This window comes from Adiantum capillus-veneris, chromosome 7 (assembly GCF_014529385.1).
Source record: "Adiantum capillus-veneris isolate H3 chromosome 7, ASM1452938v2, whole genome shotgun sequence".
Lineage (NCBI taxonomy): Eukaryota > Viridiplantae > Streptophyta > Polypodiopsida > Polypodiales > Pteridaceae > Adiantum > Adiantum capillus-veneris.
The window spans coordinates 83,456,288-83,521,180 of record NC_140937.1 but is presented as its reverse complement, the minus strand read 5'-3'; the positions used below and the strand labels follow the sequence as shown (position 1 = coordinate 83,521,180).

The window sequence follows — 64,893 nt, the reverse complement described above, 5'->3', positions numbered from 1 at the left end:
TCACAAATATTTGTTGGATTCTTGCCATATTTCATCTATTTGGCCACATGTATTCCTATTGTGTGTTTTGGCTGAGACATTGTCAAATTACTCCTAGCCTTCTCTCAATTTTTCTTTATGATTTTTCCATTGGCTTGTGGAACTGTTTACATCAGGTAGATAACTCTTTAGTACTTAAGAGTTTGCTAGCCCGCAACTTCTTAGTTTGTGAAGAGCAGATTCAAGATGTTCTTATATAGCATTTGACTAATTTTTTATAACCCAACCACTAATTTTTGATGTGCAATGTATGTTCTATCTCCTAATTAAAGGTTGATTCATCACTCTAATAAAGTGTCTTGAGCTAATTTATGCCTAATCTTATGATCTGAATGTTTGATTTTTGGCTTAAATTGGTCAATTTTGGAGAAAAATTGGAGGTGTGCAATGATTTTGCCTTGAGCTTCTTCATCTTCTCCAAGCTATGTTTGCATCCCTGCAACCCTAATTCCAACAATTGGTATCAGAGTAGGTCACATTCTCCTGGTACTATCGCCAACACCCCTTCACTCATGTTATTTCTGTGAGCTTCGACAAGCATCAACAAGTTGAGTAATACTTCGATCGAGCTCGTGGAGCTCAATGAGCTCATATTTTTCATGCGACCTTATTTTAGCCTCCGTTTTCACTACTAGTAGCTATGCATGCGATCTCATCCTTTTGAGAAAATTTTTTGCTATTTTATTTTTTTGCAGAATAAGTCCCTCACAGTCCTCTTCAGGTTGTACTATGTAGCATGTGTTAGTCCTACTTTGTTTTTTCTCTTTCAAGGCAATTTTCACATCGGGTGCAGTCACTCACCGTGGCTGACAACAGCACATATTCTTTCAAGATGTTTGTTGTTGAGGACAAATTGGATGGGGATAACTACCCAATGTGGGCTTACATGATGACGCATGTTCTTGTCTCAAAGGGCATCTAGAATTTTGTGCAAGGCATTGATGACGTTCACCTTTGTCGAGGATGTTATAGGTTCTAGCAAATCTGTTGCTACTAGAGTTCTTTTTCCAATGGCTGAGCAATCTCATTGGGATGTAAGAGATGTGCAAGCTCATGCATTGATTGCATTATGTCTGAAATGTACTATTACTCCTCATATTTGCTTAGCAAAATTAGCAAAATAGATTTGGGATACTCTTGCGGGTCTTTATGCAAGTTGCAATGAGGCTGAAATTGCATTGTTGTGTAAAGAGCTGGAATCAAAGAATATGGAAGAGGAAGATGACAGACACTTTTCTTCTTGGTATCAAGGATATTATTGCTAGACTCTTACTAGATTTTTGCTGGTACTTGGAGACTTATGACCCAAGGAAACCCCCAAGCTATCAAGTTTGATGCATTGTGCATATGTTGTTACAAGAGTCGTTTTCAAGAAAGCACATGACTAAACAACGTGTAGTTGAACACGCTTTTGTTGCTACACAAAGAGAAAGTGGTAATTTTATTGTAGCCACTTCTTGAGGTCCTTCTATGAGTAGCAAGTCACTTGTGTCTAGTGATTCTACTGGTAACAACTCATATGGGAATTCTAGTGAAAAATGCAAGAAGAAGATGCATTGCTCTTGTTGTAAGGCTAATGATCACTTGATCAAACAATGTCTTAAGTTGAAGGCCAAAGAAGCAAAGAAGACTGGACCTTCTACCACTGTAGCTATCAAAAAATCTTCTGTAAATGGATTTTGTGATGTTGAATGTAGATGCAGAATGGGCCTTTAGTGTAGAGTGTACTTATGATCCTTCTATCCATGATGCATGTATGTCAATTGCCATAGAGTCACATGTTTGGCACTTTGATAGTAGTGCTACAAAGCACATTAATTTGCATCATGACTTGTTTACCTCTCTTGAGGTTGTCCCCCATGGGAATACCGTCACTTGTGCCAACAATCCTCTTATTGGATCAAGGGAGTTGGAAAGATTGTGCTCAGTAGAAGGCATCTCGGTAACACAAATGGAATTCTCTTTCATATAAGAGATATACAAAGAGTACAATGAGCCACATTTGGCCCTTCAATATGACCAAATTTTCCCTGGAATCATCCAAGAACCATTGCCAAGAACTGTAGTATATCCCAAACAATCAAGGTGACTTGCTGACACTAAGTTCTTAGTCAAATTTGGCACATGTTTGATGCATCAAAGCATAAACACAATGCCATTATGTATAGATAACTTCACATCTCCAAGTCACCAATCTTGACCAAAGCATGCATAGGAGCGTAAGTGGAGAACCATTCCCCATGGGAAGTAACATGGAAATTGAAAATTTGTACCCGAGTCCATGATTTGGATTTGTGCATAACACTCATCAAGAGCTAATAATGCATATAGACTCAAGTCAATAGTGAATACCAAGACATTTGACAGTTGCGAAATGTCAGGAACAACCTCGACTGGTGAACACTTAGCTACATTGAACTCCTTAATCTTCACACTACTCTTAGGAGGGTTAGACTTGACAATGGTTTTACCCTTTTCAAAAATGCATCAATCTTTCCTCAACTGGCCTTTTTTGTGACAATGATAGTAATCTACATTTTGTAGGTTAGATCCATGACCCTTGCTATGAGAATCTTGTGATCCTATGACCAACCACGACTATGACTGCGACCTCTTTGCTTGTGATGACCATCACTAGTTGTATAAGCATTGCCATGCACACTAGTGTCAAGAGACTGACATCTATCTCTTCAGTGAGCAAAGCACTAGTAACATCACTGAAACAAGCTTACCCTTAGGGACGGAGTTACTAATGGGACAGTGTTAAACGTGTCCCATGATGAAGGCAAAGAACATAGTAAGAAAATATCTTTTATTTTAGCATTGAAATTGAGTCCCTTACATGTGCCTAAACAAGGTGTTGGAATTTATTTAAGTGTGAACTGACACTGTTGCCCTCTGTCGTATTCAAACACATGAGGTTTCTCATAAGAAAACTATTATTATTTAAGGAACTCTTGCCATCCCAAGCTGAGCATGATGACTCCCACAATTCCTTTACATTAGTCTTGTCCATAATTGTAAAGAAAATTGACTCACCAAGGTATGGGTGAATGGCCACCATAGCATGAGCATCAAGCTCCTTCCAATGATCATCGGTGTAAATACCATCTTTGTGCTCTTTTAATGGTACTGCAAGGACCTCATTGACCAAGACATCAAGCATATAGTGCTTCCTTAAGGTGCAGTTTGTGCCATCAAAGTTTTTGAAATAAGACTCTTCTTTCTCAGAAGGTCCGACCATAACTAACAAGAGAAAATGCAAGAGAGTGAGACTCAGAATTCAGGGATATTTTTTTGTGAAAATTTTGACCGAGTCACAAAGTCAAAATCTCAACCAAATCTCATATAGAGAAATCAATGCATAAATGATAAAAGAGTGGTAACAGGGCATCAACTCACATGTACTACTCAAAAACATTGTCAAAAGATTGCCAACTTGGCATCAAAAACACATATAGCCTTCTATACATATCCTATGGTGAGGTCACGAATAGGGATCCCTAGAAACCTAATCTCTCACTGGGTAACCTACCCCCTAGTGTTCAACTTCAAAAAAACTCACGCATAATACTCACAAAAGACTATGCAGACACAATTACTAGCCAAAATCTCAAAAGAGCTCTTTTGGACTGAGTCTTTGAATCGACTAGGACTATCAAATCGAGCCAAAATAGGCTCCTCAAAGGCATACACTGGTAGTATTTGCAACACAGAATACAAGAGTCATAACAGGCACTGCTAAGCGTAGGGCATGTGCTCAAACATGTGCCAACATGTGTGCAAGAAAAGATCACAAAACTCAACTCCCACCAGGGAGTAAACACTCTCAATAGAGCACAACCACTCTCAAAGTGCTAATCATGCATAATGCCATATGCACACAGCTCTTACTAGAACTGAAATCACTGATATAATCAATCTAAACACATGTCTCCGGCAACTGTAACGTGTCAAGACCTATGACAACCAACTAGGCTAGAGAAAAGATCAAAGCATAGATGTCATCTGAATGTAAAATTATTGCTACTGATGGCAATCTATAACTCTACCTACACTTGCATCCCATTGTAGACAATCTCTCTCTCCGTCTCTTGCTCTATTATACTAGAGAGTGTTTATATGTGTGTCAAATCAATGAAGAGAGCGTGTGTATGTCTATCTGTGGGAGAATTGATGCCAGAGTTGGGTATCACTGTGTCACAGTCGATGCCGAATAGGAGAAGCCGATGTTGAATATAAGTGCTCGCGCTAATGTAGAAGAGAAGTGTGTGTGCGTGTTTGTGTGTACGTGAGTGGGTGTGTGTGAGCACAAAAATCTATCAAGGTCGATGTCATCGAAGTCAAAGAGATGCTCAAAGTCACAGAAGCCGATGTTGAAGTTGAGAGCGATTGATGTTGATACCGAAGGGAAGTGTATGTGTGTATTCAATGCCAAGAGGGTTGCATGATGCCGAGAGAGGGACCGGGCCTAGAGTTTTCCTTGCTCTTCCTTTGTTATCTCCCTCTCTATTTGACTTGTAACATGGAAAGTAGTGGAATTTAAATAACTATAGTGATCATTATTAAGGGAATTCTTCAAGAGCATAAAGAGAAGACTTGATGATAGATAGTAACATATTCATTATACCTAATTAGCTTGGCATCCCCCCCCAAAAGGATTTTGTATTATGGATTCTCCCATAGTGAGAGACTTTGTAGAATACAAGCTTTGCGTCCCTTAAGACCTAATCAATACAATAAAGATGGAAAGCTTCATGCATCAAAATTATTCCCTTAATCAACTTAATGAAAGCATTAACTTGTCTGTGGCCTCAACCCCAAGACCTCAAACACCTTCAAAGGTGGAGAGAGTTAGCAGGGAATGAGGGTAGGGAAGAGGAAAAAGAAGTAACATACGAGAAATAAGTACCTTCCTCACCATATATTACTCTTGTAGCTTAGCTTAGCATAGTAATATAGATGGTAGAGAAGATGAGCATGCCATTGAAGCTTGGCTCTTGGTTGGATTTGCATTACATAGCCAAGAGTTGTTGGTGTAGGCTCTCAACTTCTCAAGCTTGGAGAAGGAGATGGAGTTCTTTGCTTCACACCATCAAAGTGTGTGTGTGAGAATGAGAATAAGGATGCCCAAATCAATCCCCCCTCTCATGCTTGGTTGACCTCTCTCTCTCTCTCTCTCTCTCTCTCTCTCTCTCTCTCTCTCTCTCTCTCTCGTATAATTTAGTTATATTAGTTGGACAAGTGTCCTCTTTTTCCTCTTTGAGAGAAACAGCTTAATTATTTATTTAAATGTATTTAGATTCTCATTGGATCCCTTTAAAACCTATCCAATAGGATTCAAGCACATCATGAGGGCAAAATGGGGAGGATCTTGACATGTGTCTTTTATGCTTCTTAAGAGATCATGTTTGAATTGAACACTTCAATCACCTTAGTCATTTTGGCATGACAATCTTTTATGCCTCTTGAGAGATCAAGTTTGAATTAAACACTTCAAACACCTTAGTGATTTAAGCATGACAAGCACCTCAAGCTTGGGCAAGATTCCCACAAACACCTTAAGCACCTTAGTCAGCAAGCACGACAAGCACCTCAAACTTGGGTAGGGTTCCCACCTCAAGGTCAACCCTAGCTTGCTTAAGGTCCTAGGTCTAAGGACTTTTAACACTAACCTTTGGAGGTCTTTAATGAAGCTAACCCTAAGGTCTTCTAAGCTCCATTTTATGCAGATATCTATATTCTACCTCTTGTTCCCATTCATCTCTTCCATATTAAATGATCATTTCAATATGAGAATGCCTTTTTAGAATAGGTAGATATTAGATTTTATGACATTACCTCTCTCTCGAAACCATAATCGTCCTCGACTATGAGGTAGAAGAGATAAAGTCTTAGTTATTAGTCTACGTTTCTTAGCGGGTAGAGGATCCCTTTTTACCATACGACATCATTCCAGAATGGATGTCTAGTCCATTTGGTGCTTGAGAGACTTAGCTGCCACAAGCATGTCTGCTCTTTAGTCCATATCATACTCCCAAAGTAGATTGACAAATTCTACTTGGTGTTTCAGTGACGTCGTCATCACAAACATGATTCTAAGCATGAATACTATTTAAATCTGTGCACAAAAGAGGATCAGTCTTATAAGACAAAAACATTTTTTATTTAGAAATCATTTACATTTGCTTGCTCTAGTGTAGCATTGTAAGCATTGACAAGGTTCATACTGCCCTTAAGTTACATTCCCTCCATCCTTCTAGCATCTTCAAAAGTACATCCTTAAAATCGGGGTCAGTAGCATACTCATATATCATGGAAGATAGATCATTGTGAGTTGCTATGGACACCGCATTGGCCCTTGGCCATCGTGATAGTGCATCAACTACTTGATTGTGCTTGCCAACAATGTGAGCAATATGAAAATTGAATTGCGAAAGAAAATTTGCCCACCTCATTTGTTTGTTGGACAGCTTGGTTTGCGTCATGAAGTACTTAAGACTTTGGTGATCCGTTCGTAGGATGAATGGAGTCCCCAAAAGTTAGTGTTTCCATGTATTAAGGGCATGTAGGACAACTAGTAGCTCCTTTTTGTAGATTCCCAAGACACACTCATTGGAATTAAGTTTTCGACTCTCATATGCTATGGCATGCCCTTCTTGAAGCAAGATTGCTCCAAGGCAATCTCCACAAGCATCACATTGGACCTCAAATGGTTTTAAGAGGTCCGGAAGTGTAAGCACACATTGAGAGGCAAGCTTTTATAAAAGCTTATCAAAATCATTTTGCTCCTTGGCAGACCATACGTACTTAACATTCTTCTTTGTCAAGTCATGTAATGGTATTGCTATTTGGGAGAACTTAGCTTTGAAGTGTATATAGTATGCACACATACCAATAAAGTTTTGTAGCTCATATAGATTCCTTGGGTTAGGCTATCCATTTATTACCTCTAACCTTGTTGGATCCATACATATACCATCTTGAGAGATAATGTGACCTAAGTATTGAATCTATTGAAGGAAAATTTGCCTCTTCTTTGGATTGATGAAAAGTTTATTCTCCCTCAAAGCTTGAAAAATTACCTGGAGATGTTGCTTATGCTCCTCAATGGATTTGGAGTAGATGATGATATCATCAAAGAACACTCCAGTAAACATATGGTAGGGTCAAAAGATTTTCTCCATCAGGCGTTTGAACGTGGTTGGCGCATTTGTGAAGCCAAAAGGCATGACAAGATATTCATAAAGACCAAACGTTGTGCAAAACGCGGTCTTTATGATATCTTCATTCACTATCCTTATTTGATGATAACCACTTTTAAGGTCAATCCGACTGAAGTAGGTTGAGCCTTGTAGCTTATCAAACATATCTTCTACCCGTGGTACTGGAAATTTGTTTTTGATAGTGATATGGTTTAGTGCTCGATAGTCCATACACATGCGGTATGTGCCATCTTTCTTTTGCACTAGAAGGACTGGTGAACAAAAGGGAGAGGAACTAGGGCTCACCATCCCTTTATCTACCAGTTCATGCACTTGACTCATAATCCCCTATTGTTGAGCTTGAGAAACTCTATAAGGAGGCTTATTAGGCGGTGAGCTCCCAGGTAGAAGCTCTATGTTATGGTCATTATCCCCTCGTTTTGGAGGTAGCTCTCCTAGAATGTTATCGATAAAAACATCTTGGAATCTATTTAAGAAATTAGACAACTCTAATTCCTCTTGATTCCTATCATCTTTACCTAAAACATTAGGGTCATTAGTGTATTCTTTGACAAAATCATGTATGGAGAAACCGAGCTTTCATTGACTTATCAAAAGTAATTGAATTTACACGTGGTATAGTACAACCAGACTCATTAGCATCTATATACATGATGTTTTCCCTATAGGTGAAGTAGATTCTCCTTTCGTGGAACTTTATGTTGGCAGCCATGCGGTTGAACCATGGTACCCCTAGGATAGCATCCTCATGTTGGAGAGGGGAGATGAAGAAATCTTCTTTGTTGACATAGCTTTGGACAGGAAGCCTCAACTTCCCAATTAAGGGTGTGATGGAGGTTTGTTGTCCCTTGAAAGCTCCATCAACAGTGACCATATCTCCCATCTCAAAAGCTTGTATGCCCAACTTGGTGGCCAACTCCTTTGATATAAAGTTGTGAGTAGAGCCACGGTCAAAGAGAATAAGGGCATCATGGTCCCTCACCTTTCCCCAAGCATAGGAAAGGGATGAGCCTTTGCAATTAGTATCCTCTGGTTGAAGCTCTAGAAGTGTCATTATGTACATTTCTTTTGGGGCAAGAACGATAACCATGTCCTTGCTCCCCACACTTAAAGCATTTATGGTCTTACAAAAGGCCTCTAATTCTTTGGGAGAGAGATTATTTTTACCTTTGTAAAGCTCCTTTCTCCTTGGCCTTGTTGTTGTTGGTGTTGCCTTGGGAAGAATTTTGAGCATTGCTCTTCCCTTTAGCTTCATTTCAATCCTTGTTTTCCATGGGCTTGAAATTTCTTCTTGCCCCTTGTTGGAAATTTATCCTTGAAGCAACCATAATGTGGTAGATGATTGCGGTGATAGTGCTAGGCCATTGTGAGTTGACATACTCAGCCATTTCTTCAGGTAATCTCGCACAAAATTGTTGTTTTTGTTCGGCAAAGTCTATCCTTTGAAATACTGTAGCTTTAAGATGTAAATCCCAAAACTTGTCTACATATTTGTGGATAGAATTGTTGAAGAGTAGCTTCAAACTTTTCCATCTAGTGAGCACTTTGTCCTTGGCATCGCTTGCAAGGAATTGCTTCATTATGGAAACTTGTAGAGTTTTCCATGTTCTTAGGGCTTCGCCATTCCCACGGAGACTAGCCCACCATTGGCAGATAGACTTTTGGAAGTGCATAGCTACATGGTATAGCTTGGAGGACTCTGTGAAGTCCTCATCTCCAAAGGCCGCATTGAATTGTTGGATGAAGGCAAAAACTTTGTCTGTAGCACCAAAGGTGCCATCATAGTTGAGAAAAGAGATGCCCTTTCCTCCCTCCTTGAACTTCTTTAACTTGTAAGACCTTTTCCAAGAAGCATGGGACTTGCGATGTCCTCTTCTCTTGTATTCTTTAGGAGAATCGAATAGCCACTGCTTTCATCGGGAGAGGAGGAAGATGATGAAGATGGAGAAGAGGGTCACCTCTTTCTCGCCTTTTTCTTAAATTGGTTCCTCCCTTCCTTGTCAAAATGACGAGGAGAAGGACTATGCGGCGATCGTTTCCTTTTAGGAGGAGTTGGTAATCATTGAGACCACACTCTTCATGGAGCCACATCCTCCAAATCACTTCTTTCTCTTTCAGTGATTTCCTCTTCTTCTTCCTGCACCGGAGTAAGTCTTCTTTTGAAAGTCTCATTAAGAGGCTTCCTAAGCTCTCTCTCAACTTGGGGAGTTTGAAGGAGGCCATAACTGCGAAGTTGTTGGGTAAATTCAGCTTGTAGGGTAGGGTTGCCCATTGCTTGTCGCAGCCTAGTGACAAGGTAGTTCACAAGCATGGGGGCATCTTCAGTAGCACCTTCATGTGCAAAATCAAAGTTATCAACATTCATTCTACTCTCTTTATTATTGTCATTCATGCTAATTAAAATTATGTAAGTAGTACTTTGTGCTTTGGTACCCTCAAAACCGTTGCTACCCTTCTCGACTCTTGAAAATCGGCTCTCAAGCAACCACACCCGTGGTTTAGAGATTGTTGATTGCAAAGAGTAGTGGAGAGGGTCTAGTAGTGCCCGATGGATTATGGTTCCTGTCAAGTTTGCTATTATGGTTAAGACAAAGGCAAGTCTCGAAAGACTCCATTATTAAGTCTATAGTTCTCAACGGTGTACCTTGAACTAAGTTCTTCCCACCGAGAAAATAGATCTCTGTCCCACTTACCCTCTTGCAATTAACAAGTCCAACCTTTCATGGACAACTTAAGGACCTCTCTTCTTAAGCAAGAAAAGAGAAACTAATAGCTCTAATACCAATGTAACGAAATTGGACTTGTAACATGAAAAGTAGTGGAATTAAAATAATTATAGTGACCATTTTTAAGAGAATTCTTCAAGAGCATAAAGAGAAGACTGGATGATAGATAGCAACATATTTATTATACCTAATTAGCTTGGCATGAACGATACTTTGCTGAATTAGAGAAGTTGACAACAGTTGAGGACCGGTTTTGCTTGGAGCAGGTTCATCTCCAAAAGTCTTTTGTATTATAAATTCTCCCATAATGAGAGACTTGGTACAATACAAGCTTTGTGTTCCTCAAGACCTAATCGATGCAATGAAGATGGAAAGCTTCATGCATCAAAATTATGCCCTTAATCAACTTAATGAAAGCATTAACTTGTCCCTGGCCTCTGTTCCAAGACCTCAAACACCTTCAAAGGTGGAGAGAGCTATTAGAGAACGAGGGTAGGAAAGAGGAAGAATAAGTAACATACGAGAAAGAAGTACCTTCCTTGCCATAGATTACTCTTGTAGCTTAGCTTAGCATAGTAATATAGATGGTAGAAAGGTGAGCATGCCATTGAAGCTTGGCTCTTGGTTGGATTCGCATTCCATAGCCAAGAGTTGTTAGTGTAGGCTCTCAACTTCTCAAGCTTGGAGAAGGAGATGGGGTTCTTTGCTTTACACCATCAAAGTGTGTGTGTGTGTGTGTGTGTGTGAATGAGAATAAAGGATGCCCAAATCAACCCCCCTCTCATGCTTGGTCGACCCCTCTCTCTCTCTCTCTCTCTCTCTCTTATTATTCAATTATATCATTTGGACAAATGTCCTCTTTTTCCTCTTTGAGAGAAAGAGCTTAATTATTTATTTAAATACATCTAAATTCTCATTGGATCCCTTTAAAACCTATCCAATAGGATTCAAGCACATCATGAGGGCAAAATGGGGAGGATCTTGACATGTGTCTTTTATGCTTCTTAAGAGATCATGTTTGAATTTAACACTTCAATCACCTTAGTCATTTAAGCATGACAATCTTTATGTCTCTTGAGAGATCATGTTTGAATTGAACACTTCAAGCACCTTAGTCATTTAAGCATGACAAGCACCTCAAGCTTGGGTAGGGTTCCCACCTCAAGGTCAGTCCCAACTTGCTTAAGGTCCTACGTCTAAGGACTTTTAACACTAACCTTTGGAGGTCTTTAATGAAGCTAACCCTCAGGTCTTCTAAGCTCCATTATATGCACATGTCTATATTCTACCTCTTGTTCCCATTCATCTCCTCCATATTAAATGATCATTTCAATATGAGAAAGTCTTTTTGGAATAGGTAGATATTAGATTTTATGACAATCAAAAACATCATAAGGTTTAAGGGGAGCAACTAGAAAGGAGTTTTGGGAAGCCAAAAGCCACAAGATTTATCGAAATAACGAGGCCTCCTTCCCACCATAGGCAACTTGGAAGCACACGTAGAAACCTAGAAAGATCTACAAAGAGGTGGAAAATTTGCTGGTAGTGGTGGGAGGCCAAGAAGAAGAGTAGATGTCACTTTAGCAAGAAATGCCAAACTCCACGTATTGCTTCAAACCTAAATGGAGGGAGAGGTACTCCACTTCATTGTTGGTGTGGAAATCATCTAAATCATAGGCCTTTGAAAAGATTGTCCCTTGTGGATCATGTATCACCACACCTCCTCCTGCCTTCTTCATCACCCTCCTATATGCACCATCAAACGACATGGTCAATGTTTCCTCCAACTCTAGCTCCTCTTTGGATTCATCTCGTACCACCCTTGGATAAACTAGCGAATCAACAACCTTGCTGACCAAGATATCTGCCAAGTGAAATTGATTAGTGTGATCGATCTTAAACTCAAACTCGAACTCCTGCAACTCTAACACCCACGTCATGATCCGCTTCCCTAGCTCTTAATGTAGCACCACTCCGGAAAAAAAATTGTTAGTTGTCAGCACATAGAACTTATGCACAATTAGATGCACCTTGAACTTCCTACAAGCAAAACTAATGTTATCACCTACTGATCCGCTTCGGTGTAGGTTGCCTCTCTAGGACTTATCACCCCGCTTTCAAAGTAGATAGGCTTGGACGACTTTATGATTTTTGGCCTTCCATAACTCCTACATACAATTTCTGATTTGAGCAAAGATTATAGATCTGTAATCTACACTCTGAGCTCTTTCCATAGATATGCTAGAGAATTTCATTTTGGGAGGGAAATTTGAATTCAAATAAACTAGCCGTTTTGCCCGTTTGAATTCAAAAGCCGTCCTTTGCTTGCTTTCTTAATACGAGAGGATTGACTTCCTTAAATTTCTAAATAGAGGGGCCCTCCTCGGCCCCATTCTCTTCCTAATGGCTTGGGACCAAAAAAGAAAAATTCCATGAAAGAGCAAGGGTAATTGCTAACTAGTTATCTTAGTTATAGGTACTGTTAAGTATGGAGCCTTATTTACCCCTTGTAATTTTTAGTCTTTAAAACGTACATTTGTAAGGCTCCCATTATGAGGAGAAGCCATTGCGCGTAAGAACAGTCACTCGCTGGAAAACCAAAAATTCACGCCCATCTCGAGCTTTGCTCAAGATTGGGTTCACCTGGCCAAACGGTGGCCGAAAAGTGGTCGAAAAATGATCGATCGGTTGGCCAGTGGTCAATGGCCGGTGGGCGGAAGTGAATGGCCGGTGGCCCATTTCTAGGCGGACTTGTCTTCTTAAAGGCGGCCACACATGGCCACATTGGAGAGTCCAATGGGACTTGTCTACACATGGACAGTTACATACGGTTGCCTCTCATGAGAGAGAGCAGCTCTTTTGGCCTATAAAAGGAGGCCTTTTCTACACACATTTTGCATTGTGAAGTTGATGAAAGAACGTGGATGTGAGGTGGTGAGAGTGAGCAAGGCGAGAGCTCCATTAAGGGTATAATCCCTTTGTAACCTACTTCTAGTTTGAAGTACTAAAGCCATTGAGTGGCTGCTTTCCCATGGACGTAGCCCACATTGGGTGAACCACATATATCGTGCTCTCTCTCTCTCTCTCTCTCTATAATTTAGAATCTCTTGTGTGTGAAAATTATCTCTCTCCATTAAGTAAACTACTCTAATATCTACTTAGCTACGCCCTATTTCCTAAGAGGTACATATCAAGGAAGGATAAATGTGTCCCGGTGGTTGCCTTGATCGAAGGTACAAAACAAATGAGATGATCGAGAGCAATTATATGAGTTTAAAAATACAAAGTGATTTTTTTAGGCTCGTCATTAGAATAATTCTTTACATTCTAAGTATGAAGTCTAGGAAGCCGTAGGGTGAAATTCTAACTTGCCACAAAGTGTCTAAATTTAGCAGGTTTGGGAGCAGCTTGACAACGCCTTTAAAGCACTATGCTAAGGATTTTCACAGGAGGTGAAATTTTTTAGGCCCAAAGGGTGAGTGTTATTTTTACCAAAGTTTATCTTAATTTAGTAGGTACTAAATTAGCAAGAAGGCTATAGTCCTCGGGTTAACTTCAAAAGCCTCCAAGGTTTGTGCAAAGGTCTTGCACCTGAGCTAATTAATAAAAGGGTAAGCTTATACTTTTTATTAAATGAAAGGAAAAAGCTAAATACTAACGTTAGATCAGCCCTTCCTCATTTAGTAAGTTGACTATAGTACGTCAATCATTGTACACACTCCATTTGAGGCTATTCTGATCATGCCGTTCCTAATCTTTGCAGCTTTGATGTCGACTTCAAGTATTCTCCATCTTTCCCCTTCTCCCATGTCTACATATGTTAAGGTCTACAATTATTAGATGCATGTGAGTTTCCTATGTGGTTGTGGCATATGCAAAGTAGATATTGGTTTGTGGTAAAGTGGGTGCATGCCAGCAATTTGGCAAGGGTCTATGTGATGGTCCAATATGGTATGCTTTGCAACGGGATGTATGTAGTCGAGGTCAGTCGGTTACGAGCAGAGGCAACAATTGCTAGCAGATCGGGTATCTAGGTGTGTGTTGCATAGGGGATATGGGTGCTGTGGAATCATTGAGCTATAGAGAGGCAATCGGATTATGTGATGGTTGTTTTTCCATTTCTCCCTTTCCATCTTGTGGTGCCCCACAGGGGATCCACTGATTGCTTCTTGACAAAGTGTTTGTCAATCAAGATGAAGTAGGAATTGGTTCGGTGTTCAAAGGTGATGAAGATGCAGATGATAGGATTGCAGATTTTGAGTTATTTATGTTGACAGAACTGCGAAATGCCAAGTGATGAAGCAAAGCTCCAGAATCTACCATTGGTGTTGTGAGGTAAAGAAAAAGCTTGGTTCGATGACTTAGAAGGTTCACACAAGTAGAACTGGATTGAATTTCGCGAGCAATTCCTAGAGAGATATCGAAAGGTGGTGTCGGCTACCTAAGTAGATGCAAAGATCAAAGGCTTGCAACAAGATGTAAGTACAAGTTTCAATACCTTTGTTCAAAGATTTGAAGCTTGTGGGGGGGGATCAAGCGGCTGCTACCTAAGCAACCAATGCGAAGTATTTTAAGCTCGAAAAATTTCTAGCTTGTCTGCATCCTTATGTTCGTGAGAGAGTGGGTTTAGGGTTTCAGGATGGGCATGTAGGGTGATGATGGTTGTGGGCCTTAAAGGGGTGCGCTACTCGGCATGAAGGGGATGCATGAGGACTACAAGGCTTCCAATGGGATAAAACGGAGATCGCAACAGTTGGGTGATGGTTGTGAGTTGGAGTGCGTGAGCACAAGGTGTTGAAGGGCCACCAGGGCATGCAACAGGTGTGCAGGGCCATCGGAGGGCTCATGTATTTTGCGCCAAGTGAAGAGGGAGGACTGGCAAAGTTGTAGAAGGGGAGCTTTCTCTTGGCAAGGCAAAGAGGGAATATAGAGGGAGTGAATAAGGGAATCGAAAAGAGCTTATGAAGCAAAAGGGAATTATCTATCTCCATTAACTCCATCATTGTACTGCTTGCTCTAACTAAAGCCAATCGAATTAGCTCTAGTTTTTGGATATACTTGTTGCTTCAGTGAACATATATCATTTTTTTTCCCTCATGCACATGATTATGTGGGTGTCATATATCTAGGTGGCTCTTGTGTGGGTACTCTATCTGAATGTAGTGTATGCCATATAATTGAGAAGATTGAGGTAGAGTGGATGCGTGCCAATGGTCATGAAAGTATCAGCACATGTTAGCCTATTCTCTTATGCCTATCTCTGTTTATACAATGCTTTGAGGAGTTAGTAGAGTAGCCATCAGATTGTCCTTTGTACACACTCCATTTTGAAGCTAGTCTGATCATCACGTTCCTAATCTTTGCAACTTTGATGCCAACTTAAAGTATTCTCCATCTTTCCCCTTCTCCCATGTCTATATATGCTAAGGTCTGCTGTTATTAGATGCATGTGAGTTTCATATATGGTTGTGGTATATACAAAGTAGATACTGGTTTGTGGGGTGCATGCCAGCATTTGGCAAGGGTCTATGTGATGGTCCATTATGGTATGCTTTGCAACGGGATGCATGTAGTCGGGGTCGGTCACTTACAAGCAAAGGCAACAATTGCTAGTAGATCAGGTATCTAGGTGTGTGTTAACTAGGTGATAGGTGTGTTGTGGAATCACTCGGCTATAGAGAGGCAATTAGGTATCTAGGTGTGTGTTAACTAGGTGGTGATAGGTGTCTTGTGGAATCGCTCGGCTATAGAGAGGCAATCAGATTATGTGCTGGGTGTTTTTCCATTTTCCCCTTTCCAACGTGACACAAATATAGACTTAGAAAAACATTGGTCTTCTTAGGAAGAGATTTTTTTGAGGATAAAAACTCTCCTTCAAGGGGGTGCCATGTCATGTATAGCATCGGGACCATGGAGCACGTATGGCATGCAAAATAGGTGCATAGAGCACACCGTGTATGTAGAGTTAAGTGGTGGAATCCACACGGGGTTTGTGAAGGCCTGACGACCACATGGTGTGTCACATCGTAGGCCTGGGCAGGTCTATATAGAGGGCCTCCTATGGTTGGGTGATAAATTCTTAGGCAGTCATCCAAGGTAGAAAGCTCTTAGGAAAGCTCTTTCATGAGAATTACGTTGCAGGGATGTATAAGGGCTGAGACTAGCTCAGGGTCTTTATATATAGTTTGGGCATGATGGTAATTCTAACTTCTAAAGACATGAAATCCATCAATTTGGCAATGTTTAACGGCACCTTTTGAGCTTCAGTCCCTTCACGTGGGGAAGATGGGATCTCCATTTCTTCTATAAGATCAAATAGTCCCTCTGTAAACATTATTTCCATCAAGAAGTGAGTACACCCACTTTCCCATGACTTTAAGTCACTTTCTTCTTGGATGACACTATGTATGGCTAAGGGTCTATGGACTTGGTGAGGTTGTTGTTGCGTAGGGAACACGGTGTCTGTAACCTGGATCTGCCTAGGTGCTGGTTCTAGATCCCTTTGGGTATCTTCTACCAAACTCCTTAATTGCTTCACTCCTCTGTAGGGTTTGGATAAGTTCCTATCTTCTTCTTGGATCCTGGCCATTGTGGCTCATGAAGATCTTCCTTGTTGGTTTCTATTTTAGTGGTCGTTTTGGTCTCCATGGTTTCACCTGAATCAGAATCCTCTTCAGTGTCGTTTATATATACGGGGTGTCACCAGTCCCTATGTTGGTCTTTGAACTGGGTCTGACTTCGCTGCTTGTTGCGATCTCTTCCTTCGTGTTTTCTTCTTTTTTTGAGATTGGGCAATTGATGCGGTGTTTCTTTCCTCAAGAATATAATTTTGTTTTTGGAGCATCGATAGTGTGAGTACGTTTAGTGGTACCACATGTGTACTTTGTGATGGCTCCTCGGTAACCTCAATCAAGCTTAATGGCATGATCTTCGGTGCATTTGAATTATTTGGACATTGGGCAATCAAATGATCTATGCCACATCGATTACAAATGAGTATCGGCATTGTAGACGTGCTCGCTTGATTGGTTTGCATTAGTGTGGCATTCTTTTGTAGCCTAATAGGACAGACGGTCACACGATGTGGACCTCGACACTCATAGCATTGAAGAGGTGGTCTCTTGGCAGTGTAATTGATATTTTGGCCTCTTGCCACAAGAGCAGCTACTTGATAAACAGGTTTGACCTGTCCCTAATAGTCCTCCATGTAGTATTGTGGACTTTCTTCAAGCACATCCATCCCATAGGCAATATTAGGATCTCACAGCCTTCCAAACAAGCAATAGATGACTCACAACCCACTTGATTCACTGAAGTGATTTTCGAATCTGGTGGTTGCGGTCCTAGCACTGGAGGTGGTAAGGATGTTGTTTGAACAACATTTTGGGCCCTAGGGACCATGTGTTGTGCTGTTTGTTCAAGAGGTGGGGCCGGCATCAATGCAGGCACTCGAGGTGTGTCTGTCCATGCTAAGGTTGGTCTATTGGCCATCGCGTGCTTAAATACTATGCAATCCTTAGCTTGATGACCATACCTCCCATAGGCATTGCAGTTCCCATTGAATTTTACTCTAAAAGTAGGGCATTCACTGGTACTATGCGGTCCACAGCATACCGAGCACCATTGTTGCTCCCTTCTTGGATACATATGATTGTTTTGCGGAGCACGATTGTCTCTAAGACTCTCTTGAATAGCCTTGGTGAGATTTGCTAAAGTCGTCTTAGATATCTTTGGCTCCTTAGCAATAGGCGTTAGGGTCATTGGCTAATGCCCCGATGCTTGCTAGCTAATAGATTTAAGCTCAACAGACACTCTTTCTCCTTGAATCATTTTATCCTCCAATGGATCGCATTGGTGGTAACCGCTTCCCAAGTGGTGATAACTCTAATGACTAGGCCATTGTAGATATCCTCATGTCATAATCCCCTAATGAATATATCAAGCAATTGGTTATTGTTGAAGCGTTCATTTGGATTACAACGAGAATTCAAATGCTTTAAGTGACTAATAAAGTCTCTCACCGACTCTCCTTCCTCTCGTTGGGCGTTTTGGAGCTGAGAGGCTACACCCCAAAGTACTCCCTCTCGTATGTATTCTTTCAAGAACAATATCCTAAGAGTAGGAGGGTAAATCGTTTTTTCTTCCACCCTGAAGGTTCTATACCAATCCCCTCCCTTCCCACTTAAGGTTAGGCTTAAAGCATTACTCTTATGCAGGTCATTGTGTTCTCCTAGAGAATCGCATATTTGTTCAAACACTTCGATATGCTTTCTCACATCCCCGTCTCCACTAAATTTTTGTGTGAGCTTGGCTATTTGTATTGCTTTACTTCTAGGTTCTCTATCAGGCGTGTTATGCATATTCTCATCAATAGATCGACCAATAGCTTGAGCAAATGTTGCCAAGTCACCTAAGTGAGCAGGAACAGTGGGTGGAGGTGCTCCAGAGACTACATGTGGAGTAGGTATTGGCATTGGGCTTGGCGCGTAGGAAGCCCTTGGGTTCCACGTTTGGTACGGTGTTGTGCCATGTGGCGGTCCAAAGTTCATATGTGTGGCCCTAGGCATAGCAGACATCGGATGTGACATGCTAATGCTAGCCGGTATGGTCCCATGGAAATAAGAGCTCGGGTGTTGTGGTTGTGGAGCATAGGTAGTCGAAACAATGGGAGGGGTAGGAACTACATGAGTACGAGGAACCATGAGTGTATACGATTGGTACACACTTGTAGGTACTGTTGCAGGCATTGAGCTACCATGTAGCGGTGCTTTACTAACAAATGAGGTCCATGGCGTGTTTCTTGACATGCCCATCATTGGGGTAGCACCCGTTGTGGATTGTAGGACATCTAACCAACCCACGTGATAGGTGTGACCTGTGTATAGGTCGGTTAGAGTTTCCGTTTGTAGTTCGTACTCCCATTTCTCTTTTAAGAACGTTCCATCTAGGCTTGAGGTGCTAGGGGTGTCCTTTGAGCTAGATGCAATGTTGCTCTCTATGGGTTGACCCTTAGTGGTTGCTAATTCAGAAGCACTGGATTGCTCTCCTAGCAAAGATATTGACATAGGGGCTTTCGCTTTTAACTCTCTTCGTTGCTCCACCTTGCGTAAGCTCTCAATTTCCTTTTTCCTAGCCGCGATGATATATCGCTCAATCTCTTGCACTTCGGCAAGGCTTCTACCATCAGGTAATATAACCTCAGAGGCGAATAGTTCTGAAGAGTCAGGGGTTGCAGTGAATGGAGTATTCACGTTTACATTCTCTAAGGGCATAGGGTCTACGTTGGTCATGAATGGAGAATTTACTTCCCCACCCCCCTTATTTACATTATTAGCTCCATGTTTGGAGCAAGTGGCTCTATTTTAACTCTCTTCGTTGCTCCACCTTGCGTAAGCTCTCAATTTCCTTTTTCCTAGCCGCGATGATATATCGCTCAATCTCTTGCACTTCGGCAAGGCTTCTACCATCAGGTAATATAACCTCAGAGGCGAATAGTTCTGAAGAGTCAGGGGTTGCAGTGAATGGAGTATTCACGTGCACATTCTCTAAGGGCATAGGGTCTACGTTGGTCATGAATGGAGAATTTACTTCCCCACCCCCCTTATTTACATTATTAGCTCCATGTTTGGAGCAAGTGGCTCTACTAAAGGTTTCCTTCAAGCGGCTAAGCACACTCGGCCCGGACCGTGGGCCCTTGGCATGCATGTCTTGGCTTGAGCTATAAGGATTAGGCATTGGGAAACCCTCTATGACATCGTAGTTAGAGGAAGAGTCACTAGCCGCTATGTTTGGGTCTTGGTTTGTACTACCTTGGGTCTCCGCCGAGGACCTGAAACCTAAGGTTGGTGGATATTGAGAACTCGCGTAAGTCGAAATTCTCTTTAGTTGCTCCGTCTCTAGCACACGACCAAAGCACAGATGCATGTGCCTTTGGCACCCTACAAGCGTCGGCAAATAACCTCGAAGGTTAACCGCTTAGTTTTTTAGGCGTCCGTTTTCACTCGTTTCTTGATGTTTTTTTAATGTTTTTTAATGATCGGTATTTTGATTAAAGTGTGTGATAGCTCGAAATGAGTGTCGCGGTGTGGTTTACAACACAACGTTCAGTCACCTGAAGCTCTGTTGGTCCCGGTCCTACCTTTAAAATTATTATTATTATTATTATTATTATTATTTTGGGATAAGGTCGCCGCGGCTGCGTTGTGCGCGCGAGAGCACACACACCTAACTTACCTACTTACCACTAATACAACTACTGTTACACACTAACACACTACTACAGCAACTCAGTGCGATAGACACACACATTTTTGGAATTTTTTCGGCAGCGGCGAGAGAGAGAGAGAGAGTATGCATGAGAGAGAGAGAGAGAGTGCGTGATTGAGCATTGCGACGATGCCACGGCGGCGGCGAAGCGATTTAGCGCGGTGCAGCGACGGCTCCTTCTTCTTCGCGGCGAGGAATCCTCCACGACAGCAAGCGTACAGCGGTGAGCGACACATCATCGCCATCTTTGAGCTTACTAGTTTAAGCTAGTTGCGTGCTTCGAGCCATTTGTGGCTCGCACACAGTGTATCGGCAAGTCCTTTACATTGACACGCGTGACAGAGATACACATTTTTGGCATTTTCCCGACAGCGACGCCAAAAATGTGTGCGTCTGTCGCACGGGTCAATGCAAAGGACTTGCCGATACACTGTGTGCGAGCCACAAATGGCTCCAAGCACGCAACTAGCTTAAACTAGTAATCTCAAAGATGAGGATGGTGTGTCACTCACCGCTCTACGCTTGCTGTTGTGGAGGATTCCTCACCGCGAAGAAAAAGGAGCAGCTACGCCGCACTCAACCGCTTCGCCGCCGTTGTGGCGTCGTCGCAATGCTCGATCGCACACTCTCTCACGCATACACACACACACACAAGGAGATGAAGAAGAAGAAGATGGAGGTGGAGCAAGAGCACTCTTCAATTGCACAAATGAAAGAATTTCAGGTTTAGTTGACTTTTATATGAGCCCGTCCCATTCACACTTGGGCGTCCAATGCTTAGCCAACTAATCCCTTGAATGTTTCAGTTAGAGTGCGCCTCTCATCAGCGATCACTCTTACCCTTTTCTTATTGGACCGACAAGTCCGGTACGTGACTCTACCAAATAAATAATACGACGTCCCTCTTAGGTGATAGGATTGAGTGTGAGGATTAACAAACCTCCACCCGAAAATCATCATATTATATAGCAGTAAATAATATACATGTTTATGTATATATATTTTTTGCAAAAAAAGGTGCCCTTCAAGGACAAAAATATGTTTGGTTTGCCCTTCCACAAGACCACAAGAAGAGCAAATTTCTAAAGTAGCCCTTCATAGGGAAATTTTTGTTGGGTCTTCTAAAATGAACCAGGCCGGCGCGGGGGGCTCCATTGCGATCAATTTGGGCGATGATAAATTTCGAGCGCTGCTGGCTATGTGGCAGCAGCCATTGCCATTAAAAAGCTCAACATTTTTTAAATCAACGGCGACTGCTAGTGTCACGTAGGGCACTAGCGCTAGAAATTTAACCGCAAGTAGTCAACCTCCCCGTTTACCATTGCGGGTAATCAGCAGAAGCCCTTGCCCGTGGTGTGCGCTTCTAACCTTGCAACCCTAGGTGTGCGCTTCTACTGTGAGGTCTGGAACTGCCTTCTCGCATGGGCCCACTATATTGTCTCTCTCACGCTTACACACAAACACACCCACGTGCAGCTCGCCATGAACAGTTGTCTCCAAGCTCGCACTCACATATACCTACAGACAGGGAGAAGAGCTTCTGGCCTTTGCACTCGTTGCCCTGGAAAATGTCTGCAGGCATCCCTCACCTCGGTCAAAAACAAATATTTATTTCTTGCTCGACAGCTAGGAGGAGTTGATTCCCCTGCATTCTAAAAATGGGCTGGCTTAGCTGAGCTCAGACATGGAGCCTGCAGCCTGCAGCGATCTCCTTGAACAGGAGAGGAGAGCATCTTGTTCAATACCGCCCAAAGAGGAGCCCTCATTGAATCGCAGATTGAGTGGAGGAGGGGACTCGAAGCAGGCACCTTCATGCAAACTCCAATCACAGAGCTTCGTGTTGACCTTGGTGTTCTTTCTTGATGAAATGTTATATGAAAGTACACGGATTTCGAGCTATCTTTTGGACTTTGCACTTTTGGTTACTATTAGAGCTTGTGGACGTGGAGGTCCCATAAAATTGAAGGCCACTAAGTTGGCACCTTAGTGGCCTTCAATTTTATGGGACCGCCGCATCCACAGGCTCTAATATCGGCCATGGAACAGCTCTATAATTCAGGAGCCCTGGTGAGGAAGGACTTTGAGCCAAGATGGTTGTTGAGTCACCTTTGGAACCTTTTCTATAAAGAAATGCTACCAACAGCCAATGAGATTTTAACCATCATTGTTATGTTATGTGCAAATAACATTTTTTACATGCCTCGAGAGAAACAGCCACAGGCTGACTAAGCAAAGTTTCTCTAGCCAAAGGGGGACTAGGAGGCATGGAAAGCTTGGAACCTTTGTGGAAACAACATCACTCTTTCCCTCTCTCTTGTTGTTGCTCACCACCACCATGTTGTGTGTGCGTTTTTAAGTTGCCATCATGCTAATTTCTAAGTCTATTTTAGGCTGACCATGTGTGTGGCAGAGCGAGGGGTTATCTCAAGCTGTGCCCTCGTTCTCTCGAGCTTAAGAGCTGGTAGATCTAGATAACGACTAGTTGGTCTTTGACCGATAAATCTCTGCGAATCCCCGACGAAGCCATACTTTGGCTCCATGATTGGCATTATGACAATCCTGACCATGTTTGAGACTTGGCCGAAAGATAGTCATTGTTGAGATAGTCATTGTTGAGCTTGAATATAGTCTTGTCTTTTGTTAGGCTTTTAGAGGGTCATTGTGAGATTGTTTTAAGCTTGGTTATTCTTGAGTGTTGAGATACCTTAATTCTTGGGTGATACATGTAGCAAGAGTACCTCTACTTTGTGACCTTGCAATAGGCTATGTATAGAGAGAGATAGGTGCATTTAACACCTTGTTGGCAGTCGTATGGTTAAGTTGTTGATCAATTTTATACACAGTTATTATCATTGATCTCTCTATTTGTGTCAATAAAAGCACTAAATTTTTCATGCATTTTTAGTCGATATTTTACTCCTGCTTCAGGGGAAACTTCGCCAGATTCCTTTTGTGATATTGCCATAGTTTTGGATTCTTGCCATAGACTTGACTAGTTTGTAGTTATGGCTTTCTCTAGTGACAAAGATGTCTACAACATCAAGAAAGATGATGGCACTAAATTTTCTATATGCAAAGAGCAGATACAAGACGTCTTGATTCAAAAGGGCCCATAGACGAACACTCAGAAGGCGTGAATACAAATATTGATGTGGAGAATGCTTGACGCTAAAGCAAGGTCCACGATTAGATTGCATTTGGCAGAGTCAATCTATTTCACCATTGTGCGTGAGGCTACGATTAGAGATTTATGGAAAAAGTTATGTGCTGACCATGAAAGCAAGAGTGCTAGGAACAAAGTTTACCTCATGAAGAACTTGTTCGATCTTCGCATGAAAGAAGGAAGCATCGTTTCTTGCCATCTCAATGAATTTAGCTTCATATTCAGTCAATTGACTTCACATGGATTGGATTTTGATGAGGAGTTCATGTGTATATTTGTGCTATGTAGTTTTCTCACAAACTACTGACGTGTCAAGCCACTGAAGACATGAGCCAACTTGCAGATCCCGGTCGAGGGGCTTAAAAGTGGTAGTAGAAGAAGCAGGAGTTCTCACCAACTTACAAATCCTCGTCGAGTGGAGCCAACAACTTATAATAAAGTCTTACCGACTTATGGGACCCCTTTTGATGGGGCCTAAAAATGAAGTATCCAAACACACACTCAAAAGACCTAGAGAAAAAAATTGATGATGTTGCAGCTGTAGAGATGCCCGGGTTTCACGTTGACTGATGATGTGGCAGATTGTATGAACTTTTGCAAATTGCGCTACTGACGTGGCATGTGTACATATATTTGTAATTTGCGTTGGCAGCTTTTCAGTGCCAGCTTTTGGATAAAAGCTTTTGAGTTTGAAGCTTTTCATATAAACTGCTTTTCATGGGCCTAGGGCCTTTAAATATGTGCCATGGACTCACTCTGGCACGTTCCCTCGAGTGGAAGTGCAGAGCAAGGGAGTACCGACTTGTATTGAGTTGAGGCAATATAAAGAAATACCGAAATGGCGCCAGGGTTTGGGACCAGTTCTCTCTTGGGATGGAACACCGCCACTTTGCATCTCGTGTGTCGTGCATCTCTTTCAACTCAATTGTATTTCCAAGCGATGCAGGCTATATTTTGGAGAGCATTGGTTGTATCAGTCCTCTGAGCTCATGGCCTAGACCTTTTTAGGTTATTTGTGGGGGAGTGACAAGGTAGTTGTTGAGTAGCTTCATTCCGTAGACCGTCTGTCTTGGGGGAGTGCTGTTGTTCGTTGTGTCCCTTGAAATTTTTTGAGCTAACTTGAGTTGTTTTGCAGATATACGATAATCACAGATGATTGCGCTTCTTTTAAGAAGGGGGGATGTCACAAACTGCTGACGTGTCAAGCCACTAAAGACTTAAGCCGACTTACAAATCCCGCTTGACGGGCCTAAACCCTAGTAGCGTAGAAGAAGCAAGAGTTCTTACCAACTTATAGATCCTCGCAGAGTGGGACCTCCTAAAAATGAAGTACCCACACACACACTCAGAAGACCTAGCAAAAAAAATGATGACATGGCAATTGTACGGACGCTTGGATTTCACACTAGCTGATCACGAGGCAGACTGTACGAACTTTTATGAATTGCGTTACTAACGTGGTAGGTGTACGGATTTTCGTTATTTGTGCTAGCAGCTTTTTAGTGCCAGCTTTTGGACCATAAGCTTTTGAGTTTGAAGCTTTTCATGTCAACTGCTTTCCATTGCCCTAGGGCTTTTAAATATGTGTCATGGGCTCATTCTGTGGCATGTTCGAGTAAGGGAGTACCGGCTTGTACTGAGTTGAGGCAATATAAAGAAATACCAAAAGGTTCTCCAAGGTTTGGGACTAGTGCTCTCTTGGGGTAGAACGCCGCCACTCCGCGTCTCGCGTGTTGTGCATCTCTTTCAGGTCAGTCGTTATTTGAAGTGCTTAAAGATGTTCAATATATTTTTTCCCATTGGCAACGTGGTGCCCTCTCATTACAAGTTCACCCTCGTCTTGGGATATTTTTTGTACAGCTATTAGCAATTCAGCCCCAAGCTCTGGCTTAGTGTTCAATGATGTGGTGGGTAGCTTGCTCATAGAAGAGATTAGGCATAAGTCTCTTGAACCTACCAAACAAGGCCAGGTAGTTGGTTGAAGGAGGCCATGGCCATGCTCCATGTGCAATGAATTTCAAAGTGGCAACCCACACCATACAACCAAGTAAGATATAATTCCATTGAAACAAGAAACATGTATTGAACCTAGCGGGTAGTTAGAATATCACAAGAAGTTTTGGACAGATTCTCACAATAATTCCCACATTATGACGACTTAACTCAACATCATGAGCTTCTATGAGGGAGGCACCACATACCTAGCTAGGTATACGGTGCCTCCCGAGCAGAAGCTCGTGATGTTATGCATTGTATGAAAACCGTTGAAAAAGGCTCCCTTTTCTTACATGATAAAATTTCTAAATCTTCTTGTGTATATGTTTAGTCCTCACGTTATCAACCCCAAACTTTTAAGAGAAAAAGTGAAGGACTTCACCAATCGTATCCATGAATGATCATGCTCATTAGCATAGGGTGATGTATCCTTTATTTATTTTTTCAATTCAAACGAATCCCTTTTGCCTAAACAAAAGAAAATACAATCAAACTCAAAAAATTAATCTTTACTTTTTGGAGTAATGTTGGTAATGCTTCATAGCCAGTAATGGTGTCAACAATAGTTTAGACTTATATCTTAGTTCCTAGGCCCCAGACTTTAATGCTAAAGATATGCTTAACCTCATCCACTTACTCCTCAAGATCATTTGGGATTTGATGAAGCTATGAATTTGCATGTCAAGTTTGCACCATCTTGAAGGTTCACACTCGGCTAGAGATTGATACTTATCCATTAATTAAAGCTGATTTGAAGAACTTCAAGCCTATCTACTAACATAATATGGCGGAAGGGGGAGCCCTTTACATGTGTCGCAATCTGCGACCTGAAGGCTAAAGTCCAAAACAAAAACAAGCCCCTTTGCATGCGATAAGAGGGAGAGAGGGGGAGAGAGAGAGGCCGCCAAAGGCGACCGGCTGTACTAGTATTTGCTTGAATCTTTCCTGTAGTCATCAATGCTAACATTTTATCGTGCCCTGCTACAGAGTTAAGCTAGGTTTGTAGAAGCTCGTGATGTTAAGCATTGTAAGAAAACATAAGGCAATGGGGGCCTCTTTCGCAAAAGGCAAAAAAATTTCACATCTCTTTTTCAAACTCCCAACTTCTCATAAGCAAACCTAGAGTCAATTGAGACTTGGGTTGGATGCTTCAGTATCCGGCCTGTAGAACCATTCAACATTTACAAATATTGACATTGAAATGTATTGGGTACCCTGTGCAATGCAGATAACAAACAATGGCTTGGGTGATGCCAACAGCTTTTGTAGTTGCCTGATTTTGCTTTTTAAGTCATAAAAACTCTTTTGAACATAGCTTGTATACTTTGAGCTCTCTATCACTCTCACCTGTTGAAGCCTTGCCTGCTCCCAGCATTCTTGCTCGAGCTTTTCGTCTCTTGAAATTCTTTATCATGAATAGTGTATGGCTATGGCTTCTCTCATTCAACCAATGTATTCACATATGTTAAGCTGTTCTTGAGGGGATTAAGTAGTTGCCTAATGTTTTATGCTCGCTTGATTAATGAAGTGAATGCTTGTAAGCTTGATCAATCAAATTACTAGATCTTTACAAGCTTGGATGATTGAGGAGGTTGGGGCCAAGATAAAGAATAACTAATAAATAACAGATGCGCGCTGCAAAGACCCTGAAAATTTCATGAGACAATGCTCCTCCAAAAATGCTGTCCTATGCGACCAAATTTTGCAGCTAAAACTAAATGAGCTAAGCTGTGCATAAGCGCATAAGCTACAATCGACAAATTTTTAGTCCACAAAATCTATCAGAAGAAAATTTTGGGCATTTTCCTTGCGGGCAAGAGGCTCCTTCTCCCTTATGTTTACTACAGTGCTCCAACATCCACAAAATATTTTAGACATTTCCCACTATGATTTCCATATTGCAGATTACATCATGAACTTCTGCAAGGGAGACAGTATACCTATAGCTAGGTGCGGTGGGCGTTTCGCATGGAATCCCAATTTCATTCAAAACATCCCAATTTGTTTGCATATTGCATCCTGCGCAGCCTACAATATCTAGATCACAGCCAAAGGCTTGGATGTTTGAAATCACACTTACAGTCAAATTGTTTAGGTTTTTTTTTCCCCTGACACACCAGAGGGCCCACAGGGGGAGGTGCTTATCCCTTCCAAATATTAGCCGAAAGTCAAATTGTTCAAGTTTTTGTGCCGAAACAAGCTTGAAACTGTGATTTCATGCCTTCGCAGGTCAAATGAACTTCAAACAAAGATTGCAGTGTTGTACACAGCCAGAGGGAGCTGTGTGAAGCAGCAAGGTCAGCTTTGACTTCAAAGAACCTAGCCAGGTAGACATTCACACTGACCCAATAGAAATTCTATTGAAATCCCACTGCCCTAATCCACCTATTTTACATTGCGTTAGCTGCGAATGTAGCACAAACCAGGAAGGGCTAAGGCCTAGGAGATACCCAATCTTGTGGAAACCTTGGTGCTGGTCTCCAGTGCACACCAACAAGCACATTCCTTTCTTCTCGATATTTCCCAAGCCGATTAACCACACAGAGATATGTAGCAGAAGATGGATATTTGGTTCTGGAAACGCAATAAACGAATATGCCAACCACTACTCAGGGTCCACGCCTTGAACAATGCATGTGCTTTGTGCTGTGACACGAGCACATAGATGGAATACCACTTGTCCGCCCACTTGCAAAACCATGGTTCTCGACTGATTCTGTTCATAAAAGGACTTGTCTGTTGCATCAAAGCATTCAATACGATACTCTTCAATGCTCAGATCATGGTCACGAAAGATCAACTCTCCAGCACATGCATCTCCCTCAATTTCTAGCTCACCACTTATGCCACATACCCCTTTGCAACTTAGGGATGTGGCCTGGTTAAATCTAAATTCTGTGAATGTGAAGCCAGTACTCATCCATTGTAGGAGATACCTAGCCTCCTCTTGCCATGATCCCTTCTTCACCACAAACTCAGGCATCCACGACATCCCTGCCATACCGTTCAACAAGCACATTGTCAGCAACAACTCGTCTTGGGCTGACTTAAGCAAGCTTCTGCCTAGCTCAAGCAGCTGCATCTTGAGGGTCTTTCCCGTCCTTACCCGTACTGTGTTCTCTGCCCCCAATAGCTTCAATAGCGATAACACTCGATCTTTAGGATTGGAGCAGTCCTGTTGAGAAATCTCCACAATCACTTCATGTATATTTGTGTCTAACAGAGAACATAGTCACAATGAGCTGTAGTAGATCAAACAACTACAATTCATAGTTACATGCACTAGGAATACTACTTACACAGCACAACTACGCACACTAAAAATAATATAATTCATAAATACGTACTATGAACACTAGAGCCACCAGGTAATTCAAGACTCGGTATTCTTGAGCCAAGGACGGACCGCTTTGCAACCATTCGATTTTGTCATGGAAGCTTGTGCTTGGCCTAGTAGAACTGAATCTTGACTGGATGCATCAGCGTTCTTTATGTGAAACTTCAGCTTGACCAGAAATGCATAGCCCACATCATCTGCAAAATACCAATGATCCTTTCCTGGAACTTGAATGAAGTGATGGCATGAAGTAGAGTATTGGGATGTTAGATCCTGTGTAGTTTCCATTTTGATGCACTTCCAAAGACGCAAGAAAAATGCCTTTAACACATTGCAGCATCCCGATAATCGATTGAAATCCTGTGCAGCTTCCATGTTGATGCATTCCGAGAGAAACCAAGGCAAGACAAACATCCATGACATATCACAACAAAGACACCCCGATGATCCAGGCGCATCCCGATGACAGAACAGTGCAGTGACTGCAATCTTCCTGAGGATATGCTCGGAAGCAAGGTCAATGAGAAATGTTACCTTGGGTGGAAGCACCCACTCTTGGAATGTCCACACACGGCTGAACCACCGTGGGAGCGGATCATCATCCATGGATGAAGATCCACACACCGTACTCAGTTCACGGAAAGCATCATCAGACAGCAACTTGAAGCCCTTTCCAAAACCATGTTGGACCACATAGCAGCCCAAGCTGTTTTGATAATACGTGACCATCTGCTGTATTTCCCGGTCTTTCTCAGACGGATCCGTTTGATTGATGCACACGGCATCGAACCAAACCCATTTGACACCTTGGTTTTGCAAAATCAGCAGAAACTGAATAAGCTCCAGGTAAGCAGGATCGCTGCCAAAATGAGTAGCTTGAAACAGAGATTCATAGGCAGCTGACGATGATGATGCTGCAGCTAAGTTGCCTGTAATAATGGAGAACTCACGAACATTGGCGCTCCAGGTGTGGGAAATGACATGCCAGCATGGCTGTCGAGTGAAGTAAAGGCCACCTGATTCACTGCTGGCGATGGTAGCTTCCAGATCGATGAGCCTCAGGGGCATGATAATACACTCGTCTTCCTCCATAATAAGTGTGGCTCCTTCTTCACCGTCCCCGGCCCCTCTAGGGTAAAGGAGCCAATTTAGGGACGTCGAAGTTGTTTTGAACGGTTGTTTTCTGTTGAAAAAGGCGCACCATGTCAAACATGCCCCTGCCCGTCACGAGATCTGATCGAGCGAGGTCCCATCCCCCAGAAGCACTCAAATCATTGCGTTCCGCGTTCGCGTTGGCGGGAGAGGTCAGGACTGCAGAGCAGCTACTGCCCACGTAAAGGTACAATTGCAGGCTCCTGTCAGGCTATGGACGGACTGCATGTGCGCGTTCGTTTGACGACGTTCAAACGATCCGATCGAAATACCACGAGCCCTGTAGCAAAAATGGGAGCCATGTTTTCCACTGTAGCAAGACAAAAACTAGGGCCAGTTTAGTGATAGCGTAGCCAACTTCTCTCAAGGGCAAATGAGGGAATGTCACATTGGTGTCAATCTACCAAGAACTCATGCCAACATTTTCTAAATACTGGTGCAACAATATACCATTTTATAGGGAGAGTGTGGGTAGTCAAAGAGGCGACCGTCTTTACATTGGCACCTTTACCCTAGTTTGCACTGCTAATTTTTGGCATGTCAAAAGGGCTAACAACTTAGAGGTAATTGACCTTAAAAATAGTTTCTCTCGTTTTCATATACAATTCCAAAACAAAAATGTCGTCATTGGCTATTAGAAGCGTCACTCATTTAATGTATGGATGCATTCTAGCTACTTAGCAAGTCAACTTTACCTTTCTCGATTGCAGAGAGGAGCTCTACTTTTGGTTGGATGTATGTAAGTACTACGGTGGGTGAACCAATGTAACATTCATGGTTGCATCTTAGCAGTAGATAATTAGGGTAGATTAGAAGGAGAGCACAATACACACATTTAGCATGGAAATAACTTGATTGATTGATTAAAGTTGGAGAGAGAGTACAAGCTTTGGTTTAGTGGACTTATATATGCTCAAGGTGATAAATTGGTGTAGCGATTACTGTTAGGGTGGATATAGGTTAGTGACATTCATGTTAGTTAATGTTAGTGTTAGTTAACAAAGACACAAAATGAACTTGATGCAAATAAAAATCTTGATAATTAGGATGCAAGAAAGAGAGTACGTACAATGACGATCGTGTGCTTACATAGCACTAGGTTGAAGCATTTGTCGATGCAATGGGTGAGGTGTAAGCATGTTGACCTTCATTCAATGCTCATGTGCCTAGGGAGAGAGAATCATGGAGTTCTAAAATAATGGATTCACATAGGTGATGGGTGTGTGGTCATGGCACGATGTGTGCCTCATGGATGTGTATGGTCATCATGTCATAGAGAGAGAGGGTATTCCCATAGCACTCCATAGCTAATCCAATCCCAAGAAAACCCCCCTTCAACTATTCATGGATACTCTAAGGTGATCCATTTGGGTTTGTGATGGCACGTACATTGACATATCATGGGAGAATCAACATGATACGTCTCTATTTGGTTCATAATGTGGCCATTTAATCATTCTTAGGTTCAATTGTAGAGTACATTATAATCATAGAAGGGGTAAAAATCATGTGTCGTAGTTGTCTTCTTCATGCTTGACTCCTATTTGTATATTTGTCATGTCTCCCTTGCTCTTCGTCTTCTTCATGTCTTCATGCCATTCATTCTTACGTTCATCATGTTCGAATGCGGGTCCATGAATATTTATGATCATCTTGTTATCTCCATATTAGAGTGCAAAGAGCTTTGTGCTCATTTTTATTTGGATACAAGACCTAAGTGGAATGCTTAATGTAAGCTTGGGGGTCTTACCAATAGAGGGACTCCCTTCTATGGCAGTGTCTACCCGATTGATACACAAAGATAATGATGAAAATTGCAAGAAGTGCAAAAGAAATCAAGCCTTGTGGTGATAGGCTCCTCCTTAAATAGCTCTTAGAGCAAGGTTATAGACCAATATGAGAGTTGATGAAGGTTTAATTAGAAAACCTTAATGACACAGTTTTGAATATGCAAAAGTTACCTAGTGAGCAAAAGTTGCAGAGGCCGGCCACAAAAGGAGTTCATTCTTAAGAATAGCTGAAAAAAGTGGTTTGAGTGTTTGATTCCATGTGATCTATTGTCTTACCTTGCACAAAAACAAGAAGTATTAAAAAATTCATCATCGTTATTGGTGCAGAAAACAATTGCTCTAATGCCATCTTTTTTAAGGTGCCCATCAAAGTTCGTGCCGAAATAACTTTTGATGCAAAATTAGACCATAGATGTATTGTGGGACCAACTATGTGTTGAGGTAAGCATGTAGCTTGCACTCACGGTGAGAACAAACCCTTAAGCCAATCATGCACCATTCATGTGTATAGTCACATTTTTTCCTATGTAACCTATATGCCTCACACATACTACACAATTATACTCACATGCTATTTGACCTTTTCCCACATGTGATGCATATCACTTTAGAGATTTATTGCCACCTTCCATTTTGAACTTATATAAGGCCACCATGCTTAACTTCTATCTCTCTCTCCAAAATTCTAATCAATCAAGCAAGTTTATTTCCTTTTACATTGAGTACTATTAATTATTGCTAATTGTTACGAATCTCTTATCTTTATCTCCAAAATCCTAATCAATCAAGAAAGTTTATTTCCTTTTACATTGAGTCTATTAACTATTGCTAATTGTTATGAATCTCTTATGAATTTCTCGTTAATCTATCCAACATAGGTATTACATATGGTATTAGAGTTAATGTGTAATTAGCATTTTATAATTACCCTGATTAGATCTCTATGCTAAATTAGTGATTTCGCTCAAGTCTAGTTATCTCTCTCTTTGGATTTGGGCAAGTCTATATGGCCACTATCATAGGCCATATTTATGGATAATTAGATTGAGCATTAGAATGTGTGCGATTTTTTTTCTTAATTAAAACTTGCCTGATTATGTTTTATTTCTTGCTCTTCTTGCTTTTTCCAAGCTGAGTTATCCTGCTTGATTGATGTATTGAAATGCATTTGTGCGCATAACATGTTGGCAAACTTTAAAATACACAAATCTATGTTGCATTTGGACCAAACATTAAACAAAGACATCTTTATTGTTTTTTTCATGCATAGAAATACATTCTATGCTTGATTTCTTTGCTAAATCATGCTCATACATCTTTGTTGTGTGTGTGTGTGTGTGTGTGTGTGTGTGTGTGTGTGTGTTCCTCTCCTTTTTTCCCCTTTCGAAAGTGTGTGGGCATGTGTCTTAAAAGCCAAATGAATTTTTCTTTTCTAACGCTCTTTGAAAGCCAACTACCCTTTGCTGAGGCCCAAAGCTTGGAGGTTTTTTAATTTGAAATCAATCTCATTTAAAGTAGCCCTTGCCATTAAAACCTTTTGGCGCCTTTTGGATTTCATTTAAAAAGTCAAAAGTTATTCAAGGTCACACTCACGTGTCATCAACGGCTCAAACACACTAGCGTCAAGAACCACGAAGAAAGTTCGCTACTTCCATTGTGGAAAGGGAGAAAGGAAACACACCCAACACACACAAAAAAATGTCTCTCCATAGCCTAGGGCTTCCGCAACACCCCAATCCACTAGAAACACTCTCAAAACACCATCAATCCTCAAGCAAACCACCGCTTGCACACAACCCAACGCACACACTCGCTACAATAGCACAAACAAACCAACTCACTCCGCATTGCTTAATTCATAGTCTTCAACACATATAACACCTCTCTCTTTCTCTCTTTGCACAACACACCCTCAAGGGGACACACCTGCCAACACACACTCGAAAACACACGTTCAATAGCAGAGAAGAGAACGGGGACGAATCGGCACCAAATAACGATAATGATGGCTCCACTCTGCTCAACACGGCCATATACAAATCTGCTACAAACAAGCTATGTCGACACACACATTGACGAGCACAAAAATCACCACTTTGACAGCCCTCCTCGGCTCTGCATAGACTCCACGGCTCAAAAGCCTCCCATGGCCCAAGCCCTTTTGGCAAAAATATCGAACGAAAAAAAGGCCTATACAATTTGGAAAACCTCCTCTTATAAGAGATGAGCACCCCAAAAAAAACAAAAAAGTTGGTCCATCCTGCTTGTGTAGCTCTCTTGATCTCCTTTTGGTATTTTCTTTGCATTCCCCACACATTTGGCACGCCACTTTTAACATACTTTGCATGGCATTGACACCTCAACAAGTTTCCACCTCTCTCTCACAACTCACTGCATGGGAAACACCTCTTACCCTCAACATGGGTGTCACGACATCTTGACAAGGCGGTGTTTGAATTACACACAGCTTGGGGAAGACGAAGGAAGCTCAACACACAACTGAGAGTGTATTAATAAGTGTGCAATATAAAAGATCAGTCCACAAAGGGGAGTAAGCCCAAAGCTTTGCGGAAAGCTTTGAACTTCTCACGAGACAATGCCTTTGTGAAAAGATATGCAAGAGTTTCTTGTGTTGGCACATAAGCCAAGCTGATCCCTCTTGTTGAGAGCCTCTCCCTGACACAGTGGTAATGCACCTCAATGTGCTTTGTGCGAGCATGAAAAAATGGGTTTCTCGCAACTGCCAATGCGCCCTGACTGTCAGTGTAGATAGTGTTGGCAGTGTCCTGTCCAACACCCAAATCAGCCATAAGGCGTTTGAGCCATACACACTCAACCGTAGCTGTGAAGACTGCCTTGTACTCAGCCTCACAACTCGAAGTGGCCACAGTAGGTTGCTTCTTGCTCAACCATGATATACATGAATTGCCAAGCATGAAACAAAAACCACTTGTGGATGCTCGTGTGTCAAAACTACCAGCCCATCTGAGTCTAAAAAAGCATGTAAGTCGGGCGGCAATGATCCCCCCTTGGGATAAAACAAGCCAAGATGTAAAGTGCCACTAAGGTAGCGAAAAATCCTCTTGACAGCTTGCCAATGCTTAGACCCTGGGCTATGCATAAATTTGCTGACCTGTGAGACTGCAAATTGAATATTCGGCCTCCTGTTGCATACATAAATGAGGCATCCAACAGAAGTTTGGTAAAGAGTGACATCAGCAGGATCACCAGTGTCATGAAGAGTCAATTTCAAACCTGTTTCCATGGGAGTGGCAATAGGTTTGCAATCCTCAAGTCCAAACTTACATAGCAATGTCTCTATGTAACTTTTCTGACACAAGGCAATACCACCATCACACTGCTTAAACTGTATGCCCAAGTAATGATGCTACATCCCCAAATCTTTCATCTTGAAAGTAGCATTCAAATCAGCCTTAAATTCAGCAATATGTCTCTCATTTGGTCCAGTGATCAGTAAATCATCTACATAAACCACAATAAGAAGTACATCACCCTCACACATTACATACAATGTGCTTTCTGTTGGACTGTTATGAAAGCCTCATTTGACCAAATGAGTGTCAGCTTTCTCATACCAAGCACAAGAAGATTGCTTCAACCCATACAAAGCCTTCTTACATCTGCACACTTTGTCCTCTTGTCCTTTCTTGACAAAACCGCGAGGCTGCGTTACATAAACTTCCTCAAATATGTCACCATTCAAGAAAGCAGTAACAATGTCTAATTGATGTACATCCCAACCAAAATGAGTTGCCAATGCACATAGAAAACGAAAAGTAGTCATACGACAAGTGGGAGCACAAGTCTCTCCATAATCTATGCCTTTTTGCTGTGCATAACCCTTTGCAACAAGTCGAGCATCATGGCGATCGATCTCACCATCTAGCTTACATTTCAACTTGTAAACCCACTTTGTACCACTGGTCTTTTTGCCAGGAAGCAAATCACATAAAGTCCAAGTGTCATTTTCTATAAGTGCATCATATTTTGATTGCATGGCAGCCATCCAATTTTTTGAATTCTGTGCTTCATCAAAAGATAGAGGTTCCTCAACATCATGTAAGCTAGACACAACCAACGCATAACAATCTGATGCATAAGATGCATGGCCAAAGTGTGAACGAGTACGACTAGACAAAGGTGCATCCAATTTACTGTCACGCAATGTATGCACCAACCATTTTGGCATACCTCTACCTGCTCATTTTCAGCCCTTTCCTCATCAAGTACATCGTGTGCATCTGTAGCAGTAATATGCTGATCTGTAATATTTTTGGAAATCCCCATAGGCTGTACATTTGCCTCATTGGAATTTACATTCGAGCTTCCACCACTGAAAAGAGGCAACAAACTGTCATAAATGTCATGTTAGCTTACATTACTGTCTCTAGTACATCACATCAAGGGCTAAATAGAATCTTCCACAAACACTACATCCCGTGAAACCAGAATACGCTTTGTTTACGGATGATACAACCTATAACCTTTGCTTTCAGCACTATAACCAACAAAAATACATTAGATAGCCTTATCATCAAATTTCTTGCGTTGTGTTTGTGGCACCAAAGCATATGCCAAACAGCCAAAAACACGCATGTGCTCAATAGAAGGCTTTCTATCATGCCATGCTTCATATAGAGTAATAGACTATAGAGCTTTTTGTAGGACACCTGTTAAGTACATAAGTGGCACACATGATGGCCTCAAGCCAAAAAGAATGCAGCAAAGCTTGACTTTTGACCATACATCGTGCCATTTTTGTAAGTGACCCGTTTTTCCTCTCAGCAATACCTGTACATTGGTGTTTTATCCTACGACTAGCCAGAAATGCATTAAATTCATGAGACATATACTCCCCCCTCGATCGGAACGGAGGGTGCCCATAGTACGTCTCGATACATTTTCAGCCATAGCCAGAAATTGTTTGAAGCACATAAAAAGTTCGGACTTCGCTTTAAGCGGAAATACCCATGCATGCTTGGAGTAATTATCAATGAAAGTCAAGAAGTACAGGTAATTGCCCAAGGACGGAGTTTGCATGGGCCCACAAACATCACTATGCACAAGGTGCAACTTGCATGTGGCCCTAACTGAACCATCCTTTGGAAACTTAGAACGCTGCATTTTACCCAAAATACAACCTTCACAAACATGTTTGACATGTGCTTCAGGCGGCAAAGAAGCAACCATATCAAATTTCTGCAAACGCAGTAAACTGGCAAAATTCAGATGCTCAAAATGTGTATGCCACAGTTTTACATCTGAAACACCCCTTGAATTTGCAACTGTATTTGCAAAATTTTCTCCACAGTTCATACAAAGTGAGCTTATACAGCCCATGGCACAAAAGGCCAAATGCAACAATTTCATCACTAAAATTGAGATCGTGAACTGTACATCTGTCATATACAAATTTGACTACAAGTCCAAGTCTAGCAAGTGCAGATACAGACAAAAGATTCTTCTTGATCCTAGGTACATAAAGTGCTCAACAAGTGTGAAAGAACTTCCATTTGTAGCAGTAAGCACAATCTTTCCAACTCCATGAACAGGATAAGAGGCATTGTTGGCACAAGTGATTGAATTCCCATGAGCGACAAACTCGAGAGAGGTGAACAATTCACGATGTGAGGTAATGTGCTTTGTAGCACTGCTGTCAAAATACCACACATGTGAATCTGCAGCAACTGACATGCATGCATCATGGATAGCAGGATTGTAAGTGCACTCTGCACACTAAAGCCCATTCTACATCAACATCAGCATCAGAGTCTCCTTTCACAGAAGACTCAACAATGGCTGCATTTGTAGTGGAACCACCCTCTTTCTTCTTAGCCTCTTTGGCCTTCAACTTAGGACATTGCTTGATCAAGTGATCATAAGCTTTACAATAATGACAACGCATCTTCTTTTTGCCCTTATCACCAGAATTTCCAGACAAAGTGCTGCCAGCAGAAGCACTGGGACCATAAGTTTTGCCACTCGCAGCAGAACCATAAGAAGTGGTTGCATTGTTGTTACCACCCTTTCTTTGAGAAGCAATAAAAGCCTGTTCAACTGCACGTTGTCTAGTCCTGTTCTTTCTTGAAAGTGACTCTTGCAACAGCAATGTGCACAATGCATCAAACTTGAGAACTTCAGGATTTCCTTGGGTCATAAGTCTCCAAGTACTAGCAAAAGTCTCGTAAGAATCTGGCAAGGCATCAAGAATAGTCTGCACAAGGGAACTGTCTGAAATGACTTCACCTGCAAAAATAAGTTACTCTTGATATCCTTAACACCAGTAAGGAAAGTGTCCATATCATCTTCCTCATGCATAATCTTCGATTCCAACTCTTTACGCAGCAAAGCAATTTTTGCCTCATTGCGGCTTGCATAAAGACCAGCCAGAATATCCCAAGCCTGTTTTGCAGATTTTGTTGAACGAATGCAAGGAGTAATGGTGCCCTTTACAAACAACGCAATCAATGCATGAGCCTACGCATCCTTTACATCCTAACAAGCTTGTTCTGCCGTAGGCAAAACAACTCTAACAGCAGCAATCCTTGCAGTAAGACCTGCAACATCCTCAATATCGTCTACATCCTCAGAACCAGGACGTACATCAATGCCCTGCACAATATTCCATACACCCTTTGACACAAGAACATGTTGCATCATGTAAGCCCACATAGGGTAATTGTCCCCATCCAACCTGTCCTCAACAGCAAACATCTTGAACACATCTGTGTTGTTGCCAACCATGGAAAATGTCTGCACCTGATGTGAAAACTGCCCGAAATGAGGAGAAACTGAGTGAGACTAGAACTTGCTATATAGCACAATCCACAATAGACTGTATAGGACCTGTTATGCAGAAAACAACACTGACAAAAATTCTAAACTAAATGATGAAATTACTTGTGCAGACCTACTTGTAGTGGAAACGGAGGCCGAAATGAGCCCGAATCAAAAATCTGAGCAGACAGAGCTTCACGAGCCTACCTGAAATTTTTTTCAACCTTCGAATGCTCGCTAAAGCTCACTAAAATCAAAGAAAGCGAGCAGGCATGTGCTGGAGCTGCTGGCGACTAAGCCCGGGAAGATGCAACCAGCTTTGATACCAATTGTTGGAATTAGGGTTGCAGGAAAACACACACAGCTTGGAGAAGATGAAGGAAGCTCAAGGCACACAACTGAGAGCGTATTACTTAGTGTGCAATAGAAAAGACGGATAGTCGTAGATTGATGGGCGTATATACTATGCACAGGGGGAAAAAACTCCTAAAGAGGGAAAAAATGCCCCGACGGTCCTAGTGTGTTCACACACATCACTACCACATGTATATGGTAGCAGGCGGGAGGGTAACACCACCCTCAATAATTAAAAAATGGATGCTTGTAGAGGCTGCATGGAAACAAGGCCCACAATGCCACATCAGTAGCGTTGAACGCCACCCTCTGACTATCGTGAGCACCCGGCACCACCTCCAACCACTAGCACACGCCAAGATCCGCCACAAACAACACCCACAGGTGTGCGGCCATAGCTAACCATGCCTAGAGCTCCCTTGCTCCTTTGCTTGCTCAATGGAGAGCTCACATTTGCCTATTTATACCACATACCTCGGCAATCGGTCCTCGCATGAGGGGCAATCCCCGATGCCACGTGGCAATCTTGGGTGAGGCACCCCTCCAAAGCCTCCCAAGTCCACCAAAATTTTATTTTTATTTTCCTCTGCACTTTGACATTAGTTCAGCCTCGAACGACGCACACCAAGACGACAAAAACATCAGAACCACCATGGGCACTATCAGCCACCAACTTTCGCATGCTATAACTTTGCACCTGTAGCTCCAACTGAGGAGCCATCTCTTTTGGCTAGCTCCATACGCTACATACTACCTCTACAAACCCTTGCAAGCTCCAAAAAACACTTGATGTCATGATTTCCAATGCGACCAAATTAGCCCAGAATCGAAACTTCAAATGCTTGTATCTTGGCAAGCAGGACTGCCATTGTTGATCTGTAAAGACCGACATGCTCCACTCTTCAAGCACTTCAGCCATACACTTTAGGATCTGTAAACACTAACATGCTCCATTCTTCAAGAACTTCAGCCATACACTTCAGGATCTCCCTTGTCAAACCTGCACTTCATACATGTTCCACTGTCCATGCCTGCACCTGCTAGCAAACATATCCTTGCTTGTGCCTTCTGCTATAGTCGACACAATTTAGCTACACCAACAGAAAAAGTCTCCACAAAGCCTAAGCATAGAAGCAATGTATGTCTTATCCAATCCCAAGATTACCCAAGTAGCCCAAGCCATGGGATTCCCGTGATCTTATTTTTGCATATACAATCACTACATCCACCAAGATGTGCCCTCACTACAATGAGTCTTGACATTGCTTTGTGCAGTTGTATAAAGAGGTTTTTGCTTGCCTATGGCAAGCTATGTGGAAGGTATGAACTATACAAGGCCCCAATCAAAGATGTACCTGTCCCAAATCAAACCGATGGAAATTCTTGCGGTTGGAGATGTCTTCTCCATGCAGAATATGTCCTGCAAAGCTACTTTTCATTAAAACCTTTCATGACTAAGGTAACCCTTTGGCAATGCATTCAGTTAGTTTTGGTTTAGTTTATAAAATAATTCTCACCATGTGGTCTTTCAATTTTGCAGAGTGCTTTAAAAAACTACACATATGATTATTTGCAAAGATACCGGGTAAGTTTAAAACAACACCTGCTTACTATGTCTAGCCCCAGAGAGCTTGAAGATAGCGGCTTGGATGACCGCACTGTTGATCTAACAATACATGACGTGCCACCACGACAAACCCCTGCATCCGATATAGTGGAATCACAACGGGCCGAGGGGGTCATATCAGCAGAAGATGAAAGAGCCGAGGATGAGGAAAGGTCAAATGAGCATATGGAAGGTGCTAGTGTACAACCAGAGGAAACAATGAAAGAGCCAAGTCAGCCAGTGGAGGAGCCAAAAGAGCCTATGGCTGAAACCCAAGATGAGGAAAGCAGGCCTATAGATGAGCAAAAGGATATGGATGAGGAAAGCAGGCCTAGGGATGAGCAAACTGCTATGGATCAGGCAAGGATGTATGAGGCAAGCCGGTCAACCGAGGGAGAAGAAAAGACCTTGGAGGAAACCTTGAATGAGGCAGAAAGAGCCATGGGGTCGACCCCTGATGAAGATGTGAATGATGACTATGAATATGTGAATGATGAAGCTAAATCAGAGGAGAGCAACAACGACATCAGCACTACAGAGACCCAGTATGGACCCTTGCTACCTGTAGATACGGTTGTTCCGGTAATGTCTATTCAAGTATGGCAAAATATGTTCAGCTTCTAACTACTTATATGTACTTGTCAACTTTTACAGAGGTTGATTATCTTGGACGTCAATGGATTGCTGCTGATGTGCATGCCTCTCGGTGACACGGAACCCTTTGAGGATTTGCAAACGTTTCGGATGGGAACTTGTTGAGTCGTGGTTCGTCCACGAACCAAGGAATTTATTCAGTTTCTTCTTTCGTGCTTCAGAGTTGCCATATGGTCTTCAATGCAAAGGCAAAACTTTTCGCCACTAGTTACAATAGTTTGCAGTGTATGCGACGCTCACATGTGAGATTTTGCCTTTTTGTATGATCAAAGAAAATGCGTTACCGTTGAGGGCCACCACCACCCTAAAAAACCACACTTACCTCTTTTGTACAAACCGTTTAGCCAAATCGGTGTACCCTTTGATGCAACTAATACACTACTGATTGATAATACTCCTGAAAAGGGAGAACTAAATCCCCCGGGAACAACTATCTCACCACCTTCTTTCGAGGGGCATTCCTTCGATTTTTACCTTGAAGACATTCTGATTCCATACTTACAGAAATTGTATCTCAGTCCATTGTTCACGGACGAGTTTGTACTTTCTAATGAATTAAGATGACTCTTCTATCATGTCTTTGTCTTGTCTAACATTGAGAGAGAGAGAGAGAGAGAGAGAGAGAGAGATTTGACATGGTAAAGAAATTTATTTCAAGCACACTTTTTCACAGGTCACAATTGAAAAATGAGCTCAATAAACTTCATGTATTGAAAGTCATTTGTATACACTTGGGTTCACAAGAATATCTGTTACATTGACACTACTTCAACCCGACCATCCAACTCTTTGCACAAAATATCTTTTTCCCTTCGTCGCATCACCTTACGGCCAGCTAGGAAAAAGAAAAAAAGGAGATATACACCAAGATGTGCCCTCACTACAATGAGAAGGAGACATACACCAAACCTAGTTCAAGAACCAAGTGCACCCACATGTGCATCATCATCAGAATCCTCAAGATTCCCAAAGACCAAGGAAGTTAATGCATAGGAAATGAGGCCCATAGTTCCCTAAAGAAAGTGATGATTGCATCTGTAAGTATTTAAACACTACCCCAAACCATGGAGGTAAGACCTACACTATGTTTTCTTGCATCAAATTTGATCTTTATGAGCCCTATGTAGTTACCTGATTTAACCCATATTAGAATCCTTGATCAGAATTCATGCTCCATCGTGTAAGCTTCAACTTATGGGGGTTGTTGAGGTAAGCATGTAGCTTGCACTCACGGTGAGAACAAACCCTTAAGCCAAGCATGCACCATTTATGTGCATAGTCACATTTTTGCCTATGGAACTTATAAGCCTCGGACATGCTACACAATTATAATCACATGCTATTTGGTGTAGCCCACATGCTACTTGACCTTTTCCCACATGTGATGCATGTCACTTTCTAGAGTTTATTGCCACCTTATATTTAGAGCCTATATAAGGCCACCATGATTAACTTGTATCTCTCTCTCCAAAATTCTTTTTTTTTTCTTCGTGCAAAACTCACAATTTGTGAGTGAATTGTATTAAGCATCAGCATAAAAATTACAAAACAACCTCAAGCTCAAGCTGAGCCTTGAGGTGTTGAAGGTTACAAATTGGATGTCTACTGCCCCTCATCGAGGCTAATCATAATCGGCTTTACAAAGTAGGTGAACTATAGTTCTAGGCTTTTACTTATTTGCAGGTTGATAATGTAGCCCTAGACTAGTCTCTCAAGTCTTGCTTGCTTTCGAGCGTATAAATCATCACTCTGCTTTCTTGTATAATCTCTGAGAAGCTTGCCACATCAAGATCTCCTTCAAACACATAGCGGTTCCTTTCCTGCCATATATGGTGAAAGAAGAAGTACCTGACAATTTGAGTGCATACAAGAAGAGTAGGACTTCCCATCTTCTTTTGCCATCAAGGAACAGATTAGTCTTGAAGAACCTGATTTGCCATGTCCTTTGGACCACTTGCAGATTTTCCATGCTAGGCCTCTAATTGTATGGCATTTCATGAATAGGTGGGCTAGATATTCACTAGCTATCTTGCACCCTGAGCATCAATCGGCCCCAATTCCTCTTTTCCAGATCTTTACGCCTGTTGTAGAGCACCCCACATAACCTTCCACAAAAATATCTTCATAAACTACAGCCACTTTGGCTTCTAGATGTTCTCCATGACTTCCTCCCATTGTTCTTCCATATTTTGTTGAGGGGGCTAGACCAATTATTCTCGTGTATTAATGCATGATATATGCCTTTAGAATGGGGTTTCAGACTACTTCCGCGAGCCATCTCCATAAGTTCCATATTAAGTTCCACTCAATCCCATATTATTCGCAGACTAGCATTACAACATTGTCAAGATCTTTTATCACTCTGTTGACTAACAATATCTCATAGCCATTTAGTTGATATTGGGTTGCTTGAAAGTCAATGGTTTTCCAGATCTTAAGGTTACCGTCTCAAAAGTGAACAAGCCGATTAAGACCCTTATTATTCGCTTTCCTGGCAGTTTTTATCCAATATGGGCTTTGTGGTGGTCCTAAAACTTTAGAGAGTTAGGGGGGCCAATGCAAGATGGAGTTCTTGAAATACCTCATTTCTTCACCCCACTCCCATACCCCAGCTGCTCTTTTGCATTTCCTCACCAGTTCCCCTAAGAGGCTACCCAGACTTCTGGTTTCTCTATCCAAAATCCATAATGGCTTCAAAATAAAGAAATATTCACTATTTACATAGTGCAAGGACACTCTAAAGAGAAGAAAACACTAAAGGGAAATTAAGAAACCAATAACACAAATGTCGTAATGTGCATTTGACCATCTCTCTTTATATAAACACAAAAAGTCTTTTGACTTTCCACCTCCATGGGTCTTTTCATTTTTTAAACTAACCAAGGCTTTTTAATTTTTTGAGATTGGGAAGACCTAACCAATCAAGCAAGTTTGTTTCTTTTCACATTGAGTACATTCTCTCTAAAAATTCTTGCTAATTGTTATAAATCTCTCATTAAGATGAGTGCCTCGTTGGTCTATCCACCAAAGGCTTAACACTATGAACAAACCTATTGCTATTGCTTTCATCGTCTTTTTCACATTCTATTGAATCATCTTCGGGACATTGTGCCATTTAATACCGAACTATACCTTGGCAGCCAACACCTGCAATCCAATTGATGGTGGAAGCCATCAATGGCATGATGTGTTCGGTCATGAGAGGGTGCTTGGCAAGCATGTAAAGGTAGAGTTGTGTGAGGGTGTGTTAATTTTGGTCATCCTCGTTATTGTTATTGAGCTATGGGCCGGGCTTGTTGGCTCCACACATGTGTTCATGGATGATCACCGATGGTAGGTGCACGCCACATTTAGGAGAGAGAGAGAGAGAGAGAGAGAGAGAGAGAGAGAGAGAGAGCATACAAATTGTTGGCCAAGTGTGGGCACCCAAGTGTGGTTGGGACGACTCACATAAGGACTTGTAACCCCAACTTTTATCTTATTCTTGAATGTATGGTTGGCTTGCTCTCCTTCTCTACAGCGTAGACTCTTTGTGTGTGTGTGTGTGTGTGTGTGTGTGTGTGTGTGTGTGTGTGTGTGTGTGTGTGTGTGTGTGTGTGTTTGAGAGCGCATGTGTACAAGCGAGGGTGAGCGAGCAACCTGACAACGGCAAGGCGGTTGAGCAGCAACGACGGTGGGCTCCCTCTTCACGATGGTGCAAGATTCCTGCACAACGATAGAAAGGCAGAGATGAGACACATCGTTTGCGTTCATGAGCTTCCCCGCACAGAGGTTGTGTGTTTGCAGCCTTAGTGGCTCACACACAACGCACAACAAGTCTCCTTCGATACGACAGTTTTGGTGCCGTTGCCGAGGGGGCGTTGTGCATTTTTCTTGGGATGCAATTATTTTTTTTCCTTCCTGTAGTTTTCTAATTTTGATGCTTTTTGCTGATCTATTGTGTGGCTGAGGAAAGGTTTAGGGTTAGGCCAGATGCTGTGTTTCTGCATTCTTCTATTTTTTGAAGTAATTTTTGCAGTAATTTCAAGCTTTTTCTGCAATGTTCTACATTCTACATTAAATTTTGAATTTATTTGCAAGTTTTTCATTAAAGTTTTTGCATTTTTTGTTTAAAATTTGCATTTTACAGTAATTTTTTGCATTTTCTATCAAAAAATATGCATTAGAAAAATGTAAAAAAAAATCATGCATTAAAAGGATGATCGGGATCAAGATCATTCCCCAAGCCCAAGGGCAGGCCCAAGCCTCAATCCTCAGGCTTATGATATAGTATAGACCCAAGACTATATATGTAGTCTACCCCCACAAGAGAGAGTGAGGGCATGTGGGACAAGTCCCCCACCCTCCCCTTCACAGTTGCACCCTTCACAGTTGCCCTTATATACTATTTTGAGGATTTCAAGGGCGTAAAGTAACCAAATCTTGGGTTGTAATGCATGCCATGTCCCTTTGACCAAGACACTCATTTTGAGCTATCACATGCTATATTCCATAGCTTGTGGAAAAAAAAGGACCAAAAAATAAAAATTTGAGAGTAAAATCGGGTTGCAAAACACCCAAAAACTAGGTGAGCGGCCTTCATGGGCACTCACCAACACTTCTGGGGTGTCAAGGTCACATGCACCTAAACTCTGATCGTCTGCTAGAGCACGAGCATATAGAGAGTTCCTCTGTTTACACGGGCATCCATATCCCTCCACATTTGGCTCTAGGCACTCAACTGTAACACAAGGCAGTACTACTCAAGCACCTCAAGCACCTTAGTCATCAAGCACAACAAGCACCTCAAGCTTAGGTCAGGTTCCCACCTCAAGCTCAACCCTAGCTTGCCTAAGGTCAAAGGACTTTTAACAGGAACCATTCGAGGTCTTTAATGAAGCTAACCCTAAGGCATTTTAAGCTCCATTAGCTAGCCTTGCTCTTTGACATAACATCTCTTATTTGGACCCCTTTACCATTGGCCCCATTGAGATAGATCCGTAAGCACATTTCTATATTCTAACCCTTGTTCTTGTTTATTATCCCATCGGGGCTCCACAACCTAATACTAGCATGTTTAGCCATTTTATGGAGACATTTAATAGAGTTACTCGTTCATAACCAGAGGCCAATGAAGCGTATGAAGTGGGTGGGGAAGTAGATTCTTTTTTCACATCTCACATGGGCCCCACACCCCCTAAGAGTGTCCATGTAGATATTCTGCCTACCTCCTTCGATGCAGGCCCTACCAAGCTACCTCCCTTGTAAGTTCCCTCTAAAGTACCAACCATGAAAGGCACAACCATGGGGAGCAACATTGCTTCCACCTCACAAGGGACCTCTAATACGTCAAGTCTAGAAGCGGCATTCCTTAATGAAAATTGGAAATATGACCTCCACACTGAGATTTTGACGGATCTATAATTTGGCCACTCCTACCATGTAGGTTGGTAGAGATTGTACAATCCACATCTAGCGCCATTTATATTGAGGAGTAGCAAAGAATAATATGTGATGTCTTCCATAGCATCATCCACTCGGAGAGTCAAAATCGAGGCGTAAACGTACCCTCAACTGGCCCCATGAGATTTTTGGATACGAGCAAGGCCAAACAACCTACTCTATTACAAATGGAGACTCCTACGATGAGTCCCATGGACCTCTCATATGTCGTTTCGCCTAGAGTCCTGATGTAGTATGAGCCCATGAACATCAACTTTAGTTTTTCTAGTTTGGCTCAACTTTCTCTAAGAGAAACCGCGGCGCCTTCTCCAATGATGAACCTGACAGAGAATGCACCTGTGACCTCTAGGGCTAGTGCAGTACTGCTACCTAGTGGCGTAGTATCTACCACTGGGCCTTGATTGTATGTGCATGTAGCCACTTATGCCCACATGGCTCCTACACACCTCCGATTGTACCAACAACATATTCTCCACAAGTACCATTCTCAAGCCCTTATCCGAGTGGGCCTATGCCCAATCATATTCCATATCCTACGTTGGCTACATATATGCCAAGGCTAGTAACCACCCCCGTCCCACCTATGATTCTAGCAGGAGTGCCTCCATCAACCATACCTCCTCACATATGTGATTTGTCAGCATTTTCTCAAACGATACGTCGATCTATTGTGGAGAATATGCGTAACATGCCTGAAAGAGAACCTAAGAGTAAAGCGGTACATATTGCAAAGCTTACACAAAATTCAATGGTGATGAAGATGCTCGAAATCACATCAAAGTATTTGAACAAATATGTGATTCCCTAGGAGAACACAACGAACTACGTAAAAGCAATGCTTTAAGCTTGACTTTGAGTGGGAAGGTTGGGGATTGGTATAGGACCTTAAGCATGGAAGAGAAAATGATTTACCCTACTCTTTGGAGATTGTTCCTGAAGGAGTATATTACGAGAAGGTGTGCTTTGGGGTGTAGCATCTCATCTACAAAAGACCGAACGTGAGGAAGGTGAGTCAGTGAGAGACTTTATCGGTCGTCTAAAGCACTTAAACTCTCGTTGACCTGTAAATGAGCGTTTCAACAATAACCAATTGCTCGATAGATTCCTCCGAGGATTGCAACATGAAAGTATCTATAATGGCACAATCATTAGAGGTATTACTACGTGGGAGGTAGCCACTACCAATGCAATCCAATTGGAAGATAATTTAATGATTGCATGTGAAAGAGTGTCCTCTGAACCAAAGTTTAGTAGCTCACAAGCATTGGGGCATGAGCCAATGACCATAAAGCCTATTGTTAAAGAGCCAAAGATATCTGAGATGACTTTGGTAGATCTCACCAAGGCCATTCAAGAAATTCTTAGATATAATCGTGCTCCACAAAACAATCATATGTATCCAAGTTTTCTTTGGTCCACATAACACTAGTGAATTCCCTACATTTAGAGTAAAATTTGACGGGATTGCAATGCATGTGGTAGGTAAGGATTGTATAAAGTTCAAACGTATGATGGAAAATAGACCACTCTTGGCTTAGATGGATTCACCTTGAGTTCCTGTGTTGATACGTGCTCCACCTGTTGAACAGCTATCACAACACATGGTTCCTAGAGCCCAAAATTTTGCTCAAGCTACACTGCTACCACCTCCAGTGCTAGGACCGCAGCCCCGCATCCAAGAGTCACCCTTGTGAATCATATGGGTTGTGAGCCATCTAATGCTTGTTTGGAAGGTTGTGAGGAAGATATAGACCCTAATATTTCCTATGGGATGGATGCACTTGAAGAGTGTCCATAATACTACATGGAGGACTACTGGGGAAAAGGAAAACCAGTTTATCACGTAGCTATTCTTGCAGCAAGAGGCCAAAATATCAATCTCACTTCCAAGAGACCACCTCTTCAATGCTACGAGTGTGGGGGTCCACATCATGTAGCTGAGTGTCCTATTAGAGTACAAAAGAATGCCACACTAGTGCATACCAATCAAGGAAGTACATCTACAATGCCAATAATGTTGTGCAATCGATGTGGCATAGATCATTTGATTTCTCAATGTCCTAATAATCTAAATGCACCAAGGATCACGCCATTGAACTTATTTGAGATTATTGAGGCACCATCACGAAGTACATCGGTGATACCAATAAATGCACTCACACGATCGATGCTCCAGAACCAAAATTATATTCTTAAAGAAAGAGACGTGCCATCAATCATCAATTCCAAGAAGAAGAAGAAAACATGACGGAAGAGATCACAAAAGGTAGAGAAGTCAAACCCCAATTCAAAGACTGGTGACAACCCCGTGTATATGAACGACGTTGAATATGATTCTGATTTAGATGAGACCCATGGAGACTAATACGATCATTAGAAAAGAAAAAAACAAGGAGGATCATCATGAGCCACAATAAACACAACCCACGGAACATATGAAGAAGATCGAAACTTACCCAAACGCTATAGAGGAGATCAAGCGAGTCAATCAATTAAAGAGTTTGGTAGACGAGACCCAAAGGGAGCTAGAACCAACACCGTGCCTAAATGTAAATTGTGTCATGCCCTGTCACCTATAGGCCCATGTGTCATGCCCTATCACCTATAGGCCCATGTGATTCGAATCTTGTAACTATGGAGCCGATTGAAGATCGCGGAAAGGGAAAGATCACGGAATACGATGCACCTGTTCCAGAGCTAGTTTGGGTACCGAAGCCAGTACGATTTGTATCACTTAGAGTAGAGTTGGATATTTTAATTCTTCAAATGAGTTCCAAGTTGGGCGGAGAGAGAAGGGTGGGCAAGGTGTTTAGGGATAGCTAAACTCTTATATGTTTTTGGCTATGCAAATGCCTTTTATGATTTTCTTTTATATCAATCATGTTTAGCTTTGCTCGGTTTTATGATTGCTCGAAAAGTTTTGCTTGGACTTTGAAATTCCTCCATTATCATTGCTTGTAGTCTTTTCTAACACTCATGTTTGTTTGCTTTAATCATGATTGGTACCAAAATGTTTAACAAATTTGCTTAGTATTAGACATTAGATTTAATATAATTTTATGTCATAGTCCCTTGTATAGGTTTATTAATCAAGAGGTATGACTAAGCTAGTTTGACCAAGGTAGGGCATTGGAGATCTTCTCTTAATACCATAGGAGATGCCTTCATAATTTTCAATGGTTACCTTAGGCTCTTAATCCGATATTATGAAGCATGGTGTACAGTGTGTCAGTGCTTCTAGTGGGCTTAATTCCTCATAACCTTTATCTTAAGTATTATAATGGGAGTTTGACTATTGTGATGAGCCTGGGGGAGTAAGAATGTCAAAATGACCCCCCAAAGTTACAAAATGAAAATGCAATGAAAGAAAAACAACCAAAAAACAAAAACCAAAAGTGCCAACAATGTAAAACCTTAAGCTGGAAGAGAAGTCCCAGTTTGATTGGTACTTCCCTCACATGTATTGCCTATGGTACTAGAGCCCTAGAGGTTCCCAGTGTGGGCACTTTTCCTTGAGAAGCAAAAATCCCCAGGCATACAAAATAAGCACACACGTCAAATGATTTTGAATCAATGTGAACCAAAGAGATTCCAAAAGATCAGTTAAGGCTCTACGTGGAAACAAAGCATCTATCATAAACACTTGGGGGGGTCAACCAAAGGGAACCATTCCGGTGATGATTTCGTGTGCGATTTCCTTTATCGTATCTTAATTAGACGGTCTTCTTAGTATAGCCTCTGTTCAACCCTAATGGAACACTCTGCTCTCACAATCAAACAATTTAATTGACCATAGAGAATGGAGAAGCTTTCCCATGGCATTAATAGATGACATTTAGTGCCTATTTCAGTTAAATGAGCACCCCTGTACCTTTTGATTCATTGACCTTTACAAGTACTTATATGTTTTATTCTATTGCATTTTAATGTTTACTTCAACAAATTGTTTAATATTCTGTTACCAATCACTCTATGTGCTTGTTCCCTGCATATACTTTTTAATTATCCATGTTCCTATGAGAATGCAGTTACTGTGCCATTTTTGGTTGATTTTGCAATATTCGAGTGAAGCTAAAAAGTTGAGCTCTTGCAGAGGACCAGTGCATCCTCTTGTAGTATTAAACTTCTTGATTGAGAGCACGTCCATGGGCCACTACTCTCATCAAGATGTTTAACTACTACGAGACCCATCCGTGTGGACCCACCAAGTTCCTACTTTCGAACACACCTTCCTAAATTTGAGGTCAGAATTTACATCAGGAATGTTGGAATTGGGGTTGCAAGAAAGCACACACAACTTGGAGAAGATGAAGGAAGCTCAAGGCACACAATAGAGAGTATATTACTAAGTGTGCAATGGAAAGATAGAATAGCCCTAGAATGATGGGCGTATATGCAATGCACGGGGGAAGTAACCTCCTAGTGAGGGAAAAAATGCCCCGACGGTCCTAAGTGTGTTCACACACATCAGTACTACATGTATATGGTAACAAACCCCCCTGGGAGTGATGCGGTGAAAAAGAGCTGGCACATAGAGTAAAGGGAAGAGACATGCCCCGAGGACATGATCAATCCACAAAGGGGAGTAAGCCCAAAGCTTTGCAAAAAGCTTTGAACTTCTCACGAGACAATGCTTTTGTGAAAAGATTGCAAGGTTGTCCCGTGTTGGCACATAAGCCAAGCTGACCTCTCCTGCTGAGAGCCTCTCCCTAACATAGTGGTAATACACCTCAATGTGCTTTGTGTGAGCATGAAAAATTGGGTTCCTCGCAACTGCCAATGCGCTCTGACTATCAATGTAGATAGTGCAGTGTCCTATGCTTTGTGTGAGCATGAAAATGGGGTTCCTCGCAACTGCCAATGCGCTTTGACTATCAATGTAGATAGTGTTGGCAGTGTCCTGTCCAACACCCAAATCAGTCGTAAGGCATCTGAGCCATACACACTCAATCTCAATGTGCTTTGTGTGAGCATGAAAAATTGGGTTTCTAGCAACTACCAATGCGCTCTGACTATCAATGTAGATAGTGTTGGCAATGTCCTGTCCAACACCCAAATCAACCGTAAGGCATCTGAGCCATACACACTCAACCATAGCTGTGAAGACTACCATGTACTCAACCTCACAACTAGAAGTGGCCACAATAGGTTTTTTCCTGCTCAACGATGACATGCATGAACTGCCAAGCATGAAACAAAAACCACTGTGGACACTCACGTGTCAAAACAACCAACCCAATCTGAGTCCAAAAAAGCATGTAAGTCTGGCGGCAATGATCCCCCCTTGGGATAAAACAAACCAAGATGTAAAGTGTCACTCAAGTAGCAAAAAATTATATTAACAGCCTACCAATGCTTAGACCCTGGGCTATGCATAAATCTGCTAACCTGTGAGACTGCAAACTGAATATCCGACCTCATGTTGCATACATAAATGAGGCAGCCAACATCAATTTGGTAAAGAGTGACATTGGCAAGATCACCAGCATCATGAAGACTCAATTTCAAACCTGTTTCCATGGGAGTGGCAATAGGTTTGCAATCTTCAAGTCCAAATTACATATCAATGTCTCTATGTAATTTTTCTGACACAAGGCAATACCACCATCACATTGCTTAAACTGTTACCCAAGTAACAATGCAACAGTCCCAAATCTTTCATCTTGAAAGTAGCATTCAAATCAGCCTTAAATTCAGCAATATGTCTCTCATTTGGTCCAGTGATCAACAAATCATTCACATAGAGAACCACAATGAGAAGTACATCACCTTCACGCTTTACATACAATGTGCTTTCTGTTGGATTGCTACAAAAACCTCGTTTGACCAAATGAGTGTCATATTTATCATACCAAGCACCATGATATTGCTTCAACCCATAAATCTTTCTTACATTTGCACACTTCATCTTCTTGTCCTTTCTTGACAAAATCTGAGGGTGCATTACATAACTTCCTCAAATATGTCACCATTCAACAAAGCAGTAACAATGTTTGATTGATGTACATTCCAACCAAAATGAGCTACCAATGCACATAGAAAACACACAGTAGACATATGACAAGTGGGAACAAAAGTCTCTTTATAATCTATGCCTTTTTGTTGTGCATAACCCTTTGCAACAAGTCAAACCTTATACCGATCAATTTCACCATTTGGCTTGCATTTCAACTTGTAAACCCACTTTATACCAATGGACTTCTTTCCAGGAGGCAAATCACATAAAGTCCATGTTTCATTTTGTATAAGTGCAACATATTCTGATTGCATGGCAACCATCCAATTTTTTGAATTATGTGCGTCATCAAAAGACAAAGGTTCCTCAACATCATGTAGGCTAGACACATCCAAATCATAACAATCTGATGCATAAGATGCATGGTGAGAACCTCAACGAGTACGACTACACAAAGGTGCATCCAATTTACTATCACGCAACGTATGCACCAGCCATTTAGGCATACCTCTAGCCTGATCATGCTCAGCCCTTTCCTCATTAAGTACATCATGTACATCTACATCAATAATAGGCTAATTTGTAACATTTTCAAAACCCCCAATAGGTTGTACACTTGCCTCATTGAAATTTACATTTGAACTTCCACCACTGAAAAGAGGCAAGAAAGTGTCATAAATGTCTTGTGCGCTTACATTACTATCTCTAGTACATGACAGCAAGGGTTGAACATAATCTATCACAAACACAACATCCCGTGAAACCAGAATACACTTTGTTTGCAGATGATACAACCTGTAACCTTTGCTTTCAGCACTATAACCAACAAAAATACATTTGACAACCTTATCATCCAATGTCATGCGTTGTGTTTGTGGCACCAAAGCATATGCCAAACAACCAAAAACACACCTGTGCTCAATAGAAGGCTTTCTATCATACCATGCTTCATATGGAGTAATAGATTGCAAAGCTTTTGTAGGACACTTGCTTAGTACATAAGTGGCACACATGATGGCCTCAAGCCAAAATGAATGCGGCAAAGCTTGACTTTTGACAATACATCATGCCATTTTCGTAAGTGACCTGCTTTTCCTCTCAGCAATAGCATTTTCTTGAGGTGTATAAGGCACTGTACATTGGTGTTTTATCCCACAACTAGCCAGAAATGCATTAAAGACTTGAGACATAACCCCCCCCCCCCCCCCCGATCGTAACAGGAGGTGTCCATAGTACATTTTGAGACATTTTTAGCCATAGCCAAAAATTGTTTGAAGCACATAAAAACTTCGGACTTTGCTTTAAGCGGGTATACCCATGCATGCATGGAATAATCATCAATGAAAGTCACAAAGTAAAGGTAATTGCCCAAGGATGGAGTTTGCATGGGTCTACAAACAACCCTATGTACAAGTTGCAACCTACATGTGGCCCTAATTGAATCATCCTTTGGAAATTTCGAATGCTACATCTTACCCAAAATACAGCCTTCACAAACATGTTTGATAGGTGATTCAAGAGGCGGCAAAGAAGGAACCATATCAGATTTTTGCAAACGCAACAAACTGGCCAAATGTTACCATATACATGTGGTAGTGATGTGTGTGAACACACTAGGACCGCCGGGGCATTTTTTCCCTCTTTAGGAGGTTTTTTCCCCCGAGCATTGTATATACGCCCATCACTCTAGGGCTACCTATCTTTCCATTGCACACTAAGTAATACACTCTCTATTGTGTGCCTTGAGCTTCCTTCGTCTTCTCCAAGGTGTGTGTGTTTCTCTGCAACCCTAATTCCAACAATTGGTATCAGAGCTGGTTGCGTCCTCTCGGGCCTAGTCGCCAGCTGCTCCAGCACACGCCTGCTCACTTTCTCCGATTACAGTAAGGTTTGGCGAGCGTTCTGCATAACAGATGCCTCATAGTCTTCTACAGTTTGTGCTATATAGCCCGTGTTGTTCCCACTCCGTTTCTCCTATTTTCGGGCAGTTTTCACATCATGTGCAGCATTTACTATGGCTGACAACAACAACACAGATGTGTTCAAGATGTTTGATGCTGAGGACAGGTTGGATGGGGACAATTACCTTATGTGGGCTTATATGATGCAACACGTTCTTGTGTCAAAGGGCGTCTGGAACATTGTGCAGGGCATTGATGTACGTCTTGGTTCTGAGGATGTTGCAGGTCTTGCTGCAAGGATTGCAGCTATTAGATTTGTTTTGCCTAAGGTAGAACAAGCTCGTTGGGATGTAAAGCATGCGCAACCTCATGCATTGATTGTGTTGTCTGTGAAGCGCACCATTTTTCCTCACATTCGTTCAGTAAAATCTGCAAAACAGGCTTGGGATATTTTGGCTGGTCTTTATGCAAGTTGCAATGAGGCCAAACTTGCTTTGCTGCGTAAAGAGCTAGAGTCGAAGATTATGCATGAGGAAGATGACATGGACACTTTCCTTGCTAGTGTCAAGGATATCAATGAGCAACTTATTTCTGAAGGGGAAGTCATTTCAGACAGTTCACTTGTGCAGACTGTTCTTGATGCCTTACCAGATTCCTATCAGACTTTTGCTAGTACTTGGAGATTGATGACCCAAGGAAATCCTGAAGTTGTCAAGTTTGATGCATTATGCACATTGCTGTTGCAAGAGTCACTTTCCAGGAAAAACAGGACAAGATAGCGTGCAGTTGAACATGCTTTTATTGCTTCTCAAAGAAATGGTGGTAACAGCAATGCAGCCACTTCTTATGGTTCTGCTGCGAGTGACAAAACTTCTGTTCCTAATGCTTCTGCTGACAGCACTTCGTCTGGCAATTCTGGTGATAAGGGCAAAAAGAAGATGCGTTGCCATTATTGTAAAGCTAGTGATCACTTGATCAAGTCGTGTCCTAAGTTGAAGGCCAAAGAGGCTAAGAAGAAAGAGGGTGGTTCCACTACAAATGCTAGTTCCACTACAAATGCAGCCATTGTTGAGTCTTCTGTGAAAGGAGATTGTGATGCTGATGTTGATGCAGAATGGGCTTTTAGTGTAGAGTGCACTTACAATCCTGTTGTCCATGATGCATGCTTGTCAGTTGCTGCAGATTCACATGTGTGGTATTTCGACAGTGGTGCTACAAAGCACATTACCTCATATCGTGAATTGTTTACCTCTCTCGAGTCTGTCCCTCATGGGAATTCAGTCACTTGTGCCAACAATGCCTCTTATCCGGTTCAGGGAGTTGGAAATATTGTGCTTACTACTGCAAATGGCAGTTCCTTCACACTTGTTGATGCACTTTATGTACCTGGGATCAAGAAGAATCTCTTGTCTGTATCTGCACTTGCTAGACTTGGACTTGTAGTCAAATTTGTGGATGACAGATGTACAGTTCATGATCTCAGTTTTGGTGATGAAATTGTTGCATCTGGCCTTTTGTGATGTGGGATGTATAAGGTCACTTTGTATGACAAGTGTGGACAAAATTTTGCAAATGCTGTTGCAGATTCAAGGGATATTTGAGATGCAAAACTTTGGCATGCACGTTTTGGTCATCTGAATTTTGCCAGTTTGCTACGTTTGCAGAAAACTGATACGGTTGCTTCTTTGCCACCTCTTGAAGCACCTGTCAAACATGTTTGTGAAGGCTGTATTTTGGGTAAGATACAACGTTCTAAATTTCCAAAGGATGGTTCAGCTTGGGCCACATGCAGGTTGCAGCTTGTGCATAGTGATGTTTGTGGGCCCATGCAAACTCCGTCCTTGGGCAATTACCTGTACTTCGTGACTTACATTGATAATTACTCCATGCATGCATGGGTATTTCCGCTTAAAGCAAAGTCCAAAGTTTTTATGTGCTTCCAACAATTTCTGGCTATGGCTGAAAATGTCTCGAAATGTACTATGGGCACCCTCCGTTCCGATCGAGGGGGGGAGTATATGTCTCATGAATTTAATGCATTTCTGGCTAGTCGTGGGATAAAACACCAATGTACAATGCCTTATACACCTCAGCAAAATGGTGTTGCTGAGAGGAAAAACAGGTCACTGATACAAATGGCACGATGTATGGTCAAAAGTCAAGCTTTGCCTGATTCTTTTTGGCTTGAGGCCATCATGTGTGCCACTTATGTACTTAACAGGTGCCTACGAAAGCTTTGCAGTCTATTACTCCATACGAAGAATGGCATGATAGAAAGCCTTCTATTGAGCACATGCATGGTTTTGGTTGTCTGGCATATGCTTTGGTGCCACAAACACAGCGTAAAAAATTGGATGATAAGGCTGTCAAATGTATTTTTGTTGGTTATAGTGCTGAAAGCAAAGGTTACAGGTTATATCATCCGCAAACAAAGCGTATTCTGGTTTCACGGGATGTAGTGTTTGTGGAAGATTCTGTTCAGCCCTTGCTGTCATGTACTAGAAACAATAATGTAAGCTCACAGGACATTTATGACACTTTGTTGCCTCTTTTCAATGGTGGAAATACGAATGTAAGTTCCAATGAGGCAAATGTACAGCCTATGGGGGTTTCTAAAAATGTTACAGATCAGCCTATTACTGATGCAGATGTATATGATGTACTTAATGAGGAAAGGGCTGAAAATGAGCAGGCTAGAGGTATGCCAAAATGGATGGTGCACACTTTGCGTGAAGTAAATTGGATGCACCTTTGTCTAGTCATACTCGTTCAGGCTCTCGCCATTCATCTTATGCATCAGATTGTTATGCTTTGGCTGTGTCTAGCTTACATGATGTTGAGGAGCCCCTGTCTTTTGATGAAGCACAAAATTCAAAAAATTGGATGCCTGCCATGCAATCAGAATATGATGCACTTATAGAAAATGACACATGGACTTTATGTGATTTGCCACCTGGCAAAAAGGCCATTGGTACAAAGTGGGTTTACAAGTTGAAACACAAGCCGATGGTGAGATAAATCGCCATAAGGCTCGACTTGTTGCAAAGGGTTATGCTCAGCAAAAAAAGGCATAGATTATGAAGAGACTTTTGCTCCCACTTGTTGTATGACAACTATGCGTTTTCTATGTGCATTGGCAGCTCATTTTGGTTGGGATGTACATCAATCAGACATTGTTATTGCTTTCTTGAATGGTGACATATTTGAGGAATTTTATGTAATGCAGCCTCGCGGTTTTGTCATAAAAGGACAAGAGAACAAAGTGTGCAAATGTAAGAAGGCTTTGTATGGGTTGAAGCAATCTCCTCGTGCTTGGTATGAGAAAGCTGACACTCATTTGGTCAAACGAGGCTTTCTTAACAGTCCAACAGCAAGCACATTGTATGTAAAGCGTGAGGGTGATGTACTTCTCATTGTGGTTCTTTATGTCGATGATTTGCTGATCACTCGACCAAATGAGAGACATATTGCTGAATTTAAGGCTGATTTGAATGCTACTTTCAAGATGAAAGATTTGGGGCTGTTTCATCATTACTTGGGTATACAGTTTAAGTAGTGTGATGGTGGTATTTCCTTGTGTCAGAAAAGTTACATAGAGACATTGCTATGTAAGTTTGGACTTGAGGATTGCAAACCTATTGCCACTCCCATGGAAACAGGTTTAAAGTTGAGTCTACATGATGCTGGCGATCCTGCTGATGTCACTCTTTACCAAACTACTATTGGCTGTCTCATTTATGTATGCAACACGAGGCCAGATATTCAGTTTGCAGTCTCACAAGTCAGAAGATTTATGCATAGCCCAGGGTCTAAGCATTGGTAGGCTGTCAAGAGGATTTTCCGCTACCTTAGTGGCATTTTACATCTTGGCTTGTTTTATCCCAAGGGGGGATCATTGTCGCCAGACTTACATGCTTTTTCGGACTCAGATTGGGCTGGTTGTTTTGACACGAGAGTGTCCACAAGTAGTTTTTGTTTCATTCTTGGCAATTCATGTATATCATGGTTGAGCAAGAAGAAACCTACTGTGGCCACTTCGAGTTGTGAGGCTAATTACAGGAGAGTGTTCACAACTACGGTTGAGTGTGTATGGCTCAGACGCCTTATGGTTGATTTGGGTGTTGGACAGGACACTGCCAATACTATCTACACTGACAGTTAGAGCGCATTGGCAGTTGCGAGGAACTAAGTTTTTAAACCTCGCACAAAGCACATTGAGGTGCATTACCACTATGTCAGGGAGAGGCATTGTCTCGTGAGAATCTTTTTACAAAGGCATTGTCTCGTGAGAAGCTTGAAGCTTTCTGCAAAGCTTTGGGCTTACTCCCCTTTGTGGACTGATCATGTCCTCACGGCATGGCACTTCCCTTTACTCATGTGCCAGCTCTCGTTCGCCGCATCACTCCAGGGGGGATTTGTTAGCATATACATGTGGTAGTGATGTGTGTGAACACACTAGGACCGTCGATGCATTTTTTCCCTCTTTAGAAGGTTTTTCCCCCCGAGCATTGTATATACGCCTATCACTCTAGGGCTATCTATGTTGCACACTAAGTAATACACTCTCTATTGTGTGCCTTGAGCTTCCTTCATCTTCTCCAAGCTGTGTGCGTTTCTCTGCAACCCTAATTCCAACACCAAATTTATATGCCCAAAACATGCATGCCAATATTTTGCATCTAAAATAGACTTAGAATCCACAACTGCATTTGCAAAATTCTTCCCACACTTGTCATATAAAGTGAGCTTATACAGCTCACGGCATCAAATGCAAGATGCAACATATTCATGACCAAAACTGAGATCATGTAATGTACATTTGTCATCCAGAAATCAAGTGCAGATACATACAAAAGATTTTTCTTGATCCCATGTACATACAATGCATCAACAAGTGTGAAAGAGCTATCATTTGCAGCAGTAAGCACAATCTTTCCAACTCCCTGAACCGAGAGGCATTGTTACCACAGGACCCAAAAATCATAAAAACACATTATGCACAAGGACACAACCTTTTGACACGACCCTTATAATATTTGCACACTAACCAACATCTATCTGTGTGTACAGATATGGCTAGTACGCTAGAGTCATCCACTACTACCTTGGGTGAGAGGTACCCTCTTTACTTTTCGCAAGTGTTTCACATTGTCTACCCGGTGCTTGCCTGTGAATGGAATTTGGTAGATACGCTAGCGTACGAGAATAATTTTGAGGAAATAGAATGGCCGATACATCTCTTGACCAAACTGATCCCTACTTGGTAGAGAACGTCTCTCCGATTTCACACGCTTACCCTTTTGACCAAGATGACTATAGACGTCTAGTGACATTCTAAGTGAACATTTGTGCCTCTAATGATGAGAAAGATTTACATGATTACACGGTGGCACGTATGGTCTCGCGGATGATGACTTTGTTTTTCTCGATGATGACAAGGATAGGGGTTTAGACCTAGGGCTACCCACCCATCTATTCAATATCCTATTCCCTTGCCTCTCTAAGAGAGTGCAAATAATTATGTTAGGGTTCCTTAAGTTGTTTTGATTGTGTTCAATAAAGGTTGGTGCCCCTTCCCACTGATTTGCCTCTTAGAGGTATTCCTTGTGTTTTCTAGTGTGTGCAAGAATGCATTGTAGTTGTTGGGATTTTGAATCTTTGTCTAGTTCACTCTTTGAATCAAGCACGATCATCAACCCGAACAGGTGTTTCTTGTCCATTATCATTGCCTCCTGTTTTTTTAGCATCCATGTTTGTCTGCTTTAATGGTGACTGGTAGAATATTCAACACATTTTCTTAGTATTAAGCATTAGATTCAATATAATTTTATGTCATCTCTTGTCTAGGTTTATGAATCAAGCAGTCTGATTAAGCTAGTTTGACCAAGATAGGCGTTAGATATCTTCTCTTAATACCATGGAAAATGCATTCCTAATTGTCAGTGGTTACTTTAAGTTCTTAATCCGATTCATGCAGCATTGTGTGCAATGTACTAGTGCTTTCTAGTGGGCTTAATCCCTCTTGACCTTTAATTTAACTATTATAAAGGGAGCTTACTATTGTGATGAGCCTGGGGAGGGTAACAGTGCAATATAAAACCCCAAAGTTACAAAATTAAAAGGCAATGAAAAACAAACAAACAAAAAATAATAGTGCCAACAATGTAAAATCTTAATTTGGTACTTCACTCACATGTATTGCCCATGGTACTAGAGCCCTAAAGGTTCCCAGTGTGGGCGCTTTTCCTTGAAAAGAAAAAGCCCAAGGCATACAAAATAAGAGCACACGTCAAAATTTGAATCAATGTCAAAAAAATTTGGGGGGTCAAACAAAGGGAATAATTTAGGCGATGATTTTATAAGCAATTTCTTTTATCATAGCTTAACTAGACGATCTTTTAGGTATAGCCTCTAGTCAGCCCTCCCTCGAACATAAAATACTTTGCTCTCATGATTAAACAGCTTAATTGACCAAAGAGAATTGAGAAGCTTGCCCATGGTATTAATAGTTGACCTCTAGTGTCTCGACCGTTAAATTAGCGACCCCATACTTGTTTATTTTTTGACGTTTACAATTGCTTATGCATTTGATTATATTACATTTTAATGTTTACTACTGACAAATTGTTTATTAATTTTTTACCAATCAATTTGTGTGCTTATTCACTGCATATGCTTCTTGATTGTATATGAGAATGCAATTACTGTGCCATTTTTTATTGATTTTGTAGTGTTTGAAGAAAGCTAAAGACTACAAACTCAGATGCTCTTCCACCTCGACGAACGGACTTCACTTCACTAGCTTTCGAGGACGGAATCTACATCAAGAAGGGGGGCATGTTAACCCTCACGGACACCCTATCACCTTTGATGGACGCCTTATCATTTATTTGACTCATGGATTGGACTTGTCGGTCCAACAAGTGTGTAGGTGATCGCCGATGGGAGGCGCACCACTTATCCCATTTTTACATGATTTTTACTATGATCGGCCATTGTGGGCGCCCATGTGTGAATGGGTCAGATTGTTATAAAAGTTCCATTTTGACCGAAAATCCTTATTCTTTGAGGTGCATGCTAAAAAGTGCTCTTGCTCTACATCTATCCATCTCTTCTCCTTCGAGTACTCACGTGTGTGTTTTAGTTATCTACATATATTACCCACAGACGAACATACATATGTTCAAAGACCAAGGTACCCAGATAAATACAAGGTTTATTATACAAAACAAACTTTAGACAACATGATTTTGTATTAATGAATATCATTAGGTTGGTACAAGTCACCATCCAAATATAGAAATGCTTTTACAAACTCAACAGCTATTCCTCCAAACCGTAAAGCTATTCCTCCAAACTGTAAAGCAACCAAAAAGCTAAACCAAAGAGAGTAGCCCTCACCTGCACCCATAGAACAACATAACATTCTATTAGCATTGGCTCTGTATGCAGGTGATGTATGGGCATCCTAGTTGTTATCCATGTCACAAAGTTTCAACTTTTCTTTGCAAAGAAACTTTATCATTAAAAAATGAACTTAAACAAGATTTTGGTAGTCAGTTACAACTTCACAATGAGCTTCATCAGTTTACAAACTGCCAATGATTTTCTTTTAAGTATCTTTATAATTTATCTCCTTATTCTTGCAGGTTCGATTAAGATATGCTCTTTGCCTCGACCATGCCCTGTTCTTTGCCGCAAATGATGCTATATATTCAGCCCTAGATGCCTTGAGCTTTTTTGAGATTTGTGCTCTCTTGATCGGATCAACTATAGTACTCATCCGAGCAGTCATCCTATATCTTGGTAAAACCCGATAACTGTAGACAAATCATTTTTTGGCATTTATAAGAATTACACACTCTTGCAAATTTCTTTTATATATGAAACCCTAACAATTTTTGCCAAAATTTTGAGCAACCTCCTCTGCCCTCAAGTGGTTGGACTCCATAAACTCCACAGTATAGCTACAATGATTAAACTTGAAGTAATCTGTACATGCTATAGTAACATGTTGAGTAAGAAAGTTTAACGAAAACCTATTTAATGAACTTCTATTTGCCACTAGTTGGTCTAGCTCCTATCCATGTCCCAGACATGATGTTATGTAGAAAAACCAAAACTCTAAAAGCCCTAGGAGTGTTAGTATTTGGAAACACGAAGAAGTCCACCCAAGAGATCATCACCATCCTGCGACGAGACAGTATTCCAATCCATGTGGCACGTATACATCAACAACCATGATGCTCTTATGCTCAGCTATTATTGCTAATCCAAGACATTTCTACTAATTTCAAATTAATACCGAACAACACATCTTTACCGGTTTTGGTCCAGTAAACTAGGTCCAAATAACTTTTATATCTATCCTAAGGGGTATAGTAAGATAGCGTGTTAGAGTCTATGTCATATAAATGAAAGGCCAGGAGTTTTATACCCGACGTCAAGCTTATGTAAAACTAAATGAATCCCGAAAAGGCCAGTACCAAAAACTGTCTAGCATGAAACCCGCAACAGTCAAGAATGTATTATCTTGATCTAGATCAGTTAGTTTACGAAGGAAGTTTTCTTCAAACTTGAATCATACTTATATCAGTAAGTACCTCGTTTATCATGCTATAAGCAAGGTAAGGTTAGCATAGGTCGCGACCTAGGTAGCAAATGAGTTTAGAATAAAGCACTGTCCTTTGTTGGAAAAGAATAGTTTCATTAGCAAACAACAACGGAGATTTACCAAACTGAAATTTCCCAGCTACTCAATTCAGGGTCGAGATCCTATACCTACGTCGAGACCTTATAATGGCTTAGGCAAGGTCAATAAGAGTATTTGATAGTAAGCATTTAGCTAAGAGACCATCACTTTCCAGCAAGGATCCCCTAATACCATCTAGTTATTACTTCACCCCACACCATAACCCTATATTAGTACCATAACAAGCTATGATCCAAAAAGACAGGTACAGTAAACCTTTCTGACCTAGTCCAATGAGCCGAATGAAACAGCTTGTTTAGTAAGAAGTCTAGACTACGGAGTCTAATGAAACCTGCATAAGTATGAAGCAAACAAGAATATATCCATTATCCATGCTATATCTATGAACATCCCATGAGTTTGACATCCAAAGTCGAGCTGATACAAAACCCTAAAAGTCAGTAATGAGCCTGCACAAACATAACCAGCAAGTAAATCTCTCCTCATTCCAATTTCTTGACCAATACATACCTGGTTATCTTGTTTTAGGCCGGGCACAGTTAGTATTATGTCAAGACATTAGTACTTAATGAGTATAGAGTAAACCAATGTCAGCAGTTGAAATGGACTAGCTTCCAAAGTAAACAGAAAATTAAAAAATTACCCAGCAAACCATAGCCAAGGTCGAGACCTTAATCTTAGGTTGAGACCATATACTATCTTAGGCCGGTTCCACAAAGGTGTTTAAGTCTTTGACATCACTCTCATGCTAGGCAAAAAAGTATGATCATCTTTGTATACCTGCATCCGATACTTATCCCCGAGTTAGTTTACATAGCCTCCTAATTAACCCAATTGATTCCACAAGTGGTAGGACTACTTTTCCCGAAGTTTATTTCATCTCGAAGAATCCAGCAACAGGTTAGCATAGCAAGTATAACATAACAGCCTGGATTGTTTATCAAATAACAACATATATACTGCCACTTTCAAGATTGCATACTTCCAGATATAACTCAGCCAATCTACCAAAGGACGAGCCTCTATACCATGGTCGAGACATTCTACTACCTCCATCCACGTCCATAAAAATGTAAGGTCAGGAGTTACACAGTTTTGAAGGCATATCACTGCCAGCCTAAGATTAATAACCAACATCCGACACCAAATACCAAGCCAGTTTTCTCATGTTTCTCAAAATTCAGTACTAATTAGTAAGACCTGCCTAATGACCAGGTTATATCGAATGCTTATGCAATATGCATCTTAGCCTTTTTACTTATCATGCTGTCATCATTCCAGTTTTACTGATTACTGTGAACCAGATATATTCACTAGCAGTTAAAGTAGTCCTTCCCATTACCATACAAGTTTATATGGATACCGCATGCAAACCATGTCCTTTTGCCTACTACATGCATAGCAACTTGAAATGGGTTTCATAGTACCAAGCATCATTCCCACTCATTATTTATCAAGCAAAGGAACTCGACCTGAGAAGAAGCAGAAGCCAACTGTTGGACTTCCAAGACTTGCTTTCCTTTTGCCATAGTTTAATACACTCCAAGCTCCAACCACTCAGGCACTAACCCTCAGTTACACACAGAGAATACAAAAGCACATACGAGCCAGCTAAGTGAGGAAGACCCTCACCTTTTATAATGTTGTTGCAGTACATGCCAAAATTTCACAGCCCAAAATAGAGTCTTGCCGATCATCCATAGCCATGCATTCGGTGGAGGTAGATTGCCATGAATGGCCCATGTGGCCCGCTAGCATCTCTTGTCTACAGATGC

The 64,893-nt window shown here is 41.5% G+C and overlaps 1 protein-coding gene across 2 annotated transcripts; it reads right to left on the bottom strand.

Annotated features, from left to right (window-relative positions):
• Positions 1–28,242: 28,242 nt before the first annotated feature.
• On the bottom strand, positions 28,243–30,190 carry LOC147454136 (uncharacterized). Of its 2 annotated transcripts, XM_086516159.1 has the most exons (4): positions 28,961–30,190; positions 28,763–28,865; positions 28,522–28,590; positions 28,243–28,409 (listed from the first exon to the last, which is right to left on the bottom strand). In XM_086516159.1, the coding sequence occupies exons 1-4, from the start codon at positions 29,842–29,844 to the stop codon at positions 28,380–28,382; spliced, it is 1,086 nt and encodes a 361-aa protein (XP_086372285.1). In that variant the 5' UTR covers positions 29,845–30,190; the 3' UTR covers positions 28,243–28,379. The 2 variants fall into 2 exon arrangements, 1 of the variants encoding a protein (XP_086372285.1); XR_015188599.1 differs by having other exon boundaries at positions 28,330–28,409; positions 28,522–28,631; positions 28,763–30,182.
• Between the last annotated feature and the right edge of the window lie 34,703 nt (positions 30,191–64,893).

Coding starts and splice junctions, on each gene's coding strand:
- LOC147454136 (XM_086516159.1), bottom strand. CDS start 29,844: ATGGAGGAAGACGAGTGTATTATCATGCCCCTGAGGCTCATCGATCTG. Junction 28,591..28,762: donor TGGTGGCTCTAGTGTTCATA/GTACGTATTTAT, acceptor ATTTCTCAACAG/GACTGCTCCAATCCTAAAGA. Junction 28,410..28,521: donor GGGCAGAGAACACAGTACGG/GTAAGGACGGGA, acceptor ACGGTATGGCAG/GGATGTCGTGGATGCCTGAG.